This window comes from Solanum dulcamara, chromosome 1 (assembly GCF_947179165.1).
Source record: "Solanum dulcamara chromosome 1, daSolDulc1.2, whole genome shotgun sequence".
Lineage (NCBI taxonomy): Eukaryota > Viridiplantae > Streptophyta > Magnoliopsida > Solanales > Solanaceae > Solanum > Solanum dulcamara.
The window spans coordinates 15,168,151-15,240,239 of NC_077237.1; positions in this window are offsets into that span (position 1 = coordinate 15,168,151).

Sequence of the window (72,089 nt, forward strand, 5' to 3'; positions counted from 1 at the left end):
TTTGTTTGAAGTAGGTGCGATGGCCTTGTTGGGCCCCCATTCAGTACTTGATGATTTAGAGAAAGTGAAGATCATTAGAGAAAGGTTCAAAGACATCTCAAAGTCATCAAAAGTCCTATTCCTATACAAGAAGAAGGGATCCTGAGTTTAATATGGATGATTGGATGTATTTGAAAGTTTTACCCATAAAAGGTATGGTTCAGTTTGGTATGAAAGGGAAATTGAGACCTAGGTATGTAAGTCCTTATAGAATCTTAAAGTGGGTTAGCAAAATTGCTTATGAGTTGGAATTACCTTTAGAAATGGCCATGGATCATCCAATGTTCCATGTGTCTATGTTGAGGAAATATGTAGGAGATCCTAGTTCCATTGTTCCTTTGGAGATAGTGAATGTTGAAGAGAATTTGACCTATGAAGAGGTTTCGTTTAAATTTTAAACTGACAAGTCAAGATATTGAGAAACAAATAAGTTGCATCCATTAAAGTCCTTTAGAGGAATCAACAGTTGAAAATGCTACATGGGAAATGGAAGCGGCTATGATAAAACGTTATCCTCACCTTTTTCACTCTATTCAAGACTAAGGTATTGAGTCATCCTTGCTAAATTACTTGAAATCCTTGCATTTCAACTTTTATTTTCATATGCATGCATAGTTATGAAATGTGTTTTGAGTGATATTTTAAAATTGCACTATTGCTTTCATGATGGGCTATTACTTTACACTCTACTCTACTCAAGCAAAGTTTTGTCTCATTCAAGGATGAATGTTTCCAAAAGGGAGATATCGTATGGTCCCATTGGTTTTGAGGGTTGGAATGTCTAGTAATAAGGTAAAACAGAGGAAAAATGGCTTTGGATGTTTTTTTGGACTCGTATTTTGTGATATGAAATTTTTCAAGAATTGGCCAAAAGAGAAAACTCTACGATAAAGGTGCAAAGCAGAGTTGTTCCCTGATAGAGCAAATTTGTACGAGCTCAAGTTGAACTCAAATTTTGTAAAATTTGACATAGCACAAAAAATTACACTTAAAACGCATTTGATGCATGCATTTTATGTGTAAATTGTGTTATTGTGTGCCCCGAGCTCGATGAACATATTTCATAAGAAAATGAACTGAAAAGGAACATCTCTGCGTCGCGTACTTGTTCCCGAATAGTTCAAATTTTTGTGAAAATTTTCAGAATTAAGAGAGCGCAACTTGGATATTTTCCTGAACATGTATAGGCGGGTTTTTATGATTTATGGGGTTAGTTTCCACCCCCTCACTACCTAGAACCCTAGAATTCATTCCTCCTCATTTCCAAATAATTTCCTACAAGATTAACTCTCAAGCTAATAATTCAAGCTCCCCATTGAAGACCTAACATCAAGACTTGTTCAAGTCCATCAAGACTTCTCCGATTCTTCTTCAAGTTCCTCTGTAAGGTATGTGGGTTTCTTCAGCCATGGGTTCTTCCACCCACGGATCCCAAAACCCTTTCCAACTAATTCCTTTTGATTTAAGTATTAATTATTTATGGGTACTTCTAATTTCTTCTTACTAGTATGAAGCATTATTTAAATGGTGCTTATTGACTCAAATTGCATGAATGAATTTCTACCTATGAATGCCCTAATTTTCTATTTTGGGTTTATGAATTTTCAAATGGGTATTGTTCAATCCTTCTCAGATTGCTAGATTATTGTTCAAATTATTGATATTAGGTTCAAGTATGCTTATATTACTACTCAATTGCATTAATTGTTGAATTTCCAGTAATTTCGTATCTCAAGCTATTATGGATCTTTGAAATGAATAGTGGGTTATTTGAAGTATGTTTTGATTTGACTCAATTGATAATGTTTATGTATGTTCCTTTTGAAAAACATATTTGAAACATGAATTGAATATAACCCACCTAGTTTTTCTATGTTTTCTATGAAGTTTGACTTGAAAGCTTTTAACTCCAAATGAATGTTTATGAATGTAATGTCTATTATCAAAAGGGGAGGCTTATGAAATGAAAGAATGTTGAAATGATATGAATGAAGGATTGTTTATGTGATAAGGACAATTCTCACATATTTGAATCAATAAAGGTTTTAATGAGCTATTCTACCGAATGTTATGTTTTGAATTCTCAAGCTATATGCTATGACTATGTTGGCATATTAAACTATTCAGTGGGATTAATTTAGCACTGAATGCGGCATTGAGGTGGGATTTGGTAAGGAAATCATAGTATCAATCCATTGTCTCATTAATTGTGTTCTACCATAGGAGCCCTTGTAGGCATTTGTTTAGGCTAGTGGATCCATAATTAGTTCTTAAAGTTAAAGTTAAAGTTAAAGAAATGATTAAAGTTGATGGAGTCCTATCCGATAAGTAGTCTCCCCTTGCCAACGTAGGGAATTTTGTTGTATTTCATGTAATAGCTCGGATGGTCATAAATGCCAGTTAAGGTCACTTTCCCACAAAATGAATGTTTTAAGTTTTCAAATGATGATTTCTCATGTACGCATTCACTTATGCATATTTCTTATTAAATGTCTTAATGTTTTTCATTCTGTAGCATGCTCACATACTTAGTACATTCAAAGTACTAACCATACTTTTTCCTACATTATATCACCATGTAGGAATTGACGTCACTCTACACTTTCCTACTCGTAGCTAGATTGATCATTAAAGGCTACTACTAGTGGTGAGTTCCCATGATCTGGGAACGATACTCCTACCTTTATAGCTTATGTTGTGTTTAGACTCTTGAATTACTTTTGGTATCTTTTGACTTAAATCTTGAAGGTGAGCTAGGGGCATATCTTAACCCCCGCCAAATATTTAAGGTAGAAGGTATTATTGGACGTAGTGAATGATGTTATGTTGACTTTGTCTCTTATTAAATGTGAAATCCCTTAATCCCTATATCCTTTTATGTTTTCACTTGATTTTTTTTATCATTACCGATGAGATGCTCAATGAATGCTAAGAGGTTTGGGTGAGATACCTCTGAGTTCTTTATTCGCCGTGTTACATCTAGGCCCTAAGCTTGGGTCATGACTCTCACATACTTAGTACATTAAAATGTACCAATGCATATTTTTCCTATATTGTCTCATAATGTAGGGGCGGATGACATTCATTACTATCCTATTCATGGCTAGAGTTGCTGTAGATTTCAAAGGAGTTGGTGAGTCCTCATTCTATCGAGGACATAACTTTTATTCTTTTTATTTACTTGACTCTATTATATTTTGAGGGTGATCTACTAGGTTGTACTAAACCCTCATGAAAGACTAGAGTAGAGGCATCTTTAGAAGATGTTATGATGTAGTCCAATTGGACATCTATTGAGTTGTTAACCCTTAGTCTCATTCGATTGAGTTGATTACTTTCTCTTATTTCTTATATGTTTCTCTACCTTATGAATGTGATGTATGCTATGATGGCTTGGTTGGCATTCCTCGCATCATGATTACCGTGTCATGGCTTGGCCCTAGTTCAGGTCTTGATAAACTTGGTATCAAAGCACATCGTTTAGAAGAGTCCTAGGGAGTCTAACATGGCATGTTAAGTAGAGTATTATTCATTAATGTTAAGAATGTCACATACATGAATAGGAGGCTATAAAACATCTAAGGAAAAGTCTCACTTTTTTCAGGATCTACGTCGTGTGTTAGAGTAGTAAGTAAGTCTTTTCCTACAAGCTACGAATGAGCCTTTGAATGATCAAGTTTCCAATACCAAGTTCCAAGAGGCTTATCAAGAGCTTTCTTATGCCGTTGTGACACATGCCAATCATGAGGTGGTAGCTCCTATGAATCCAAATATGGGTACGACAGTAACAAGTGTTCGTGATTTATAAGGATAAATCCTATGGAGTTTTGGGGTTATAAACTTGACGAGGATCCACAAGAGTTTGTTGATAGCATCCATAAGATTATTTAGATCATGGGAATTAACCCAGTTGAGAGGTGGAGTTTGCCACATATCAATTGAAGGGTGTTTCTCAAATTTGGTTTGATCAATGGAAGAGTGATAGGACTAGAGAGGCGGATCCTATGAATTGGGATAAGTTCAAAATAGTATTTGTTGATCGTGACTACTCTGATCATGATTTAGACTACGATGAATACTACTATTAAAGCACAAATTGGAAAAAGAAAAAAGAGGAATATCAATTCCTCTCGACTGGTGAATGAAAGAAGGGCGTTCAAGCCTAACTCTAAGACCTTCAACCATGTACAATCGTGTTTTATCCTATTACATGTGCATTTACCACCTCACCACAAAATTACCATTTACCCACATCATCCGTCAAAAATTACCACTAAGTTTCCTAGTCAATCTTGCCATCAAACTTCCTAGCCAAGTTTATCATAAAACATTCTAGACAAGTTTATCTACAGGTACCTTATCCACCTACTTGAATGTTGCCTACAATTAGCTTATCCACCTGCTTAGGAGATGCCAACAAGCAGCTTACATACCTTCTTAGTTTTCTCTCTAGAAATTAGGATAAAATAGTAGTAACATCTAAGTCTTTCCAAGTGTTACAAATATACTACTCTCTTGTATATAAACTTTTGTCAAGAATAATATAATTATTGGCTAAACCTAGCTCTTGTTCTTCAGTCTTGGGGGGACGGAAAGTTTGGTCTGGTAGTAAGAGTAGTGAGGTAAAGAAAACACCTGGCAAACTTGCTTGTTGGAATTTCAATGACTTTCTAAGTTTATCAATTTTAGCTTGATGCAACTACAAGTTTGATTTTACCATCACACCGTCTATTGTAATTACATTACTCTTTGAAAGTATTAGTATGTAAACCGATAATGATAGAGTAGAACCGAGTGACCGACTCTTAAAGGGTGCATAGGAAAGGAGGTCGTAAAAGCCCATATTATGTCAAGAAAGGTTGTACCATCTATCATAAGATTTATAATTAGAGTAAGAGAGTCATTGTGGTTTGAATCTAGAAGAGTTGTTATGGCGCAGCCTATAAGGACGTGTTTATTGCCTATTGATTCGTAGTTGTAGTTGTATGTTTTCTGATTTTGTTGGCATATGGTTTCAAACTGCCTAGTCAAATAAGAAAGTTATTGGGGTCTCCAATCTCGCGTGGTTGTTTGGCCTTTCTTCTCGAACAGATGTCCACTCAAAATGCCAAACTTATTAAAGCAGTTGAACAAAGACCGCAAACCATACAGTTTGATGTATGTCCGCCTGGAATGTCACTTAGCCATTTCTTCGAACAATAACAAAGAGACATAGCCTCTATTAAAGAGTAAATCTACCTTGTCACGACCCAACCCCGCAGGCCATAATGGGTGCCCAAATTGGAACTCGTATATACCCCTACTAGCTATAAGCATACCTGTCTCCTATTTGAGTCATAGCATGCCAAAAGGCAAGACAATATATAAGCCGATGAGGCTATCATAACATATAGGCACAACTGTTCACACATACATATACAACCTATACACATGTATACACAACCCACGTACATGTCCACCGACCTCTAAGCGTAAGAACACTAACTAAGGCGGGACAGGTCCCTCGCCGTACCCGTAATCACATGAATATATATATATACATAGAAGGTTTAGTACCAAAACTCAGCTCCGATTCAATGGAGCTTCTTCCAAATTTACTGAGTGGAATCCTAAGTTGGTGAATCCCCAAAGCGCGCGCCTGTACCTACGGGCATGAAACGCATCCCCCTCAGAAAGAGGGGGTTAGTACGACATATGTACTGAGTATGTAAAGTATAAAACATCAAAAGGAGGGCACAACTAGCATAGGGATGCAAGGGCAAGTATAACATTCAACAAACCAATGTACCTGCATCTCATAAAATAAAGTTGTACATACTATCATCATATATGGTACCCGTACCGTTCAGGGACCCGGTGTAACAACCATATCACTCTGTTATCATAAGCATCTATCGATGTGCTATTAGTGCTATCTCATATAATAATGGTGAGGAATGTATGGCCTGATCTATTTATCATATAGTAATGTTGAGGAACGTTTGACCCAATCCATATGTCATATAATAATGCCGAAGAGCGTTCAGCCCGATCCATTTATCATATAGTAATGTCAAGGAACATTCGACCCAATCCATATGTCATATAATAATGCCGAAGAGTATTCGGCCTGATGTATTTATCATACAGTAATGCCGAGGAATGTTCGACCTGATCCATATCTCATATAATAGTGCCGAAGAGTGTTTGGCCTGATCCATTTATCATATAAGTATATTATAGCCGGCCCGGGACTCAGTGAAAGATGTATCAAAGTATGCACGAGTGGAGTAGTGAGTAACCATATGTAATTTAAACCATCATTGGAGACCTGTTGAAATAATCAAAATGAACTATCACTCAAAAATTAAGACAATAGCCATAAAAAGTACCTTTGGAGTGTCCTTATAGTTTGCATCAAGTAGCACTTTTGGAGTCATCTACTCGTATCAAGGCATAATAACATATCTTTTGGAAGTCAAGAAAATGGCCATGAGTTGTTTAATATTCTTAATATCTCATGAGTTGTTTTATTCATACATCATATCCGTCACCATTCTCTTTCCCTTGTACTCTTGTCTCAATCACACCATTACTCATTTAGCTATAACTCATTACAATTTCTCCCTGTTTATCAATTCAGTCGGTGCCTTCATATATTCGTCAATCAAGATATACTAGTCCTCTCTAAAGCATCTTTAGTATCATAAGTCTTTTCTAGGTCCATTTCTACCATACCAGCATTAATATCCCAGTTACTATTGCCATCTAGTCAGTAATTAACTCATTACTCAAGGTCAACCATACTTGTAGTTTAGTCAAATCTTATCATTATGGTGTACACGGCCTTTCAAGACACACTACAATCCCATATCTCATTCTCTTTTAATTTTTTTAGGAAACTTTTTGGCAGAGTTCCCTCTATATTTCTTACTATCTCAAAAACTTGTACACAAGAAATACCAACACTACCTCATAGGGCCGACATATATATATATGTACCATATCATATTACAGCCACACAGGGCTCCCAATATCAATGCATGTATATTCTGGAAGAAAATTGATAATATACCTGTAACCACATTTGGTGACTCCTCCTGATCCTGTCTTCTATCCAAGGCGTAGATGCGATTTAATGGACCGTTAGCACTGGAAGGTCCCCTACGGACTCTACTATGACCTACTAGTACCTGCATACCCCGCCCCATAAGGCGCATAGCTACAGAAGAAGAACCAGCCATCGACCCAGTAGGCTGAGCTGCACCACTCGGGTTACTCTTAAGTGGGAAATCTCTCATAAAATGGCCTTGACGACTGCAAGTGAAACAACTACCTTTATTTATCTGTGAGCCCGAGACCCTGGAGCTTTGTTCATCGCTCGTATACCCTATGCTATCAAGTCTCCTGCCTACAAACTATAGAGGTGCACTCTGGGCCGGCTGAAGAGGATATCTGCTATACTGTTGAGGTTGCCCACCTCGAAAATCACTATAATAACCAGCTAATTTAGTTTTCTTTCTCTAGTATCTATCATAATCTCGATCAGACTGATGCCCTCTGTGCTGATCCTCCACTCCTTATGTATATGCTTGGACCGAGCATTATCTATTCCCTACTGAGAAGTCATGGCCAAACAACTATCAATCAGGTGACGATCTAGCCTCATCATATAGAATTGCACCCTATCAGCCATATCGGCCACAATAGTGGGCGCATGTCTTGCCAATGACTTAAACTAAAGGCTATAGTCTCTAATGCTCCTACCATTCTGTTTCAACTATAACAATATATCAACTCTGGCTCATTTCATTTCTGGAGGCAAAAAATGGCCAACAAAGGCTTCTACGAACTCATCCTATTCGGCTGGAGGAGAACCCTTACCCCTCGATAATTCCCACGACTCATACCAGTTGGCAACTATGTCACGCAGCCGATATGAAGCCAATTCAACCGACTTAGTCTCTGAGGCCCTAATGATTCGCAGTGTGCACTGCATTTGCCGAGTGAACTCCTCTGGATCCTCTGTAGGTCTTGACCCATGAAATTCTGGGGGATTGCACCTAGGAAGTCATGGAACCTCAAGCTGCCTTGCCTGTTTGCATCATTTAGGCCATGACTTTGAGATTGTCCTACCATCAGTCTGGTCAATAACTGTATTTCATCTTTCATAGCTCTATCCCCTGCCCCTTGCTGTGGGGATGGAGGCTCTGATACTAGGGCTTTAGGACCTGCGGCTGCTGCCCCAAACTCCTATAGAGGTGGAGGCATCGTAGAACTCGCCAACTGAGGCACAATTCTCGGCATAGGCTGGAAATGAGCCCTAGTAACTCTCAGGGCTTGATTGGTTTCCCCCGCTGCCGACTTTTCTTTCTAGGCAGTTGTTGGTTTCCTCGGAGGCATTACTGCAAGCATAAGGGTAGATTAGTAAAAGGTCATCCTAAGAACACAAATCTATCGCACGATCTAACATAAGAAAGAAATATAAAATCCTAAATGTCCTGTAGCCTCCTACTTATAGATGTGGTGCACAACACACCAATAAACAAGAATCTACTAGACATGGTCTGTGGACATTCCTAGGAAGGACCACTCTGATACCACTTTTGTCATGACCCAACCTCGCAGGCCATTATGGCTGCCCAAACTGGACACTCGTATATACCCCTGCTAGCTATAAGAATACCTGTCTCCTATTAGAGTCATAGCATGCCAAAAGGCAAGACAATATATAAGACGATGAGGCTATCGTAACATATAGGCACAACTGTTGACACATACATATACAACCTATATACATGTATACACAACCCACGTACATGTCCACTGACCTCTAAGAGTAATAACAGTAACTAAAGCGGGACAGGGCCCTCACCGTACCCGTAATCACATAAATATATATATACATAGAAGGTTTAGTACCAAAACTCATCTCCGATTCAATGGAGCTTCTTCTAAATTTGCTGAGTGGAATCCTAAGTTGGTGAATCCCCAAAGTGCGCGTCTGTACCTACGGGCATGAAACGCATCCCCCTCAGAAAGAGGGGGTTAGTACGACATATGTACTGAGTATGTAAAGTATAAAACATCAAAAGGAGGGCACAACTAACATAGGGATGCAAGGGAAAGTATAACATTCAACAAACTACTATACCTGCATCTCATAAAATAAAGTTGTACATACTATAATCACATATGGTACCGGTCCCATTCAGGGACCTGGTGTAACAACCACATCACTCTATTATCATAAGCATCTATGTGCTATTAGTTGTATCTCATATAATAATGCTGAGGAACGTACGACCCGGTCTATTTATCATATAGTAATGTTGAGGAACGTTCGACCCAATCTATATATCATATAATAATGCCAAAGAGCATTCAGCCTGATCCATTTATCATATAGTAATGTCGAGGAACATTTGACCTGATCTATATGTCATATTATAATGCCGAGGAGCTTTTGTCCTAATCTATTTATCATATAGTAATGCCGAGGAATGTTCGACCTGATCAATATCTCATATAATAATGCCAAAGAGTGTTCGGCCTGATCCATTTATCATATAAGTATATTATAGCCGGCCCGGGACTCAGTGAAAGATGTATCAAAATATACACGAGTGGAGTAGTGAGTAACCATATCTAATTTAAACCATCATTGGAGACTTGTTGAAATAATCAAAATGAACTATCACTCAAAAATTAAGACAATAGCCATAACAAGTACCTTTGGAGTGTCCTTATGGTTTGTATCAAGTAGCACTTTTGGAGTCATCTACTCGTATCAAGGCATAATAACATATCTTTTGGAAGTGAGGAAAATGGCCATATTAGTGGCCTTGAGAATGGGGCTTCCTTGGGATCATCCATACTTTGTCTATTTGTTTTATAAAGTTCATACAAAAAAAAAGAAGATTAACTTTACCTACTTACTACTTACCAAGGTATAGAAAAACTTGAGAAGCCATAGTTCAATTATTAGAAGGGTTCTAGCTTAAAGGAGTGAATAAGAGCCATGCTTTATACCACAACCTAAATTATACCAACTTAGAATGGTTTGACACTTTCACATGAATCGAGGAAAAAGGAAATACGTTCTAGGGAATTAAAAACATTAGCCATCTTAGTTTACTTAAGAATAAGAGCTTTTTGTATACTTTGTGCATTCTCCGTCTGTGGATTTCTGTGGGCCATGCCAAAAGAAGAAAGAGAATAAGCTTTACATACCCTCTACTTTCCCTCATAGAGTTATTATATACATATGTGCCATGGAACGTATGGCCCGATCCTTAGATAGTAACATATATCATACTTGGCCCATCAAGAGACTCGGTACCATAAACATATCATCATAACATCATAACTTACGTCAAGGGAATATCAAGAGGGAAGAAGGATAGCTCTATTTACTCATTCCAAAGACATGCCAAGAGAAGAAAGGGCTTCACATACCTTTTTCGGGATTAATTGAAATCCGGCTTGCCTTTATACCTCCTTAACCTATTGACATGAAAGTAATACTAAGATTAATAGTCTTTCACTTTCAAATATGCCACTCTACAACCAAGTACTAATAGGATTCATTTCCTTATCCATTACTCCCGATTAGTTTGTTACTAGTTTCGATTCTACCGAAAATCGGGCAACATTTCCTCTATAAATTCAACATCTCCGAAATTTCAACTCGGCCACAATGTCAAAAACCATACAAAAAAAACATCAGCATATTTACAAGTAATTCACTTCAACTTTACACAATACAAGCTCCAAACTATGATACAAAAATAGAGTTTTAAATCTTTATTTTGGAAATTCTTTAACCATACCAACCAGAGGGTCGTATGGAAGCACAATAGAAGTCCACACAAAAGAATGTTGCTGACCCTGGTACCATGATGATCTCAAAATAGACGTGGATCTTAGCTTCTCAAATTTGAGCCCAATTGTTCCAATGGATGACTTGATTATTTTTGATCAAGATATGTCAGACAAGGAATGGGAAGCCTAGTTAAAAGAAGCCAATGATGAAGATAAAGACTGGATTCCCTAAACAAGATCCTAGCAAATGATAATTGCTTGGAAAATGATAACTGGCTCACCCAACTTCATGGTTACCTAAACAATGACATGATAGTCTCTAACCAAATTGATCCAAAGCTTTACTCAGATGATAACTTAATCATCCAAGACCAAGATGTACCACAACTCTACAACCTAGACCAAAAAGCCGATCTAGAACAAAATCCTCTCAATCCAAAAAATAATAATCCCATAGAGGATACTTCCTCAGGCAAAGATAAATTCTATGATGTTGTATCCCAACAGGTTGATACATTTGATAGTATCTCTAGAGATGACACAAATGCATTTAGCAATGAGAAAGGTAGCCCAAACCTATAATCTGATGAGCCTTGTAGGTTCTCTAAATTCCAAGAACGTAACAAAAGAAGAATAGCCATGTTTCGACAAGCTCGAAAAGCAAAACTGTTCAAACCATTGGTTAATGCATCTTTGCAAACTAACCAGCCCAAAAAGAAAAAATTCAAATATTGTATTTGTTGACATAGTACACACTTGGTGAAAGATTTTCCATACTCCAAAAAGCCAAAAAGTTCTCTCAGCGCCTAGTAGCCAGGGAAGCCATCCAGTTTCTAGACGATAAAATGGATCATAATATCATCTATCCACACAAAGATGATATAGAGAAAGGATGAAATGATAACTCAATCTTTCCTTTATTTGAGGACCATCATATGTGCAGCTCCCTTACTCTGATACTGATCAAAAACCCAAATATTTATTAGTCCAGACATCTCATGCAAAAGAAAAAGACATCAATGTGATTTTTATGGTTGAAACCCCACATATCCAGCTAGCCAACTACCTATCCAAATCAGAGAAGTAAATCAATGCTATCTTCGATGTTGAAACCCCACATATCTAGTTGTCTATCTACTTATCAACATTGGAAAAACCAATCCAAGTTATGATTTTCTCGGACATCGAAAAAATTGCATCAATGCTCAATCTAACACTTGATAGAGCATGCAATCAAAGTAATCTTGGTGCCCTTACTCAATCCGAGTGGTAAATCCGAGTGCCCTTACTCAATCCGTCGAACAAGTTAAAGAAATTAAAATAAGTATTGGATATTCAAGTTGACAAGGCCTCTGAATGATAGATTCATGCTAACTAGGCACACCAAGTACTCGTAGAGAAGAAGTACAGGAAATGTAGAAAAAATGGATGTTGCTTTATTTTCAACAAACGTGTACACTTTACAAAAAACTGGCCCCAATCTATCAAGTCCCTTTAGCTATTTGATTAGATAAAAGACCATACATGCATCTATATTGATAGAAATAATGATCTTTAATCAGTATTCTCTTTGGAGGATGAATAACGGGTGAAACTCTCTTTTTCTTAAATGTCTATGAAACCAAAAGCGAGGATAATGACACTAATGAAATATTTGGCCATATCTTATACCATATCTCTAAAGAGGAAAATGAAATTGTTAACCTTCCCCAAGAGGTTGACACTCATTATGTTCAGCTGGCCATCTATTCATCAAAGTGGGATAGACCGATATAGGTTATCACACTCATGGATACAAGAGTGGAATTATCCATCCTTAACCTAGTAGTTCTTCTCGATGATCAATAGATTTCTCACTTTCAAAGTTTTAGCACACCAATGAAAGCAATCTTGATGACCAAGCTAATCACAAAGCATCCAGTCGTAATTGAATTCTTCCAAGGCTTATAATTTAGAACCGAACTTCTTGGTTTGGCCATTCCAGGAAGAGATCTCATCAATGGATTTGACATCTACAAACAACTTAAAGGTAGACTTGAGATGAAAACTTCAGAACTAAAGGAATAGTCTTCAAAAATACAATTCTTGCCGTATCTAATGATCTCAAAGTTATTCCAAATCATCGGTGATGAAGAAGGCAAAGACAAACAATCCAAATCTATGTTGATGATTCACACACCAACAATTGTTCAAACTAACAAGGCAAAGTAATATCTGGGGCTGTTTACACAATATGAAGATCTGTTTGATCCAGCAATAATGATAGAATAGAGGATACCATTGTTCTCTCCTTTCAAATTAAAGGAATAACACTTCAAGGGAATGGACATTATCATGGAAGATTTCCTATCTCGACCAAAAACATTTACAAGAAAAGGCACAACAAGGTCAGATGGAAACAAGCTACAGCCTGCTATCACTCAGCTGCAACCTCCTACAAAGCATGACGTAGTTGATAGAAGAAGGATATTAAAGACTAACTCCAATATCTTCAACCAGTCATAACGCATGTTACCCAATGATATATGCATTTAACACCTTTATGAAGAAATTATGATTTACCCATATCATTCGTCAAAAATTACCATAAAGCTTCTTAGACAAGTTCACCATCAAACTTCCTAGCTAAGTTTATCACCAAACTTTTTAGACAAGTTTATCTATAGATAGCTTATCACCTACTTGAATGTTTTCTACAAATAGCTTATCCACCTTCTTGAAAGATGCAAACAAGTAGCTTATAAACCAGCTTCGAAGATGCCAAGAAGTAGCTTACACACTTGTTTGTAGTCGCCTACAAGTTGCTCACTCACCAGCTAGCACATGTTATCACAAGGCAACAACATGCTTTTGTTTTTATCTTTTGTTTTAGTAGGCTCCTTCACATGTTAGGTGGGGCCAAGTTTTAATAAATATGTACTTTTATTTATTATACCAGATAAACATAGTACATTTGGATAATGGTTTACTATTTTTAGATTGGATGGAGCTTATCCATCAGAATGGAGTGCCATGCAAGTTTGTTTTCAACTCTATTTGTTTGTATTACATTACATTCTCCTATAAAAGTAAGCCTAGGTATTAGGTAATGGATATATTGGATTTATCTTTGGTTGGAACCGAAATTCCACCTTAGACATTCTCTTAGTTTTCTCTGGAAAAATAGGATAGAATAGTTGTAACATCTAATTCTTTCCAAGTCTTAGAAACATACTACTCTCTTGTATATACACTTTTGTTATGAATAATATGATTGTTGGTTAAACCTATATCTTGTTCTTATATCTTAAGTGGATGGAAGGTTCGATCTGGTAGTAAGAGTAGTAGGGTAAAGGAAACATCTGACAAGCTTGCTTAATTAGATTTCAATGGCCTTCTAAGTTTACCAATTACAGCTTGATGTAACTATGAGTTTTATTTTACCATCACACCATCTGTTGTAAATACAATACTCTTTGAACATAATAAGTATGTAAAACCAATAATGATAGAATAGAACCGAGTAACTGACTCTTGAAGGTCGCATAGGCAAGGAGTCTACAAAAGCCCATGTTATATCAAGAAAGTTTGTACCATCTATCATACGGTTTAGTACTTAGAGTAAGAGAGTTATTGTGGTTAGAATCTAGCAAAGTTTTGATGGCACCGCCTATATGGAAGTGTTTATCGCCTACTAACTCATAGTTGTAGTTACATGTTTTGCTTATTTTGCATAACATATGGTTTCAAACTGCCTAGTCAAATAAGAAAGCTATTGGCGTCTCCAATCTTGCGTGGTTGTCTGTCTTGTATTCCTATGCCCCTACTATCTCCTTACCTTATTTGGTATTAAATCTAGATCGTCCTCTCCTTAAAAATGAGCGATGTTTCGCATACAGTCTATTGCTTGTGTTCTTACCACCAACTTTTATATTCAGTCTTTAATTTGAATTTGTCTTTTGTTATAATTCTGTTCATACATAGTTGTTGTGTCATTACTTAGAACTTAGTACAAATAGTCTTTCTTTTGTTGTGTCATTCCTTAGTTTTTTAGAACAAATATGTTTGACTCTTTATTGTCCAAAAATAACAAAAATATGTCCGTGTTAGAGTCTTTACCATCTTCTTCAACTTTGTGTAAATCTGTCTTTTCCATCTGTGTCTAGTCCATATAAATCTTTAGCAAAAGTAAACATGTCTCCTACTCTGAGCAAAACGTTGTCTTGCAAATATGACTACCTTCATAATTGCAAATCCGCTTCTTGATCCAACAAAAGCCCAAAAGAGATAAAGAATATATTGTTGCATCAAAACTAGACCAGCACCCTATTCTTTCAAATTAGGAGGAACAGTTCATCACCCTGCAGAAGACAGAAGACTTTCCACGCCAGTGGAAATGATTGGGTTTCACCCATATCTATTTTGGTTCTATTAGATTTGCGTTGACATATCATGATGGAAGAAGATACTTGTGGTGCATCTTTCCCTTATTGATACTAAATACAATGAGTACCAACATGCGAACTTCGGTACATATGAAATAACCTTTAACGCTAGGACTGTCTTTATTACATTATTCTCCACTTTAATATGTCCCTACAAGATATGTCTATCTGACAGAGGCGTTGAAGATACAGGTCATCCATGGTGCTCCATAAGCTAGAGATGTTATATAAGGAACTCTTCAGTATCAGCTAGCTTGACGAGTCTAGAGTCATGCCATGGACCTCTCTCTTCCATGTGGCCATGATTCTTTGTTCTTAAACATATATAACACCAACTATACCGCTCAATGCACCCAAATCTCAGGGTATGTATATATATAAGAACTTGTCAAAGTTCTTCCTGATTCATGGGTCAAAAACTATGAGAAGTTGAGACACCATCCTCAACCTCTCAAATTCACAAAGTGTATCTTTACCAAAAGGTTTGGTAACACAGTCGCTATAAGCTTTGACCACTCCCATCTCAAAAAGCTCCATAAAATAACCTTCTCTATCTATATGTACCAACCTTTTGATATGTTTGCAAAGGAGGACACTTTTGATCAAAAAGCTATATTTGAGTTTTCTAGGAATGATTGTGATTGGATAAAACAATTTGATCACGAAGGTCATAAAGTTCACTCATACAAATGTACTTTAATAGGGCATATCCCATGGGATATAGTCTGTAACTGTATGGAATATCAGGAAGATGAGGAGGACAGTGACTACTCCAATGATGATTTAGACTATGATGAATATTACAATCAAAGTGCCAACTGAAAAATAAAAGAAGAGGAATACCAATTCCTTATATCGTATAAACCCTAAGATTGGCCAACCTTACCTACCTCCTCATATAAAACCTCCTTAAATAAGCCTATCTATACTCAGATAGTCCATCAAAAGTATTAACCATTCATAAAGAAATTAATGGGCAAGGTAGATGCAATAGACAAAAGGATCAAACAGACATCCACTCAATATGCCAGACTTATTAAAGCACTTGAACATAGACTACAAACCATGCAATTTGATATATGTCTGCCAGGAATGTCACTTAGCCACTTCTTCGAAGCCAAAGTATGAGAGTTCATCAACCTTAAGCGAGGAGGTATGAATGTAAGAGAGTATTCCCTTAAGTTTTCTCAATTGTAAAATATGCAAGTTTGTGTCCAGTGTGTCGGATATGGTATCAAAAGAGTGCAATATAGCTATGTTGATTCGGTATATGGACATTTCTAGACTCATGAATTATGCGGAGCAAATAGAGGGTGAGAAGCTTAAAAAGAAGAATAGGAAGTCTAAAAGGCCAAGGACCGATGGTGGTGAGTTCTCTTATGGTAAGTCAAGAGTTGGTGGACATTCTCATTTTCGCCAAAATTACTCTTGGAAAGGGTCGTCTAATACCACTACGCAAAGGTTTGATAAGGATAAGATTCCTAACGCTAAAGCTCAAGTAGGTGCTCCTATTGTCCAAGTTACTCCTGCATGTAAGAACTGTGGTAAGAACCACAAGGGTAAATGTCTAGCCGACTTAAATATTTTCTACCAATATGGTAACCCGGGTCATCATGCTAAAGGGTGTAAGGTTAAAGATGCTATTCCTCAATGACAAGTTACTCAAAGTGCTCAAGGGAAATAAAAGGGTGGTCAATGCAATAATAGCTTTTATGCTCTCCATGATAGGTAAGAGGTGGAGGAGACTCCCGATGTTATTACCAGTATGTTACTAGTCTTTTACTATGATGTTTATGTCTTACTTGATTCGGGTGCAAATTTAATTTTTTCCCATTATGTAGCCATAAGATTTGATGTTAGCCCCAATATATTGTTAGAGCCTTTTTCCATTTATACTACTATAGGTAAGTTGGTTGTGTCTAGAAAAGTTTATAAAAGTTATCCGGTTATGGTCTTCCATAAAGTGACCCTATGTGATCTGGTTGAGCTTGAGATAATCGATTTTGATATTATTCTTGGTATGGATTGGGTATATGCATGGTATGCCTTTATTGATTTTAGAACCCGAGTGGTCAAGTTCCAATTCCCAATGAGCCAATCTTAGATTGGAAGGGTAGTAATTTTATATTCAAAGGTCAATTCATTTCGTGCCTTAAAGCTAGAAAAATGATTTCCAAGGGTTGTATCTATCATTTTGTGAGGGTCAGTGATGAGAACTTCGAATCTCCTAGTCTAGAGTCGGTCCCCATTGTTAATGAGTTTCCGAACATGTTTTCTAATGATCTACCTGGTGTGCCTTCCAAAAGGGAGATTGATTTTGTTATAGACATTCTTCTGAGTAGTCAACCTATTTCTATTCCTCCTTACCGAATGGCCCCAACAGAATAAAAAGAGTTTAAGGATCCATTGAAAGATTTGGTAGACAAGGGTTTCATTAGACAAAGTATATCCCCATGGCGTGGACTACCCACAATTGAACAAAGTAACCATCAAGAATAAATATCTAATTCTAAGGATAAATGATTTTTTTCACCAATTACAAGGGGCAAGTTATTTTCTAAGATTGATCTCCATTTCGGTTACCATCTACTAAGGGTGAGGGAGTGTGATATTCCCAAGATAGCATTTCAAACAAGGTATGGCCATTATGAGTTCTTAGTTATGTTGTTTGGTTTGCCTAATGCCCCCACAACTTTGATGGACTTAATGAATACGGTGTTCAGGCAATATTTGGACCTGTTTGTGAATGTAATCATTGATGATATTTTTTTTTACTGTTGGAATGAGGAAGAGTATGCTAATCATTTGAGTATTGTGTTGTAAACTCTAAGGGACAAGCAATTATTTACCAAGTTCAATAAGTGTGATTTTTGGTGAATGGAGGTGGCTTTTCTTGGTCACATTATGTTCGATGAAGGATTATGGTTGACCTTAAGAAAATTGAGGCGGTTAAGAATTGGCTTCGACCATTATCTACTTTGGATATTAAAAGTTTCTTGGGCCTAGCCAGATACTATTGGAGATTTGTGGAATGATTTTCATCAATCTCATCACCTTTGACCAAGTTGACTCAAAAGAAGGTAAAGTTTCAATTGCCAGAAACTTGTGAGAAGAGTTTCCAAGAGTTGAAAGATCATCTCACTAGCGCTCTTATTTTGACTCTATTGGAAGTGTCCGATGGTTTCATTTTGTATTGTCATTCTTCAAGAGTTGGTCTTGGTTGTATTTTGATGTACTATGGTAAGGTAATATCCTATGACTCTAGGAAACTTTAGGTGCATGAACGGAATTATCCAGACCATGATCTTGAACTATCGACAGTTTTGTTTGCTTTGAAGATTTGGAGACACTATCTTTATGGTGTCTATATGGATGTATTCACTGACTATAAGAGTTTACAATATGTGTTTAAGCAAAAATACTTAAACCTTCGACAAAGAAGATGGGTTGAATTGTTAAAAGGACTATGACATGAGTGTGTTGTATCATACGAGCAAAGCTAACTGGTTGATGATGCAATAAGTAGATTGTCCATGAGTAGTGTTGCATATGTTGAAGGGTATAGGAAGGAATTGATTAAATATGTCCAAAGATTGGCACGCTTGCCAGCTCATGATCTAAACGAGTCGCACATACACCCTAGTACATGTTCCTCGACGCTGAGGGCACCCCCGAAGAGCGGGGGATTTCGTGACATTTCTGATTCTAGTGATAGAGGTATTCTTGTGCATAATGGTTCAAAATCATCTCTTGTGGAGGATGTTAAGGACAAATAAGACAAAGATACAATATTAGTTAGTTGAAGAAGTCGGTTACCAAAAAATCCACCGAGGCTTTCTCCTAAGGGGGAGATGGTTTTCTACATTACCAAGGTCGCTTGTATGTACATTATTTTGATGGGTTAAGCAAGTTGATATAGAATAAGTATCATACTTCCAAATATTCTATTCATCTGGGTTCCACCAGGTTGCATTGTGATTTGATGGAAGTGTATTGGTGGAATAGCATGAAGAAGGACATAGCAGAATTTGTAGTTGAGTTCCCACATTGCAAACAAGTTAAAGTTGAGCATCAAAGACTGGGAGTTTTAGCCCAAAATATTGAAATTCCTACTTGGAAGTAGAAAGATGTGAATATGAACTTTGTTATGAGTTTGCCTCGTACTAAGAAGCAACATGATTATGTTTGGGTTGTGGTAGATCAGATGACTAAGTCGGCCCATTTTCTACCAGTTAAGACTTCCTATGCTATCGAAGACTATGCTGAGTTGTATATTCGTGAGTTGGTAAGACATCATGGTGTTCCCTTGTCCATTATATCGGATTGAGGTTCTTAATTCACTTTACACTTTTAGAAGTCATTTCAAAATGGTCTTGGTACAATGGTTAAGTTAAGTATTGCTTTCCATCCTTAAACTGATGGTCAAGACAAAAGGACAATCCAAACCTTAGAGTCTATGTTAAGGGTATGTGTTATTGACTTTAAAGGAGGTTGGGATGAACATTTTACATTAATCGAATTTGCCTACGATAATAGTTATCACTCTAGCATCCAAATGACTCTTTTCGAAGCATTGTTTGGGACAAAATGTAGGTCACCGATGTAATGGTTTGAAGTAGGTAAGATGGAATTTATTGGTCCATATTTGGTAATATATGATATGGAGAATTTAAGACTCATAAGGGAGAGATTGAATATGTCTCAAAGTCGTCAAAAGTCCTATTCGGATGTTAGGAGAAGAGAGATTGAATTTAAAGTGGACGATTGGGTCTATTTGAAGGTTTCACCCATGAAGGGTAAAATGCATTTTGGTAAGAAATGGAAACTAAGTCCTAGATGTTTTGGACCTTATGAGATATTGAGGCATGTTAGAAAGGTGGCTTATGAGTTAGATTTTCCACTTGAGTTAGCTATAGTTCATCCGGTGTTCCATGTATCTATGTTGAGAAAGTTCGTGCATGATCCAATCTCTATTATTCCATTAAAAGATATATGTGTTGACAAAATATTGACTTATGAAGAAGTTCAGGTGGAAATCTTAGACCGACAAGTTAAGAAATGAAAAAGATAAGTTGTGTCCGTCAAAGTGTTATGGAGGAATCAATAAGTAGAAAGTGCTACTTGAGAGGTGGATGTGGATATGATGAAATGATACTCGGAGACCATTAGAATTAGAGGTTTTGGGACCTACAGGACGAGTCCAAATGATGACTCATAGATAAGTTGACAGATCATAGAAATGACCCATTTGCACACTTTAGAGAACTGATTTTTAGGACTTTTCCAAAGCATGCAGGAAAAGACTCATCATTTCTTCTACACCCATAAAAAAGGTCTCATAGGGTCATGTTTTAGATTTAATGAGGGGTTATTTCATCATTTCTCAAGTTCAGTTCAATAAACCTAGACACAATTAGTGCCAAGTTCACCCCTATAAATATCCAATTCTTTGTAATTCCATCATTATAAAATCACTCTCCCAAAATTCTCTAAAGAAAGGAACTTAATTCTCTCAAGGATTATCTTCAAAGCTCAAGCTAGGATTTTGAGATTTTTTTACAAGGTTTCTTCTTAATTCTAAGTGATTTTGATCAAGGTATGTGCAGATTGATTTTTTGGTTCCTTTCACCCTTGAAGTCCCAAAAGTTTCTCAACGTTTCATTGAATTTCAATTGATTATGAACCCTAGTTTTGATGAATTGCGTTGGGATGATTAAATTCGATTTTTAGATGTTATCAATGATCATTATAAGCTTGTTTTCACATGAATTGCATGATTTTAAGTTAAATTATGAATGCCCATGAATAAATTTATTTTCAAGTTATGATTATAAAGTTAAAGATGATGTTTATGAATAAATTATGAGTTCAATGGTTTTCAAGTAAAGTTTTCATGATTTAAAGTTGCGATTACGATTTTATAATGAAAATTATGATGGTGATCAAAGTTAAGATCAAAGAAGTTATTATGGTGTGATAAATATAATTCTCATACAATCATGTTAAAGATGGTGATAGGTAGAAATCTCACCAAAGTTATGAATTATTATGAATCAATAAGTTAATGAGGTATTCTTATGTTATTTTATAAATATGGATTGATAGGCAGTCCTTATCTTTACCTATTATGTTTTGATCATATTTTATGAGTTTTCGTTGGGATGTTGACTAAGCATCGAGAGGGCTTCTAGGTGCAGTTCGGTCCGATAACACAGTTAGTTACCCTAGGGAATCCTAGTAGCAAACTAAAGTCCCAAACTACGTTGATCGTATAGGATAAACTTCATTGCCTAGTTAGTGGATCCACATATAACATAGTTGAGTTGTTTACTTTACATTCTTCTATTGTTAGGGTTATCTACGAGCTTGTCCTGAGCTCCCATCAAAGACTAGACTAGAGGCATATTTAGACAATAATATGATGTAGTTCGGTTGTACATTTATTGAGTTGCTAACCCTTAGTCCTATTTCTTTGAGTTGAATACTTCCTCTTATTTAGTATATGTTTATTTACCTTATGAATGTGATGTATGCTAAGATGGCTTGGTTGGGGTCCCTCGCATCTTGATCGTTGTGTCGCAACTTTGCCCTAGTTTGGGTCAGGACAACTGAGCGAATAACTGACGGTCCTTGAGAATTTACAAGACAATCCTCAAATGATCGACATTCTCTTCCTCACTCTAAGAGTAGATCAAAATATCATCAATGAATACAATTAAGAACATATCCAAATATTTCTTGAACACCATGTTCATCAAATCCATAAATGCCGCAGAAGCATTCATTAGTCCAAAATAGATAACAAAGAATTAAAAGTGATCATACCGAGTTCTAAAAGCCTTCTTCAGAATGTACATTTCCTAACTCGAAGTTGATGATAACCCAATTGAAGATTAATCTTTAAAATGTACCTTGCTTCTTCAATTTGATCTAACAAGTCATCAATCCCTGGAATAAGATACTCTTTTTTAATTGTGACTTTGTTCGCCTCTCGGTAATCAATACACATGAGGAGAGAACTATTCTTTTTCCTAACAAAGGGAACTAGATCACCCCATAGAGAGATACTCAATTTAATAAAACCCTTATCCAATAAGTCTTTCAACTGATCCTTTACTCCTTCATCTCTGTCGGGGCCATTCGATAAAGAGGAATTGAGATAGGCTGTAACAATCCTCAAAATGCACACAAGTGCCTTCAAATGACTTGAAAATAGGCTGGTTGCATGACACATTATCCTTATGTTTTTTTAGAAAATCCGAGTCTGGAATATTGATTAGGGGGCCAAAGTTGTGGAGAAATAGTCTCGGTGAATTTTTAGAACCAGTATATCAAATGATAGATTTTTTAAGAAATTGCACAAAATAGTAAAGTGGGCAGCAGGTCTGCGTCGCCCACTTGCTCCCATTTAGTATAAAATTTCTTTGAGTTAAAATCTAGCTGAATCTCATCCGCTCAAAATTAGCCTATCTGGTAATAGGTCTGCATTGCAGACTTTGGTGTGGCTTTTTATACGAATTCAATTTTTAAGTGAGGACAGTTTGGACATGTCCCTAATTAGTGGTTAATGAATCTGGACATTTTAGGGCCTAATTGATCACTATAAACTAACCTATACCTCTAATTTCATTCATTCTTCTATAATTTACCTATTCAAATATTTCTCTCTTAAAAAAGCTCTCAAGGACTTCATTAAAGACCTCCATGAAATTCATTAAAGCTCTTAAATTCTTCCAAATTCTTTTGTCTTCTCATATAACGTATGTAGGTAATTGATCCTAGGGTACTTTCACCGAAGGAGCCCAAAAAAGTACCTATTTTTTCAATCGATTAAAGTATATATAGTATGGGTTTTATAATCTTCATTCCAATTGCATGAATTATGATTCCAATTATGATTACGATCTTTTTTAATATAAATTGATGGTTGTTGCATTGAATTGAATAGTTTTTCCATGATTTTTTCTATAATAATCTTTATGGTTCATGATATAAAATATGAGTATTTTAAATTATACTTCTAAATAATATTATCTTGATGAATTACGTATGGACTGATAGAAAGTATATGCCCATGCATGTTTTCAATCCAATTTCATAATTTTCAAGTCAATTGATCATGTATTGTTGTTTTACCCTAATTTCAACCATATGCTATAGTTATGAATTTCAAGTATGTAAGTAAGCTTTATGAATCAGGGTGACTTCAGACCCTAATGATGTTTTATGAAAAGGATTCATAATAATGGAAGGCCTACACCTACGTTACATGAATTACATGATAATGAGCTATTCTTATGAACATGTTTATAAAGTATGATTATGAAAGCATTATGATTTTTGACAAATATTATTTATGATTTATGTTATGATATATATTTCGTGGGATGTTGACTTAGCACCAAGAGGACTTTGAGGTGGGATCTCAACCTAAGCCTTAGTAGCAACCTCTAGTCCCTTAAACGATGTTGCCACCATAGGATTACCAATATGGACTAGCTACTGGATCCACATATAGAACATGATTATGATAATGTTGGATGGAATCTACCTTGGCAAGTAGCCTCTCCCCTTCTTGATGTGGGGATCATCGGAATTCATTTAATATTTCGCATGGTCTTAATGTCGGTTACGATTATCTCCCATATATGTATGGTTCTTAGGATGCTTTACAAAATTACTCATATCCTTTACTTTTTTATGATACTTTTATAATTTAAGTGCTTTACCTTTCACATGTTTACTTATGATTTTACTAACCCTTTCATCATGTTATATAAAATGGTCATTGTACAACAAGGTTTTAATTATGCAGTGCATCACCTACATACTTAGTATATTCAAATGTAATAACACATACTTTATTGCCTACATCATATCATAATGTAGGGACGGATGCTCCACCTATTCTTGTGGCTAGTCGGTGACCCACTATGAACATTATGTGGTTAGTCCTCATGTTTCGAGGGCAAGCCGAGTCATTCTCTCTTTTATTGTCATTCCTAGACTTTTATCATGTGTAAATACGATTGCATTTGATTTCATTAATTACTTGAGGGTGATCTAGGATCATATCATAGTCCCCGCTTATGTAGTCATGTAGAGGCATTTTGGATATATTGTGTAAGAAGTATTTGTTAACATGATTATCTTAAGATATGCTATATTCTTAGAGTTTTATGAGTTTTTGCTTATTGTTTACCTTTTGTATTCTTATGATATGCTAAGAGGCTTGGTTGGAGTATCTTTAGGAATCTTAATCGTCGTGTCACATCTAGGTCTTAATTTGGGTTTTGACAAACTTGGTATCAAAGCACAAGGTTTTGAAGTTTCCTAGGGTGTACAACATGCCGCATAAAGAGGATTCTATTCATGGGTGTGAAGCTTTCCACATTTATAAGTAGGAGGCTATGATTAGACTTTAGAAATCCTCTCTTCTTTCTTGATCTATGTCGTGCGATAGAGTGTACTCTAATTCTTTTCCCTTTAATGAATGTTCTTTGCAATTTTTAGAAAATGCCTCTAATAAGAGCTCTACTTCCAAGAAAGGTTGATGCTAACGAGGGACAAGCCCCTCAAGTTCCTAATGATCCTCTAGCCGATCAAGTTACCCATGCTAATTTCTAGACAGCTATTTCTATACTAGCCCAATCCAGAACTACACAAGTGATCCAAGGATTAGTGGCTACTCCCAATGCATCTACACTAGTTTCACAGGTTAGGAATTTCACAAGGATGAACCCTCCAGAGTTTTCTAGGTCTAAGATTGATGAGGATACCCAAGACTTTATTAATAGGCAATATAAAATTTATCGGCTCATGACATATGCCAAATAAATTAAAGGAGAAAAGCTCAAGCAGAAGAAGGTGAGAGAGTTCAAGAGAGCTCAATTTGAAGTTGGGTTTTCTCAATCCAAGCCCGGTGGTGGTAATGGTATTTTCTAATAAGGCCAAATGTCTCAAGGCTAAGGTTCTTCACAAGCTTTGGGCCAAATATTTTATAAAGACAAGGAGCCCAATCCTATGTACTAAGGTGGTGGTGTTAGTGGTTTACTTTTCCCTAGTGTCCCAAGTGTGGGAGAAACCATAGGCATAATTGTTTATTTTGTACGGATGCTTAGTTTGGATGTGGTAAGATGGGGAACAAGGTATCCAAATGCCCTAATAATAGGAGAGAATGGCATCCTCAAGAGCAAGCTACTCAATGAGGACAAGGTCAATAGATTGGTGACCAACGCCAAAATAGATTCTATGCACTTCCAAGCTAGGCAAGATATTGAGGAATCTCCTGACGTGGTTATGAATATGTTGCGGGGTCTTTGGCTTTGATGTTTCTACTTTACTTGATCTGGGTGCCATATTATCTTTTGTTACTCCTTACCTTGCCATAAGATTTGATATATGTCCTGAAATCTTGCTAAAACCTTTTTCGGTTTATAATCGCGTTGGTGATTCGATTCCAGCTAAGAAAGTCTATAAAGATTGCCCCGTGTCGATCTTGCATAGTATAATCCCTTATGTTTTCGTTGAACTTGACATGATTAATTTTGATGTTATTCTTGGTATAGATTGGCTACATGCATCTTATGCATCAATTGATTGTAGAACCCGTATGGTCAAATTCCAATTTCCTCATAAGCCTGTTCTTGAGTTGAAGGGTAATGGTTCAGTATTTAGGGGTCAATTCATATCATGTCTAAAATCTCGGAAAATGATTTCTAAAGGATGTATGTATGATCTAGTGTGGGTTAGAAATACAAATTTCAAAGGTCATTCTATTGAGTTAGTTCCTATTATGAATGAATTCCCCAATGTGTTTCTGAATGACTTTTCCAGTATTCCTCCTAAAAGGGAAATAATTTTGACATAGATTTCCTTCCCAACACTCAACCTATCTCTATTCCTCTTTATTGTATGGCCCGACAGAACTTAAGGAGTTGAAGGAACAATTGAAGGATATATTAGATAAGGGTTTCATTAGGCCAAGTAATTCACTATGGTGTGCTCCTGTGTTGTTTGTTAGAAAGAAGCATGGGTCACTTCACATGTGTATATACTACCATAAAATGAATAAGGTCACCATAAAAAACAAGTATCCCATTCTAAGAATAAATGATTTATTTGATCAACTTCAAAGTGCAAGCCACTTATCCAAAATTGATCTTCATTCTGGTTATCACCAATTTAGGGTAATTGAGTGTGACATTCCTAAGATAGCATTTTAAACCATATATGGCAATTTTAAATTTTGGGTTATATCATTTGGGTTGACTAATGCTCCTGCTATTTTCATGGACTTTATGAATTGGATTTTCAAACCGTACCTAGATATGTTTGTTGTGGTTTTATTGATGATATATTGATTTATTTCTGAAATGAAGAAGAGAATATGGGTCACTTGAGAATTGTGTTACAAACCTTAAGGGACAAGTAATTTTTCGCCAAGTTTAGTAAATGTGAATTTTAGTTGAAATCTGTGGCATTTCTTAGTCACATTATTTACGGTAATGGTATCATGGTTGATCCAAAGAAGATGGAGGCAGTAAAGAATCGCCTAGACCACTGTCTCCTTCGAATATTCATAGATTTTTGGGTTTGGCTGAATATTATTTAATATTTGTATAAGGGTTTTTATCTACTTCATCGCCTTTAACTAGGTTGACCCAAAAGAAGGTGAAGCTTAAATGGTCGGATGAGTGTGATAGAAGTTTCCAAACATTAAAGGATCATCTTACGTCGGCTCTTATTTTGACATTGCCGAAAGGTCTGGATGGGTTTGTTGTATATTGTGATGCTTCACAGGTAGGATTGGGTTGTGTTTTGATGTAACATAAAAATGTTATATCATATGCCTCTAGAAAATTAAAGGTGCATTAACGAAACTATCCAACTCATAATCTTGAATTGGTTGTGGTTGTCTTTGCCTTGAAAATGTGGCATCACTACCTTTATGGGATACATGTTGATATATTTTCTAACCACAAAAGCCTACAATATGTGTTTATCCAAAGGGATTTGAACCTTAGACAACGAAGGTGGCTTGAACTCTTAAAGGACTAGGATATAAGTCTGTTCTACCATCCAGGTAAAACAAATATTGTTGCCGATGCTCTTGGACAGTTATCCATGAATATTGTTGCTCATGTGGAAGATTAAAAGAAGAAGTTAGTTAACTATGTGCACTTATTGTCTCATTTGGGGGTAAGAGTGAGTGACTCTAATAAGGGTAGTATTCTTGTGCAAAATAGTTCAGAATCATCATTGGTAGTGGATGTAAAGGCAACACAATATATGTATACAACTTTAGTTGAATTTCACGAAATTGGTGCTTGATAAGAACATAGATGTTTTCTCACAAGGGGGAGATGGATTACTTCGTTATCAAGGTCATTTATGTGTTCCAAATGTTTATGGCCTAAGAGAACGATATTTAATGAAGTCCATAACTCTAGTTATTTGATAAATCCGGGGTCCACAAAAATGTATAGAGAATTGAGGGAAGTTTATTGGTGGGATGGTATGAAATGGGACATAGAAAATTTTGTGTCTGAATGTCCAAAGTTTCAATAAGTGAAGGTTGAACATAAAAGACCGGGTGGTCCAGCCCAAGATATTGTAATTCCTACTTGGATCTGGGAAGATGTGAACATAGACTTCACAATGGGGTTGCCTCACTCGAAAGCTACACGATTCTATTTTGGTAGTAGTTGATATAATGAAAAATCATCACATTTCCTACCCATTAAGACATCCTATAGTGCCAAAGATTATGCCAAAATATACATTCGATAATTGGTAACGTATCATGGTGTTCCTTTGTCTATCATGTTAGATCATGGTACTCGATTTACTTTCCACTTTTGGAAGTCCTTTCAAAGGGGTGTTGGTACCCAAGTTAAGTTAAGCACTGCATTTTACCCTTAAACCAATGGTCAAGACAAAAGGCAATCCAAACTCTAGAAGATATGTTAAGGGCATGTGTGCTTGATTTCAAATAAAAAAGGGATGATCACCTACCATTAGTCGAGTTTTCATACAATAATATTTACCACTCTAGTATCAAAATGGCACCATTTGAAGCCTTGTGTGGAAGAAGATGTCGATCACCCATTGAATGGTTTGAAGTGGGAGAGGTGCCTTGTTAGAACCCAAGTTAGTTTTTGAGGCCTTGGAAAAGGTCAAGATTATTCGAGAAAGGATAAGGGCAGCCCATACTCATCAAAATTCTTATTTGGATGTTAGAAAAAGAGATCTTGAATTTGATGTGGAAGATTGGGTTTACTTGAAGATTTCTCCTATGAAAGGAGTAATGCATTTTGGAAAGAAGAGAAATATTAGTCCCCGATAAGTAGGCCTATATAGGATCTTAAAACGTATTGGAAAGGTGGCTTATGAACTTGATTTTCCAATAAAAATAGCCTCGGTTCATATGGTATTCCATGTATCAATGTTAAGGAAATGTGTTGGTGATCCCAATGCCATTATACCTTTTGGTAATGTGACTGTTGAATACAATTTGACTTATGAGGAGGTTTTGGTTGAGATTTTAGACCGCCAAGTGAAAAGTTGAGGAATAAGGAAGTTGTATCCGTTAAGGTTTTATGGAGGAATCAAGAAGCTAAGAACACTACATGGGAAGCAAAAGCGGAGATAAGGAAACCGTATCCATATCTCTTTCCTTCCGATCCATCTTAAGATGCAAAGACATCTATACTCAAATCCTCTAAAATCTTATGTTTTGACTTCTCCATGTCATGACATATGCATGCATACCATAAAATGATTTTAAAATAATGTCGATGTTTAAAAATTGCATTATTGTATTCTTAATGGGGTTAGTGGAAATACTTTCTCTACTCAAGCTAGTATTTCCATATTTGAGGATAAATATTTCCAGTGGGAGATATTGTAACATTCCTCAAAATGATTACAAGTACCTTAAAATATCTTTAAAATAGGCCACTTGCGTAATGCATTATCCTTATTTTTTGGCAAATCCGAGCCTACAAATCGTTCAGGGGATCAAAACCTGTGGAAAAATAGTCTCGGTGGATTTTTAGGACCCGTATATCAAAAGATAATTTTTTCATGAAATTGCACAAAATAGTGAAGTGCGAGGTAGGTCCGCATCGCCAACTTGTTCCCACTTAGTGTAATTTTTTCTCGAATTAAAATCTAGCCAAAATCTCATCCGCTCAAAATTTTCCTATTTGAGAATAGGTCTGCATCGCTGACTTTGGTGTGGCTTTTTGTCTTATTTCAGTTTTTAAGTGAGGAAGCTTTAGACATTTCCCTAATTAGTGGTAAATGAATCTAGATGTTTTTACGGTCTAATTCAGCTCTATAAACTAACGTACACCTCTAATCCCATTCATTTTTCTACAATTCACCTATTCAAATATTTCTCTCTCTACAAAAGCTCTCGAGAACTCTATTGAAGACCTCCAAGAAATTCACTCAAGGTCTACATTAAAACTTTCAAATTCTTTTGTCTTTTCATATAAGGTATATGGGTAATTTATCCTAGGGTACTTTTACCCAAGGAGCCCAACAAATTCCCTTCTTTTTATATATCAATTAAACTATATATATTATGGGTTTTATAGTCTTCATTTTAATTTCATGAAATATGATTCCAATTATGATTTCGATCTATTTTAATATAAATTAATGGTTATTGCATTGAATTGAATAGTTTTTTCATGAATTTTCCTATATTGATCTTTATGGTTAATGATATGAATTATGGGTATTTTCAGTTATACTTCCAAGACATTATCTTAATGAATTATGTATGGGATGATAGAAAGTATATGATTATGCATGTTTTCAATCTAATTTCATGATTTTCAAGTCAATTGATCATGTATTCATGTTTTACCCCAATTACAAGCATATGCTAAGATTATGAATTTCAAGTATGTAAGCAAGTTTTATGATTGAGGGTGACTTAAGACCCTAATGATGTTTTATGAAAAGGATTCATAATGATGGAAGGCCTACACCTACGTTACATGTATCACATGAGAATGATTTATTCCTATGAACATGTTTATCAAGTATGATTAGGAAAGGCTTATGATTTATCACAAATATGATTTATGATTTATGTTATGATATGTATTCCATGGGATGTTGACTTAGCACCGAGAAGACTTTGAGCTGGAGGCTCAACCTAAGCCTTAGTAGAAACCTCTAGTCTCTTAAAATATGTTGCCACCATAAGATTGCAAATATGGCCTAGCTAGTGGATCCACATATAGCACATGATTATGATAATATTGGATGGAGTCTATCAAGGCGAGTAGCCTCCTCTTTCTTGATGTGGGAATCATTGGATTCCATGTAATAGCTCACATTGTCTTAATATCGGTTACGCTTATCTCCCACATTTGTATGGTTCTTATGATGTTTTACAAGATTACTCGTATCATTTACTTTTATATGATAGTCTTATAATTTATGTTCTTTACCTTTCATATGTTTACTTATGATTTTACTACCCCTTTCATCATGTTATGTAAATGGTCATTGTACAATATGGCTTAGTTATGCATTGCATAACCCACATGCATAGAACATTCAAACGTATTAACGCATACTTTATTTCCTACATTATATCACAATGTAGGAACAGACACTCTATCTTATTCTTATGGCTAGTCGATGATCCATTGTGAAGATTGTGTGGTGAGTCCTCATGCTTCGAGGGCAAATCGAGTCATTCTCTCCTTTATTGTCATTCCTAGACTCTTATCATGTGTAAAGACTATTCTACTTTATGTCATTACTTTCTTGAGGTGAGTTATGAACATATCATAGTCCCCGACTATGTATTCATGTAGATGCATGTTTGACATATCATGTAAGAAGCCTATATTGTCATGATTCTTTCTAGATATGCTATATTTTTGGACTTTTCTGATCATTTCTGCTTATTGTTTCTCTTATATATGCTTATGATATGCTAACAGGCTTGGTTGGGGTTCCTTCGGGATTCCTAATCAACATGTCATGGCTAGGACCTAGTTCGTGTCTTTAAATAGGCTGAGAATCATGGAGAACATCGATACTAAAGTCTCTTTCCCTTTCGATATGAATACCTGGGATATTATTAAGGAAAGTTTCTTAAAACTCATTGACAACCAAAACTTAATCAAGAGTAGGATGTTCAATATTTGTATCCCTTACCCAAACTAAATGATAAATGCAGCCCTTAGAAATCATTTTCTGAGCTTTAAAACATGAAATGAATTGACCCTTAAACACGGAATTACTACCTTTTTATTCTAGGACTGGCTCATTTGGAGATTAAAACTTAACCATACTATTTCTACAACATATAGATGAAAACCATGATGTAGCTAATCCATACTGAGAATAAACTCAAAATCACTCATCTCAAACTCTACAAGATCAACTAAGGTGAATTTATTGAAAACTAATACTGGACAATTTTGATAGACCCTTTTAGCCTCAACATAATCACCAATGGGAGTATAGAATGAAAAAGACTCTAGAAAGATCTCGGGACTAACAATGTATTTCATAGAAAGGTAAGAAGTAACAAACGATATAGTAGCACCCGAATCTAAAAATGCGTAAATATTAAAGTCAAAGAATTTCAACATACCAATCATAACATCAGGGGAGTCCTCTAACTCCAGACGATTCTTAAGAGTATAGAATTTGTTTTGGCACTGACTTCCACCCAAATTAGTAGCACGCTGATCCGGATGGCTAGTATCCTGAGCCTAATTCTGCATCGAGCACCACTTCTACATTCCTTTGCACAATGACCCAACTTTCCACACTTATAGAATAAAGTCGATCCTGCTAAGTACTCACCCTTGTGATACCTTCCACACTTCTTGCATGGAGGGATGACTTGATCACTCAGATTTCCTCCTTGTGCTTTGGTATTAGGAACCTTATCTTTCCCAAATTTTAGATCCGGAGTATTAGATGAAGGTTGTCCAAAATACTTTTAATGAAACTAATGATGACCACCATTTCTGGACTTACCATGAGAGAAACTTCCATCATCGGTTCGAGACCTCTTGGACTCCCTCTTAGACACCTCCTTTAGCTTTTCCTACTCGATTTTCTTTGCATGTGTCATAAGTATTGAAATATACATATCCTTAATAAGCATGGTGACTCTACATTCCTTAACCACCAAATCAGATACACCTGAAAAAAATTTACTCATACGGGACCTTGGATATGCAATCATCAAAGGAGCATATTTTGATAAATTTGTGAATTTGACGCGTACTCCCTCACACTCATGTTACCATGGCACAAATTTATGAAATATTTCACCTTAGCCTCCCTAAACTCCAAAGACAAATTTATGAAATATTTCACCTTTGTAAAAATGAAGAATTAAATTAGATTTTCTCTCAAGCCTCCCTCAACTCCAAAGGAAAGAATCTATCAAGAAAAGCACCTTTGAATTCTTTCCAACAAACAGGACCATCATCTCTACCTCTTTTCTCTTTCCATTAGTCATACCAAATTTGAGTAACCCCTTTGAGTTGATATACCTCTAAGTATTCCTTTTCCACCGATCTAACACCCATGATGTCAACAATCTTACTAATACCCTCCATGAACTCTTATGGATACTCATATACCTTATAAACATGAAACTTGAAAGGGTTTTGACAGATTAAATAAAGAACTCGGCTAGATATTGTACCCATATTTGGGTTCATGGGAGATAACACTATAAGTTAACTTGATTGTCCATCGCTTGAGCAAGAACTTGAAAAGCAGCTCAGAACTCTACGTGAGACACTTGTTCATTTAATCGGTTATTTGGAGCTTGTTGCTCCTTCTCAATATTCCTTCAGACAAGGTTCTTTCTTGGAGGGATATTTTTGAAAATAGCAAAGAGAAAGCGTTAAATGAATAAGTCTTAGAGTTCAACTCTATCTCACAATGAGATTATAAATGAAATGATGTTTTTCCTAAATGTCTCATAGCCTCCTATTCATAGATGTGGTTCACTTCATACTGATGAACAAGACTCTACTCGGCGTGGCATGTTAGACTCCCTAGGACACTTTAAACATTGTGTTGTGATATTAAGTTTGTCATGATCGAAGCTAGACCCTAGATGCGATATGTCAATTAGAATCTCAAGGGATCCCAACCTAGTGTAACATACCTCAAAAATACTCACAAATACCTTAAGAATGTCTTGGAAATAGGTCGCTCATGTAATGCATTATCCTTAATATTTTTTAGAAAATCCGAGTTCGGAATTTCGATCAGGTTATCAAAAACTGCGAGAAAATAGTCTCGGTGGATTTTAAAGGACCCGTATATCAAAAGATAGGTTTTCGAAGAATTGACAAAATAGTAGGGTCCGTGACAGGTCTACATCTTGGACCTGGGAAGGTCTTCTGACTGAGTTGAGATTTTTAAGGGAGTTTTAAGCTTTTATCAAATTATTAGTTAATGAATCTAGACATTTTTAGTACTTAATTCAACTCTATAAATTAACATAAACCTCTAATTCTATTTATTCTTCTACAATTCATCTATCAAATATTCCTCTCTCTACAAAAAGGCTCTCAAGGGTTTCCATTGAAAACTTCAAGCAAATTCACTCAAGCTCTCCATCAAAACTCTCGAGTTCTTCAAAATTAATTGGTGTTCTCACTCAAGGTATGTGGGTATTGATTTATGGATCCTTTCATCCATGAAGCCAAAATCAATTTCTCAAGGTTTTCTATCAAATTAAAGTATGGTATTTTATGAGTTTTGTTATCTCTATTCCAATTGCATGAATCTTGATTTAAAGTATGATCATGAGTCTATTTTAATATAAATTGATGGTTATGGAATTAAATTGAAGAGTTTTTTCATGAATTCTCCTATTTTAATTTTCTAGGGTTTATCATGTAAATTATAAGTATTTTCAATTAAACTTCCTAATGATACTATCTATTTGGATTATGTATGGGCTGATATAAATTTTATGATCATGCATGTTTTCAAATTGGTTTCATGAGTTTCAAGTTAATTGATCATGCATTCATGTCATACCCTAATTTCAAGTACAAGCTATGGTCATGAATTTTCTAAGTATTAATTATGACTATGTATTTTCATTATGATCATGAATTATAAGTATGTTTCAAATTATGTTTTTTCATACAAGTTATGAAGTAAGGCAATCTAAGGCCTAACGATGTGAATTATGCAAATATGATTGTAACGATGAAAGGACAATTCTCACATTACAGGCATGTTATAAAAATGAGCTACTCTATGATTTCAAGCCTATGATCATGACTATGATATTTGAAATTATGTTTTAATGTTATGTATGTATTCCATGGGATTTAACTTAGCACCGAATATGGACTGGAGGTGGGGGCTCGAAATAATAGGTCCTTATATTAAGTCTCTTGTCTCATAACTATGTGCCACCATAGGATTGCCTTTTGGCCTAGCTAGTGGATCCACAAATAGTACATGTTCATGATTAGGAGTCTACCTTGGCAAAGTATTCCCCTCCTTCTCGATATGAGGATCATCAGATTCCATGTTATAGCTCGCATGGTCTTATTTTCGATTATAGTTGCTATCCCACTTATGTAGGATCTCTTAAGTGTGTTATGATTTTGAATTTATGCTTCTAAATTCTTTGGTCAATATGATTTTCTCATAACTTTACGTATTCCATCTTATCATGTGATTTACTTGATCTTTGTATTCCATAATTTACGTTTCATGTCACGCTCTCATACTAAGTTCATTCCAACATACTAATGCATACTTTTGCCTATATTGCCTCATAATGTAGGGGTTGAGGTTAAAGATCCTAATCGTCCACGTAACTAGTAGGCATTCCCTATCTGATGGTGTTGTGGTGAGTCTTCATTGACCGGGGACTAGTTTCAAGTTGGTTACTGTTTTCTTTTCAAAAGACTTTTGTTTACGTTGTATATTGAGCGTGAGCTAGGGACATATCTTAGCCCCCGCCCATACTCATGTTTATAGGCATCTAGTTGGACATATGTTTGAGTCTATGTTGTCATAAGACATTTTTAGATTTCTATTCAAGATTTAGACTCTCTTATGATGTTTCCTCTTTTATATTTTACCTTATATATGCTTATGATATATACAAGAAGCTTGGTTGGATCCCTTCGGGGTTTCAATCGTCGTGTTATGACTAGGCCTTAGGTCGGCTTGTGACACCTAGCCTCTTAGCATATCATTCATGAGCATATAAAAGGTAAGTAAGAAAATAAGCTAAAGTATAGACATGGAATCATAGTCTCAATAAAGAGCACAAGTCTTAAAATTTAGCAATAAAAGACAAAAAAAACTCTAAATATCTAACATGCCTCTACTAACTAGACGGAGGCTTAGGACAATATCCTAGCTCATCTACTATGAAAGATAAAAGTTTGTAAGACATAAAGAAAATAAAATGTCTTGTCCTCGAACCATGAGGAATCACCAAGAGTAAGAACCGTAATAAGCTCTAGCCACAAATAGGAGGACGAGTGTGATCGTCGAACCCTACATTAATATGCAATGTAGGCAAAAATTATGTGTTAGTACATTGAATGCACTAAGTATGTCAGAAGTACACATGAACAATAAACATAGGACATAATCAGTATGAATAATGAGATGCAAGACCAATATCTTAAAACCATTGTTAAACAATAAAGACCTTGAAAATATCATAATTGTTAGTCAATGCATCAAAACATCATCATGAGAACTTTATGCCTTCTATTGGTCAATGCATCAAAGAATCATAATGAAAACTTTATACCTTTTATTTTACCTTGATATGGGATAGGATCTTTAATGGACATATAAGACCATACAAACTAATACATGGAATCCGATAATCCCTACATTGAGAAGAGAAAGGCTACCTTGCCAAGGTAGACTTCTTGATGGTACTCTCCTTAACTCTATTGTGTGTGGATCCACTAGCTTCTCCATATTGGCATCATAAATCTACGTGGAAAATGTAGTTAGCGACTAAAGGTTTCTACTAGGATTCCCTTGGGAAGTACAATGGGTACTCGATCAAACCCCACTTTAAAGTCTTCTCGTTGCCTGCTCATTACCCCTACAAAAATTATGAAAACATAGTCATCAACATCATTAGCAAATGTTGTAATAGGTACCAATCCATCTTTATAAAATAGCATAAGAATAGCCAATTAACTTGATTGATTCAAAAGAATCTATGAATTGGCAAGAATTGTCCTTATCACCTCTTTTAATATGATTGTGCAAGAATTGTGTTAATTTCACCATAACTTTTGCTTAAAGAATCTTTGAAATATCATTCAAAATCTTTCATAAGTCATCTATATACTTTGGAAATAATTCATAAAGCCTTCATTGAATTAACTTGAAACTCATGATCATAATTCATTAAAATATACTTGAAAATAGCATATAACATGGGTCATTGAAATTTATCTTGATATCATGCAACATGATGTGAATTATGCATAAAATGAGAAATAATCTAGAATATATCATAACTAAAAAGACCCAATGCCAAATCATGAAATTAGGACTTTTAGAAGAAGAATTCATAAGAGATTTAGAGAGAAAATATGGGATTCCATGGGTGAAAAGGGCCCATTAATGAATTCCTACATACCTTTGATTTTAGGAGCTCTAAATTGCAAAAAATTGAAGCTTTGATCCTAAATAAATCCTTTGGACTGCTTCAGCAAGAGGAAGATTGTTAAGAGAACACTTTTAGAGAGACGATTTTAATTTAAAGTGTTTCAGTAATAATGAGAGGGTTAGGATATCTTTGGGTAGTTAATAGGTTAAAATAGACTCCTAAAACCGTGCTTATTCATTAATAAAATCATAGAAAAAGTCTAAAACACCCCTAACTTAAAACTAAAATTTCATGGATAGAGGACCCACTCGGTCCATAAAACTCACCAAGGCCCATGGTGGTGGCATGGGAAAGGACCCAAATCTTGGTTGTGAAGGAGTGACATCGACGGTGGCCACTGCAATTTGTGGTGCTCACCACGACCCGTGGTGCCTCACGTGGTGCTCATCTTAGCTCCTAAGTCTTAGGAGTCGAGTTCACCAGAAGCTTCACAGTCCGTGAAATTCTTTACGAGCCATAGAGGCCTCCATAAGCCTCTCCCCATAAGTTTACTGGGCTCTAGAACCTATACAAACGCTGACCACGTTCCATGGTCCCCAAGATGGCCCATAGTATGGCGCATGTTCAGCATCTGGTGCAAATATTTCTCACTTTATTATTTTTGGGGTCTTATAACTATAGACTTTTGTGAGTGGGTTACCCTTGAATTTGGGTAAGCATGATTCAACTTAGGTTATAATGGACCGGTTGACCAAATCAACTTATTTCATTTCTGTGAAAACTAACTATAATGCAGAGAAGTATGCTAGGATCTACATATATAAGATTTTTTGATTGCATAGAGTGCCCATTTCTATTGTGTCTGATAGAGGTACGTAGTTGAACTCTTAACTCTGAAGTTCTATACAGTAGTAGACGAGTGTCAAGACTGAGTTGAGCACAAATTTCCATCCTTAGACTAATGGTCCGTCAAAGCGGAGTATTCATGTCATGACCAAAGCTAGGCCATATGTGTGACACAACAATTGCAATCCTGAACGACTCAAACATAGCCTCTTAATATATCATTCATGAACATACATAGAGTAATAAAGCAATAAAGTTTAAACATAGAAGTGAAAATAAAGTCTCAACAAGAATAGTCTCAATAATAGAGAACAACACCAAGGAAGCAACAACATAGACTCCATGAACATCAAACATTCCTCTACTAATCTAGATGGAGGCATAAGATAAGTTCCTAGCTCACAAATTACAACATAAAAAAGTCATAAGAATGATGAAAATATAAAATTCTTGTCCACGAAGAATGAGGACTCACCAACTATAAGAAAGTAAAGGTCAATTCTAGCCATAAGCAAGAGCTGCACGATGATCGTCGGTCCCTAGATTATGATTCAATGTAGGAAAAAGTATGCATTAGTACATGGAATGCACTAAGTATGTGAGAAATATGCATGAATAATGAAAATAGTACATAATCAATATAAACATGAGATGCATGATCAATATCTTAAAACACGAGTAAAACTTTGAAAACATTTAAACATCATAATCATATAGTCAATGCATCGAAACATCATCATGAAAACATATATATTTTGCATGGGATAGGACCTTAACTGACAATTAAGACCATGCGGGCTATATTATGGAATCCGATATACTTTCACACAGCGAAGGGGGAGGTTACTTGCCAAGGTTAACACTGTGATGAGACCTTTCTTTAACATTGTGCTATTTTGTGGATTCACTAGTTAGGTCATATTGACACATTAAACCTATGTGCCCAAAGTGAGACTTAAGGTTTCTACTAGAATTTTCTTGGGTAGTTACATACCTAACCCAACCTTAAAGTCCTCTCGGTGCTTAGTCATTATCCCAGTAGAATTCATGAAAACATAGTCATCAACATCATTCGAAAAGACAATAACAGATATCAATCCTCATTTTGAAAAAATCATAAGAGTATTTCATAAACATGATTGATTCATAAGAATCCATGAGTTGATGAGAATGTCCTTTCACCCCATTTCACATAGGTGGGTTAGAATTTCCTTTCACACTATATATACTTGCTTGAAAGATCATTCATAACTTTGCAAGAGTCATTCATAAGTCTTGATAATCATTCACAAAACATTCATTGAAATCCTTTGTAATTCATATGATCATAATTCATTGAAAACATACTCAAAAGTATCAAATAGCATGGGTCATTGAAATTCAACTTGAAATCCTGCAATGTGACTTGAATTATGCATACGTTGATTAATAATAATAGAATAATCCATAAATAAGAAGATCTAATGCAATTCTACCAAAAGTTATGGCTTAGTAGAGGACTTCGTAAAAATAATTTAGAGGAAATTTTGTGACTCCATAGATGAAAGGATCCATGGATAATTTCTCACATACGTTCGATTTTTGATACCGTAAATTGCAATGGATAGGAGACTTAACCTTTATTTTTATTGAAATTTTCTTGAGGAAGAAGATGAACCTTGACAGAAAGCTTTAGAGAGAAAATTTTGGGATTTGGGTAAGAATTAGAGAGTTAGAAAGGTTAGGATTTCGTTATAGGCTAGGAATTAATACCTAAAAAGTCAAAATATACTAATGTAATAATAGTAAAAAGACCAAAATACACCTTGAACTTAACTTAATCGGGCACCTTCACGGAAGGCAACCATAACCCGTGAAGCTCACCATGGGTTGTAGTCTGGAATATAAGCTTTATTTTGATGAGGAACCCACCATGGAGGGAACCAAAGTCTATACATGCTCATATTCATGGGTCTCGGGAGTTAACTCCACAAAAGAGACTATGGTTCATGGTTCTCACCACGAACCGTGGTCCCTATTATGAACATCTCCCCAAATTTCCTAAGATCCACCACGATGCCCTTCACGGCCCATGGTGAGGTTCATGCCTACTAACATGGTCCTTGAGGGGCATCTATTGTAGCTTTTTTGAGATTTTCACTTTAAACTCGATTTTTCGACTTTCTAACTTCTGGGTCTTTCAATATCCCCCCTTGAAAGCATTCATCCTTGAATGGGACTGAAACTATGATAAAAGAATTTGGAAAGAGACATAGTAGCCCAAAATGAATTCAAAACACATAGAAGATGCCTAAATATATGGAATACTCAATTCCAAGCTAAAAATGACTTGAAAACTCATTTTATTAACATGAATGCATATACAAATATGAGAATGACTAAAAAACACAAATTTAATTTAGTGGATCATGAAGGAAATCAATACCTCAACTCGAAATGGAATAAAAAAGATAAGGACATCATGACATCATATTAGCTTGAGCTTCCTATGTAGCACCTTCAACTTCTTGGTTCCTCTATAACACCTTAACTAGAGCTATTTCATTGTTCCTTAACAATCTAACTTACCGGCCTAGAATCTCATATAGAACATCATCATATGATAGACTCTGTTTCATATCAATGATGTCCAAAGGTACTATGGAGGAAGGATCACCAACAAACTTTCTTAAGAAAGACATACAGAACACCGAATGCACTGATGCCTACTTAGTAGGCAAATCCAACTCATATGCCAACTTTTCAATCTGCCTGAAAATCTGATGTGGGCCTACATATCGAGGACTAAGTCAACCTTTATTGAAAAAGTGAATCATGCCCTTCATGGGTGAAATTTCATGTAAACCCAATCATTTACCTCAAATTCAACTTCCCTTTTCGTCATATTTGAATAGGACTTTTATCTACTCTAGGCAATCTTCAATCTTTCTCAAATAAATCTAACCTTCTCCATAGCCTCATGCACAAACTTGAGTCCTATCAAGGAAATTTCACCAACTTCAAACCACCCTATAGGATATCTATACCTCCTACCATATAAGGCCTCATAAGGAGTCATCTGAATGTTGGAATGGTAACTATTATTGTAATTAAACTCTATCAATGGCAAGTTATCATCCCTATTACATTTGAAATAAATCAAAGATGATAAACAAGTCTTCTAATTCAGAATAGTACACTCTGCTTGAACATTCGTCTGATGGTGAAAAGTTACTAGTTTCACCTGAGTATCAAGACCTTTTTAGAAAGACCTCAAAATCTGAGATATAAACTGAGTACCTCAATCTGAAATAATAGATAATGGAACACCATGAAGTTTAACCAACTCTTGGATATACAATCTGGCATAGTACTTAGCTAAACAAGAAGTTTTAATATGAAGCAAATATGCCAACTTAGCCATTTGGTCAACAACAACCCAAATCTAATCATGTTTCCTGCTGGTATGAGTCAAACCTGTAATGAAATCCGTATTTATGGCTTTCTATTTCCAAGTAGTAATCTCAATATATTGAGCTACACCTCCTAATTTTTTATACTGAACATTCACTTGTTAATAATTAGGGAATTTGGTCACAAATTCCGTAATATTCTTTTACATGCCATTTCACTAATATACTTCCCTCAAATACCAGTACATTTTTGTGGAATCGGATGAATAGAGTACCGCAAACTATGAGCTTCAGAAAGTATCATTTCTCTTAAGCTATCAACATCAAAAATACACAAATAGACTAGATACCAAAGCACACCATCTCTCCCTTGGGAGAAAGACTCAAAGAATTTTTTGGTAACTATTTTCTTCAATTCAACAAAACTAGGATAATATCTTCTTGGCCTTAACATCCGCGATAAAAGACGATTCAGAATCATTTTGGAAAATAACACCACAATCCTCGAAATCAACCAAGTGAACACCCATATGGGCTAATCTATGAACATCACAAATCTCCTTCTTTGCATCCTCAACATAGGTAACACTATGCATGAACAATTTACTAAGAGCTTCAACAACCACATTCACTTTACCTAGATGCTATAACACACTCATATCATAATCTTTCAACAACTCAATCCATCTACTTTGACAAAGATTCATGTTGTTTTGGTTGAAAACATATTGCAAACTCTTATGATCGGTGACCACATCAACATGAACACCATATAGTCCAAGAAAACCAACTTACCTCAACCAAAACTCACACTTATTAAACTTCGCAAATAATTGATAGTCCTTGAGGACTTGCAACACAATCTTCAAATAATCGGCTTTCTCCTCCTCACTTCAAGAGTAAACCAAAATATTATCAATGAATACAATAATGAACATATCAATATTGCTTGAATACCTTGTTCATCAAATTTGTAAAAGCTATAAGAGCATTCGTCCATCCAAAACACCTAACTACAAATTCAAAGTCACCATACCTAGTTCTGAAAGCTTTCTTCAGAATTTCACATTTCATTACTCAAAGTTGGTGATAACCCGATCAAATATCAATCTTGCAAAAGTAGCATGTTCCTTGAAATTTATCGAACAACTCATCAATCTTTGGGATGGGAGACGTATTCTTAATTGTGACTTTGTTCAACTGCTCATAGTCACTATATAATTGAACAGAACCATCCTTCTCTTGAACGAAGAGAACTGGAGCACCCCATGAAGAGATACTCGGTCTAATAAAACCCTTATCTAACAAATCTTTCAACTAATCATTTAACTCTTTCAATTTTGTCAGAGATATTCAATAAGGAGGAATAGAGATAGGCAGTATTAGGGAGAAGATCGATACCAAAATCTATATCTTTTTCGGTAAGGATACTTGGGAGATCAATGAGCAAAACTTCTAGAAATTCATTAACAACAAAAGCTGACTCAAGAGTAAGAGATTAAAATTTTGTATCTTTAACCCAAACTAGATGATATATACAACCTTTTGAAATGATTTTTTGAGCTTTAATGCATAAGATGAATTGACATTTAAATATGAAGTTACTGCCTTTCCATTCTAGGATTGACTCATTAGGAAACTAAAACTTCACCACACATTTTCTACAACAAACAGAAGCATAACATGTATGAAGCCAATCCATAATGAGAATGACATCAAAATCAGTCATATCAAGCTTTACAAGACCAACTTAGTTAATTTTATGAAAAATGGAAACTAGGAAATTCAAATAGACTCTCTTAACCACAACTGAATCACAAACAAGGGTATAGATCAAAAAGTCTCTAACAAATTCTCGGGACTAATGATGAATTTCATAGAAAGATAATGAGTAAGAAATGATAGAGTAGCACCTGGATCTAACAATTCATAAATATCAAATAAAATATATTCAACATACCAGTCACAACATTAGGAAAATCCTCTAAATCCTGATGAGTTTGAAGGGAATCAAATCTATTTTGGCAATGATTGCCACCTAAAATAGTACCACATTGATCCTGATTACTTGTAGCTTGAGTCTGAGCATGGGGTATAGAACCACTCCTACCATACATCACTTGGTGACCTAACTTTCCACACCTATAGAATGCATCTTATCTTGCTAAGCATTCTCCATTGTGGTTCCTCCCACATATCTTGTAAGGAGGGATCACTTGACCACTTGGTCTCCTCGTTCAACCTTAGGATTTGACACCCTATATTTATCAAACTTTGGAGCTGGAGTATTTGAAGAATTTTGTCCAGAATACTTTTGACAAAACTATGGACGGCCACCATAACTGAACATACCATATGAGAACAACCATCGGTCCGAGCCCTCTTGGACTTCTTTCTAGACCTTTTCTTTAACTACTCTTCCTCTATTTGTTAGGCATGTGTTATTAGCCTCGAAATTTCCATTTTATTGATAAGCATGGCAGTTCTATATTCATTGACCACTAAATCAAACACACCCCAAACAAACTTACTCATGCGAGCCCTTGGATTGGTGACTATAAAAGGAGCATATTTTAACAACCTAGTAAACTTGAGGGCATACTCCCTCACACCCATATTACCTTGAAGAAAATTGATAAGCTCTTGTACCTTGTTTTCCCTCAACTCCAAAATAAAGAATTGGTCAAGGAAAGCATTCTAGAATCCTTTCCAATCAACAGGACCATCATCTCTTCCTTTTTTATCCTTCTATTGGTCATACCAAACATGCATATCTTCCTTAATTTTATAAGCTTCTAATTCTTTCTTCTCCATCATACTAATACCCATGATCCTAATAATCTAAACAATGTCTTCAATGAATTCTTGTGGATCCTCGTCCATCTTAAAGACATGAAATTTTGGAGGGTTCATTCAAGTAAAGTCATGAACTCAGCTAGCCATTGTACCCTTATTTGGATTGACGTAAGCTACCACTTGTTTATTAGCTTGAGCAGCTAAGGCTTGAGTAAGAACTTGAAATGCGGTCCAAAACTCCACATGAGAGACTTGCTCATTTAAAGGGTCATTTGGAGCTTGTTACTCCTTCTCAACATTCCTTTGGACAGGGATTCTTTATGGAAGAATATTTCTTTAATCGCAAAGAAAAAATGTTAGAGGAAGAAACCTTAGAGTTCAACTCTATCGCACAATAAGATCATAAAAAGTGATGTTTTTCCTAAGATGCCTCATAGCCTACTATTCATAGATGTGGAACACTTAACACCAGTTAATAAGGCTCTACTTTACATGGCATGTTAAACTCCCTAGGAAACTATAAGCCTTATCATTTGATACCAAGTTTGTCAGGACCTAAGCTAGGACCTAGGTGTGACACTATGATCAGAATCCTAAAGGGCTCTAACCATGCCTCTTAGAATATCTTTCATGATCATACATAGGGTAAATAAAGCAATAAAGTTTAAACATAAAAGCAGAAATAAGTCTCAACAAGAATAGTCTCGCTAATTGAGAACAACACCAAGGAAGCGACAACATCAACTCCATGAATATCAAAAATGCCTCTGCTAATCTAGATAAACACATAAGACAATCTTCTAGGTCACCCATGAAAACATATAAAAGTCATAAGAATGATGAAAAGATAAAAGTATTATCCTCTAATCATGAGGGTTCACCAACTATACAAAAGTAAAGCTCAACTCTAGGAACGAGTGAGAGGTATACACTGATCATTGGTCCCTATATGATGATATAATGTAGGAAAAAGTATGTGTTAGTACATATAATGGACCAAGTATATGACAAATATGAACGAACAATGAAAATAGGACATAATCAATTTAAACATGGGATGCATGACCAATATCTTAAAATATGAGTAAAACCTTGAAAACATTTAAACATTATAATCACGTGGTCAATGCATCAACATATTATCATGAGAACATAAATCTTTTATGTGGGATAGTACCTTAACCGACACTTAATACCATACAAGCTATAACAAAAAAATAAGATGTACTCCCACACCAAAAAGGGAGAGGCTACTTGCCGAAGTAGACTTGGTAATGAAATATTTCTTTGACATTGAGCTATTTTTTCTGATCCATTAGCTGGACCATATCCGGATATTAAATTTATGTTTGTAGGATTAGAAAAGACAATAATAGATATCAATTCTCATTATTAAAAAATCATAAGAGTATTTCATAAACATGATTGATTTATAATAATCCATGAGTTGGTGAGAATTTCCTTTCACCCTTTTTTACATAGGTGTGTGAGAATTACCTTTCACACTATAGATACTTTCTTGAAAGATCACTGAAACATCATTCATAATTTTGCATGAGTCATTCATAAGTCTTGATAATCATTCACAAAACATTCATTGAAATCCTTTGTAATTCATATGATCATAATTCATTGAAAACATGCTCGAGGATATCAATAAGCATGGGTCATTGAAATTCAACTTGAAATCATGTAATATGACTTGAATTATGCATAAGTAGATTAATGATAATAAAATAATCCATAGATGAGAAGGCACAATGCAATTCCATAAAGAGAATTTAGAGAAAACCTTGGGACTCCATGGATGGAAGGATCAATGGATAAATTCATACATACCATTGATTTTAGACACCCTAATTTGCAATGAATTGGAGACTTAACCTTGATTTCTTTTGGAATTTGCTTGAGGAAAAAGATGAACCTTAAGGGAAACCTTTAGAGAGAAGATTTTAGGATTTGGGTATTAGGGTGGCAATTAGAATGTTAGGAATTAGTTATAAGCTACGAACTAATCCCTAAAAGTTTCCAAATACACTAGTAAAATAATAGGGAAAAGATGTCAATACCCTTTGAACTTAATTGAATCAGGAACCTTCACAAAAGGAAACCATAATCGATGAAGCTCACTAGGGGTTGTGGTTTTGAAGAGGGTTCCATCACAGAGGGAACCACAGTCCGTACTAGGCTCCACGAATTGTGGACCCTTTTGTTGTCCTTACTATAATCCATAGTGCTCACTATGAGCCGTGGTATCTCTTGTGAACTTCTCCCCCTTCTTCCTAAAGTTCCTAGGCTCCACTATGGTGCCCTTAACGGCTTGTGGTGAGGTTCACGCCTCATGAACATGGACTGTGGATGGAATCTGGTGCAGTTTTTTTAAGATTTCCACTTTAAACTCTATTTTTTGACTTTCCAACTTCTGGGTTCTTACAATTCAGGTACTTGAGTACATGTTCAGAGATTATATCATGGACTCATTTGTATCATTTCATTCCTCATGTGTAATTTACATTACAACAGTTATTATTCCAGCATTAAGATGACACTATCTGAGTCCTTTTATGGGAGGAGATATAGATCTCCTATGGCATAGTTTGTTTCTTTTAGGGGATGACCTTAGGGTACCGATTTGCTGATAGATGATATGGATAGGGAGAAGTTGATTCAGCAATGCCTTGTAACTGCCTAGAGTAGACATAAGATCTATGCAGATAAGCATGATTATAATATGTCTTTTTGCAACTGGTGAGCGAGTGTTGCTCAAAGTATAACCCACTAAAGGTATGATGAGGTTTGGCAAGAAAGAAAAGCTTAGTCCAAAGTTTATTTTCCCTTTTGAGGTTTTAGAAAAGTACGAAAAGGTGGCTTACAAAGTGGCCTTGCCTCCAAACCTTTCGGCTAGTATCCTGTTTTTCATGTTTTGATGCTTAAGCAGTACTGACATAACAATTATCATCTGATTCAGTGGGTATCGTTTGCCTTTGTAACATGATTTGTCATTAGAGTAGGAGTCTGTTGCTATCTTGGATAGACAGAGTAGACAATTGAGATCAAAGTATATTGATTTAGTGAAGGTGAAGTTAAGGCACAAGGGTGGTGGAGTCCGACATGCTTCATAGATACCCTTATCCTTTTTCCCCTATAGATACTTTACTTTTTATCTGAGGACGAACTTGTGTTTTAGTGGTGGACAGTGTAATGTGTTAATCTTGAGAAATTATTTTCTATGTGAAATGACCAATTTTCCCTTGACCTTAGATTTTTATGCTTTGTTTGTGTTATGAGGATGGTTGATGTGGTTTTCGATGCGATCGGGTGAGATTTTAGTTATTTTGTTACTTTAAGTGGAGTTTTATTGAGATAATTGACTTTGGTCAGCATTCAAAGATTTGAGCATGAAATTATAATTTTTTCACTTCCATTGCATCCAGAATGTCGAGTTTGGTCTAGTGGAGTGTTGAGTCTGAGCCCTGGGACCTTAGAATGTATTTGGGGAATTTAGGCTAAAAGTTGAGTTTTAGGCCTAAAAGGGTCTTGAGGGTAATTTCATCATAATGACCTTTTTTCGTAAATTTCGTGATTCCATTGAGTCTGAAATGTTGATTTTAGTAGGGTAGCATATCCATTTTATTTTTATCGGACAGTAAATGATTTCTGAGAGTCCAATCAGAGGTATTTTTGGAGTTGGTTTTGCTGTTGTGATCTAGTTTTTGGTGCAGGTCACTTTACTCTTCATAATCGCAATGAACACCATGCGGTCGTGATAGGTCCCTCTTTCTGTGCTTCACCATCATAAAACTTTTGGTCACACAATCACGAAGGATCCCTCATATGTTATTCACGTTTGTGAAGGTCTTTTCGCGATCATGGTATGTATCTATCATGTGTTGTACTATCGCAAGAGTTAGTCCCCTGCAATCGTGATGCAAAAATCATGTCTGAATATTTTCAACTTTGGGAACTCTTATCATTTTTTATATTTCATCATTTTTAATTAATTCTAGCTTAGGAGTGGCGATTCAAGTAGTGAGTTCTTGAAGATTTTTTTTGGGTAAGTTCCCTTATCATACCTGAATCATTATCTATCAATTTCATCTTCCAAAACATTTCAAAATATAGATTTCAATATGGGTTTTGGGTTCTCCCAAGTTTTAAAATGAAGTTTTCTTTGATTTCAAACCCGATTCTTGCTCAATATTAATGGGTTTTTTAATCACTTTCTTCTTGATATGTAGAATATGGATTTCAAATAAAAATTTCAGTTTAACTCTTTCCATTCTTGATAGGTGGGGAACGTTTCAGATAAAATTCTAGTTTAACTCAATTTTAATGGGTTTGGACAATTTTGACTATGGTCCTAAAACCTTGTAATAAGGATATCATTAGAATACTTTTGATCAACTCTTTCCATTCTTTATAGTTAAGGATCATTTCAGAGTTGGTAATTGAGAGTAGTGCTCTGATTTGAGTGTTTGAGTGAAGTTTTGACCTTCTAGATAGGTTTGGCTATACTTATTTGAGACTTGGATAAGGTAATTGAACATCCTTATGTTATTGACTTTGGGATGGGGTTGTAATAAATGTTGGGACTGTCATTTATATTTTGTTGCCTTTCTAGGGGCTTGATTATACTATGATACCTATGTGGGGGCTTATTTGTGCGGTTTATCCCATGTGGGGCCCTTATTTGCTATCCTATTTTCTTTAAGAGCATGTGTTTCATGATTTTCCTATGAGAGAATCTTGTAATTCTATTTGACTTATAATGCGCGTGTGAGGGGTTAAGTTGGGTTTTTTTGGAAACACTTGAGAAATGAAACATTTTCACAAAGGGAGAACTCTTATTTCATTGTATTTCCTTCCTATTACTACGTATTTGAGGATGTATATCATGTTTAGGTTGAGTTCGAGAACTTTGAACCTTATTCTACGTGTTGAGTTTAATATTGTCTCCATGCTATATGTGTTGTCATACATTCATCCTCATTCATAATATCTTTTATATTAGGGAAGTTGAAAAATATGGAAATTCTTTTTGAAAAAGAAAATGTGACACCTTTTATTTCCTTGACCACGAGTTAGGTGGAAAGTTGATGAGATAGTGAGATTATGATCTGGTATATGGATTGCGAATCCCCTATGAGTCCTTGTTTTGAAGCCTTAACTCAATGGGTTTATACGAAAAATTGTGTGACAACATTGATTACACCATACCACCACATCATTGCATCATATCATTGCATTGAATTGCATTTCTCCTTGAATTATTTGACTTGTCTGATCTTATATGATATTCAATTATCCCTATATGATTACTTTACTAGCGCCTTTCTATATAAACTGGCAGTATCAATGCCGAAGTGAGAATTTTTTGTTTGCACATGGAAGCGTTCCTTAGTTTATTTTAATAGTTTGATTAATTCCTTATACTCAGTCGATCAAACCTACTAAGTACATATGGATTGTACTCACACTTACTTTTGTACCCTTCTGATGCAATTTCTAGTCAGGGTATTTTAGGCAGTAGCTGATTTTCCTCTAGCGGATAATATCATATCGGATTACTTTTGAAATCTTGTATTCCATATAGCCATTAGTCCCCTTCTCTACTTTTAGTCGGTATTATTGTTCAGAGACTTGTTATGTATATCAAATTCGACATTTGTACTAGATGTTCTTTATATTGATGACACCAGGTTTTGGGATATTTTTTCACTATACTTCTTTTAATTTCTTTTGTGGCCTTACTTTTCCTTTGGAAGTGTAATAGTTCTCAAAATGCTCATAACTGCCTTAAGAATACCTTGGTAATAGGTTGCACATGTGACGTATTATTCTTATTCTTTTTGAAAAATCTGAGACTGGAATATCGATCAGGAGGTCAAAACCTGCAGAAAAATAGTCTCGGTGAATTTTTAGGACTCGTGTATCAAAATATGAGTTTTGTTAAAAATTGCACAAAACAGTAAGGTACGCAGTAGCTCTGCATCACCCATTTGTTCCCGTTCAGTGTAATTTTTCCTTGATTCAAAGTCTTTCCAAAATCTCATTCACTAAAAATTGGCCTATCCGGGAAAAGCTCAACGTCGCAGACCTAAAATAAGTTTTTCGTTCGAATTCAGTTTTTAAGTAAGGGCGACTTTTTCCTAGTTGTTAGTTAATGAACCTAGACATTTTTAGGACCTAATTCTACACCATAAACTACCCTAAACCCTTAATTTCATTCATTCTTCTACAATTCACCTACTCAAATATTTCTCGCTCTACAAGAGGCTCTCAAGGACTCCATTGAAGACTTCCAAGAAATTCACTCAAGCTCTCCATCAAAACTCTAAAATTCTTCAAAATTCTTTTGCCTTCTCACTCAAGGTATGTGAGGATTGATTCATGTTTTCTTTTCACCAATGAAGTCCCAAAGGTTTCTCAAGTTTTCATCCAATTTAGAGTAAATTATGAACCCTAGTTTGGATGAATTACATTGGGCTGGTTTGATTTCTTTTTTAAATGTTATCAATGTTCTTTGTATGCATGTTCTCATGTTAATTGAATGATTTCAAGTTGATTTATAGATGTCCATGCATAAAGCTATATTTTCAAGATATGATTATGAATTTAAGATGAGTTTATGAGTTGATCATGAGTTAAATAATTTTCAATGAAGGTTTTATATGAGTTAAAGTTGAGATTTATGATTCTAAAGATAAAGTTATGATCATTATCAAAGTTACGATCAAAAGATATTTAAAGATGGTGATAAGGACATTCTCACCAAAGTAATAGATTCTTATGAATTACTAAATAGATAAGCTATTCCTATTATGTTTTAAAGATGGATTGATAGGTAGTTACTATCTTTCCCTACTATGTTATGATCATGATTATGAGTTTCCATTGGGATATTGACTAAGCATCGAGAGGACTTCTAGGTAGCAACCTAATGTCCTAAACTATGTTGCCCACGTTGTTTGCCTTCATGGCCTAGCTAGTGGATCCATATATATCATAATTTATTTAAGTTGAGTTACTTTTGGAGTATACCTTGGCATGGTAGCCTCCCCTTTTTTGATGTAGGAGTCATCGGCATGTCTCGATATAGGAGTCATAACATTTTACGTAATTTCTTATATGTCTTAGATTTTGATTAAAGGTCCTATCCTACACAAGTTTAAGTTAAATACATGAGATGTCAAGTAATGAGTTGGACGTTTATTAAGTTGATCTCCTTTAGTCCCATTCCCTTGTGATGATTACTTCCGCTTATCTTAAGCATGTTCTTTACCTTATATATATGATGCATGCTAAGATGGCTTATGGTTGGGGTCCCTTGCATCCTGATCGTCGTACTTGGTATCAGAGCATAAAGTTTAGACGAGTCCTAGGGAGTGTAATATGCGGCGTTAAGTAAAGTCTTATTCATTTATGTGAAGAGCGCCACATCTCTGAATAGGAGGCTGCGAAATGTCTTAGGAAAAAATGTCTTACTTCTTTAATGATATATATAGTGCGGTAGAATGGTTAAGTCTTTTCCCTCTAATGCTTGTTCTTTACAATTTTCAAAATATGCCTCTACGAAGATACCCCATTATAAGGAATGCAACAAGCTCTAAAGGACACTATTAATGATCAAGTTTCCAATGCTGAGTTTCGAGCATCCTTTCAAGTGCTTGCTGAAGCCGTTACTTCTTAAGTAAATCGTAAGGTGGTTGCTCTCGTGAATCTGAATGCTTATGCAGTAAGAAAAAGAGTTCAAGATTTCATGAGGATGAATCCTCTGGAGTTTTGGGATCTTATAGTTGATGAGGATCCCTAAGAGTTTGTCGATAGCATTCATAAGATTGTTGAGATCATGGAAATTAGCCTGGATGAAAGGGCAGTGTTGGTTACATACTAATTAAAGGGTGTTTCTCAAATTTGATTTGATCAATGAAAAAGTGACAGGCCTGGAGAAGGAAAGCTTGTTACTCGGGATGAGTTCAAAGGGGTGTTTCTTGATCGCTTCTTCCCATTAGAGTTGGTAGAGGCCAAAGTTCAAGAGTTTATCAACCTTAAGACACGTGGTATGAGTGTGAGGGAGTATGCCCTCAAGTTTTCTCAATTGTCAAAATATGCTCCATTCATGTTTGCTGACTCAAAAGATCATATGAGAAAGTTCGTATTGGGTATGTCAGACATGGTTGCAATGGAATGCAAAATGGCGATGTTCATTCGAGAGAAGGATATATCTATACTCATGACCTATGCGGAATAAGTAGAAAGTGAGAAGTTAAAGGTGAAGAATATGAAGTCTAAGAGGCCAAGGACCAGTGATAGTGAATTCTCTTATGCTAAGTCTGTAAATGGTGGACGTCCTCGTATTTGCCAAGAGCACTCCAGCGAAGGGTGTTCTAATGTTAATACTCCAAGGTTTGAAAAAGATAGGATGCCTAACCCTAAACCTGAAGGAGGTACTCATTTAGGCCAAGTTACTCCCGCATGCAATAAGTCTGATAGGAACCACAAGGGTGAATGTCTAGTCGGATCTTTCACTATGATGTTTATGCTTTTCTTGATCATGGTGAAAATTTATCTTTTGTTTCCCCTTACGTGGTATTAGTCCCGAGATATTTCTAGAACCTTCGTTTGTTTAAACTTTCGTTGGTGAGTCGATTGTGGCTAAAAGAGTCTATAGAAGTTGTTTGGTTATGGTTTTCCATAAAGTTACCCTATGTAACCTAGTTGAGGTTGAGATGACTGATTTTGATGTTATCCTTGGAATTGATGGGCTATATGCATGTTATGCTTCTATTAATTGGTAGGAGTCAGGTCTGCGTACACTCTACCCTCCCAGACCCCACGATGTGGGATTTCACTAGGTTGTTGTTGTTGTATGCTTCTATTAATTGTATAAACCGAGTGGTTAAGTTTAAATTCCAAAATGACCTGGTCCTAGAATGAAAGGCTAGTAACTCCGTATTTAAAGGTCAATTCATTTCGTGCCTCAAAGCTAGAAATATGATTTCCAAGGGTTGTATTTATCATCTTGTGAGGGTTCCAAAGCCCCAATCCTAGAGTCGGTCCGCATTGTAAATGCGATTTCAAATGTGTTTGCTAATGATTTAGCCGGTGTTCTTCCTGAAAGGAAGATTGATTTTGGTATAGACCTTCTTCTAGATACTCAATCTATTTTTATCCTTCCTTACCGGATGGGTCTGGTGTAGATAAAGGAGTTGAAGGATCAATTGAAGGACTTCTTATACAAGGGGTTCATTAGGCCAAGTATTTCTCTATAGGGTGCTTCCATATTATTTGTTAGAAAGAAGGATGGTTCACTACGCATGTACATTGATTATCGGCAATTGAATAAGGTAACCATCATCAATATCCAATTTTGAGAATAAATGACTTGTTTGATCAATTGCAAGGGGAAAGTTACTTGTCTAAGATAGACCGGAACTTATTTCATCAATTCCAAGGGGAAAGTTGCTTCTCCAAGATACACCTTCATTCCAGTTAGCACCAATTAAGGGTGAGGAAGTGTCACATTCCCAAAATGGCATTTTAAACAGGGTATGGCCATTATGAGTTTCTAGTCATGTCAATTGGTTTGACCAATGATCCTCCGGCTTTCATTGACTTAATGAATAAAGTGTCCAACCAGTACCTAGATAAGTTTGTGATTTTATTCATCGATCATATTTTGTTTACTCTCGGAATAAGGAGGAGAATGCAAGTCACTTGTGGATTGTATTGCAAACTCTAATAGACAAACAACTATTTGCAAAGTTCAATAAATGTGAGTTTTGGTTAAGGGAGGTGGCCTTCATTAGAAATATTGTGTTCGGTGAAAAGATTAGTATTGATTCTAAAAAACCAAAGAGGTTAAGAATTGTCCTAGGCCATTATCTCCTTCGGATAGGAATTTCTTAGGCCTAGCTGGATACTATAGGAGATTTGTGGAAGGTTTTTCATCGATCTCATCACCCTTGACCAAGTTTACTCAAAAGAAGGTGAAGGTTTAATAGTCGGAAGCATGTGAAAAGAGTTTCCAAGAATTGGAGGATCAACTCACTACCGTTTCTACCTTGATCTTGCCGGAAGGGTCCGATGGTTTTGTGGTATATTAAATGCCTCAAGGGTTGGTCTTAGTTGTGCATTTATGCAACATGGTAAGGTAATAGCCTATGCTTCTAGGAAACTTATGGTGCATGAACAAAATTATCACACCCATAATCTTGAACTAGCAGCGGTTGTGTTTGCCTTGAAGATTTGGTGACGCTATCTTTATGGTGTCCATATGGATGTGTTCACCGAGCATAAGAGTTTTTAATATGTGTTTAAGAAAAAAGATTTGAACCTTCGGCAAAGAATACTACTTGAATTATAGAAGGATAATAATATGAATTTGTTATATCATCTAGAAAAAGCTAATGTGGTTTCCGATGCACTAAGTAGATTCTCCATGAGTACTGTGGCACATACTGAAAAACATAAGAGAGAATTGATTAAAGATGTTCATATATTGGCATGTTTAGGTGTGCGTTTGGTTGATTCAAATGATGGAGGTAATCTTGTTCATAATGGTTCAGAATCACCTTGTGTATTAGATCTCAAGGCTAGAAGGACCAAGATCCAATATTGGTTGAGTTAAAAAAGTTGATTGCCAAAAACGCCATTATGGCTTTATCTCAAGGGGGAGATGGTGTGCTGCGTTACTAAGGCAATTTGTGTGAACCTAACATTAATGGGTTGAGAGAGTTGATACTAAATAAGGCCCATAGTTCCTAATACTCGATTTATCTAGGTTCCCCCAAGATGTATCGTGATTTGAGAGAAGTGTATTGGTGGAATGGCATGAAGAAGGACATAGCGGAGTTTGTAGCTACATGTCCAAATTGCCAACAATTTAAAGTTGAGCATCAAAGACTGGGTGTTCTAGCCTAAGATATTGAAATTTCTACTCGAAATGGAAAGATGTAAACATGGATTTTATAACTAGTTTGCCTCGTACTAAGAGGAAAAATGATTTTATTTGGGTTATTGTAGATTGGATGACCAAGTCGGCTTATTTTCTACCAGTTAAGATTTTCTATTGTGCCAAAGATTATGCTAAGTTGTATGCATGTGAGTTGGTAAGACTTCATGGTGTTCCCTTTTCCATAATATCGGATCGAGGTACACATTTTATTTCACACTTTTAGAGGCCATTTCAAAAGGGTATCAGTACAAAGGTTAAGTGAAGTACGACTTTTCACCCTCAAACCGACGGTGATGCCAAAAGAACGATCCAAACTTTAGAGGATATGCTAAAGGTGTGTGTTATTGGTTTTAAAGGAAGTTGGGATAAATATTTCCATTGATTTAGTTAGACTATAATAATAGTTATCACTCTAGCATCCAAATGGTTCATTTCGAAGCATTATATGGGAGGAGATGTAGGTCTCCAGTGGGGTGGTTTGAAGTTTGTGAGATAGACTTGATAGGTCCAGATTTGGTTATCAATGTTATGGAGAGGTTAAGACATATAAGGGAGAGGTTGAAGACGGTTCAAAGTCGTCAAAAGTCCTATTCCAATGTTAGGAAAAGAGACCTTGAATTTTAAGTGGATGATTGGGTCTGTTTAAAGGTTTCACCTACGAAGGGTGTAATGCATTTTGGAAAGAAATGGAAATTGAGTCCTAGATACGTTGGACCTTAAAAGGTATTGAGATGTGTTAGCAAAGTGACTTATGAGTTAGATTTTTCATTTGAGTCAGCTATAGTTCATTCTGTGTTTCATGTGTCTATGTTGAGGAAGTTTGTGGGTGATCCAAACTACATTGTGCCATTGAAAGATGTAAGTGTCTAGGAAAATTTGACTTGTGAAGAAGTTTCGGTGTAAATTTTAAACTGTCAAGTTAAGAAGTTAAGAAACAAAGAAGTTGTGTCCGTCAAAGTCTTATGGAGGAATCAATAAGTAGAAAGTGCTACTTGGGAGGCGGAGGTGGATATCATGAAATGATACTCGCACCTCTTCCCCTCTGCTCAAGCCTAAAGTAGTAAGTTGTTCTTATTCAAGCTAGTTGAACTCTCACATATTCAGTTCGTCTAATTTCATTCATATGGATGCATGTTCATGAAAAAATTGATTCCAAAGTTATAATTTTATGTTAAGTTAAATATTTCATTTTTCATGCATTTTAAGATGTCATCATAATCATGATGGGTCACTAGTCCTCTTTCTGTGTCCATCTTATGATAAGTTAAATCTCATTCGAGGATGAATGTTCCCAAGGGGGAGATATTGTAACATTCCTCTAAATGTTCATAAATGCCTTAAGAATGCCTTGGGCATAGGCTACTCGCCTAACATATTATTCTTATTCTTTATGGCAAATCTGAGTCTGGAATGTCGATCAGGGGGTTAAAACCTACGGAAAAATAGTGTCGTTGAATATTTAGGACTCGTGTATCGAAATATAAATTTTATCAAAAATTGCACAAAATAGTGAGGTGCGCGGCAGCTCTGCATCGCCCACTTGTTTTTGTTTAGCGTAATTTTCCCTGAGTCAAAATCTAGCAAAATTCTCACTCGCAAAAAATTGGCCTAATTGACAGCAGCTCTGCTCGTGGACCTGAGAGAAGTTTTTCATTCAAATTCAGTTTTTAAGTAAGGACACTTTACACTTTTTCCTAGTTGTTAGTTAATGAGCCTGGACATTTTTAGGGCCTAATTATACTCTATAAACTACCCTAAAACCTTAATTGCATTCATTCCTCTATAATTCACCTACTCAAATATTTCTCTCTCTATAAGAGGCTCTCAAGGACTCCATTGAAGACTTTCAAGAAATTCACTCAATCTCTCCATCAAAACTCTCAAATTCTTCCAAATTCTTTCGTCTTCTTACTCAAGCTATGTGGTGATTGATTCATGTTCTCTTTTCACGCATATAGTCCAATTTTTTTTAAGTTTTCATTCAATTTACAATGGATTTTGAACCCTAGTTTTGATGAATTGCATTGGGATGGTTTGATTTCATTTTTAAATATTATCAATGATGTTTATATGCATGTTCTCATATGAATTGCATGATTTTAATTTGGTTTATAGATTCCCATGCATAAAGTTATATTTTCAAGCTAAGATTATGAATTTAAGATGAGTTTATGAGTTAAGTATGAGTTAAATGATTTTCAATGAAAGTTTGATATGAGTTAAAGTTAAGATTTATGATTCTAAAGTTAAATTTATGTTAAATTTAAGATTTATGATTTTAAAGTTAAATTTATGATGATGATCAGAGTTAAGATCAAAAGATGTTTAAAGATGGTGATAATCACAATTCTCACTGAAGTAATAGATATTTATGAATGACCAAATAGATGAACTATTTCTATTATGTTTTAAAGATAGATTGATAGGTAGTTACTATCTTTCTGTACTATGGTATGATCATGTTTATGAGATTTCGTTGGGATATTGACTAAGAACAGAGAGGACTTCTAGGTGGGGTTCTGTCCGATAATGCAGTTAGTTGCCCAAGGGAATCCTAGTAGAAACCTAAAGTCCCAAACTACGTTGCCCACATAGTTTTCCTTCATGTCCTATCTAGTGGATACACATATAGCATAGTTGAGTTGAGTTGAGTTACTTTTGGAATATGCCTTGGAGTTATGACTTGGAAGTTGAAATTCTTATAATATGCATTGAACATGAGTTCCATATGTTTTAAGTTGCTTTTAAACTATACTCATGTTCATTATGATTAGTCATGCATCCGATGGCATATTGATTACGTTCTTTAGTTTTTCATGCATACCTCACATATTTAGTACATTCAAATGAACTACAACTTATTTTGCCTACATTGTCTTATAATGTAGGAAAGGATGATACTCACGATCACCCCACTCGTGGCTAGAGATAGTTTTTAGATTTCAAAGAAGTTGGTGAGTCCTCATTCTTCCGAGGATAAGACTTTTATTCATGTTACTACTATTTCCACTTTGTTTTATTATTAGGGTGAGCTAGGAGCTTGTCCTAAGGCCTGTCAAAGACTAGACTAGAGGTATGTTTAGACTATATTATGGTGTAGTCCGTTGGACGTTTACAGAGTTGATATCCTTTAGTCCCATTCTCATGTGATGATTATTTCCACTTATATTTAGCATGTTAGTTACCTTATGTATGCAATGTATGCTAAGATGGCTTATGGTTAGGGTCCCTCTCATCCCAATCGCTGTGATACCACTAGATCCTAGGTCATGTCATGACAGGAAGTTGCATATGTGATTTATTCTTTAACTTACACATTAGGTTTGTATTTAGGATATGTGCCATTATGACCTTGATTTTTGGGTGGTGATAGAACCTTTAGTAGTAATCCCTAAGTTTCATAACATGTGCCACCATAGGTTCATATATCCCTAGATGGTACATTAGATTAGTGGATCAACATAATTAGCAGGTCCCTTACCATGGCATGTATTTTACACCCTCATTTTGGCTTAGGGGTAATACACTTAATTCCATGTAGTAGCTAACACAATTATGTTGGTTTACGTATCTCCTATAATTCAGTATCATATATTGCATAACCTTATATTTAGTTATTTCAATTTCAGTACTTAACAATCGCATGTTTTACTAATTGGTCATTGCATTAGTTCAAGTATTTTAGTTTCATATTTAGTTTAGTATCTCATATTCGTCATTATGCCCAACTTTACATACTATCATGAATATATCACATGCTCTATACATTCAAATTATTGATTGTATACTTCTTTTGCCTATTTTTTCCATGTGATGTAGATTAAGTTTCTAACTATTAGGATCCTAGTTAATCATATCACAGCTTCCAGCCAGTAGGTGATGAGTTCTCTAATTTTGAGGACTCAAGTCATTTTGTAGTTTGAGTATGCTATTTTTATTCTCATGTATTGATTAAGAAGGTGTTAGCCTCAAAACCCTTTGGTACTTCGGTAGACAAGTAGACATTAAACCAAAAAAATGATTATTTGATACCCTTCACCTATATTTTATGCATTTCATTCTCTATTTGGCCCACTTCAAAAAAAATTAGAAAAGAGAGGCAAGGGTCATATCCTGGCTACCTATAATTAGTATTTGTAGAGGCTTCGTAGACTATCAATTAGAGTTGTTGTATTCAGGTTATTCTATTCCAGATTATGGTTGTTGTGGTACTTTATTTAGATATATACGTTGAACTAATAGTCCATAATTATGCTTTTTCTCAGTTATTTTAGTTCTTATACATGTTTGTATTTAGTTGCTCATGACTAATGCCAGTATCAAGAGTTAGCTTGGGCTGAATTGTGACTCTAAGCAACGTGTTATGACTAGGGGCTAGTATCGGGTCATGAAAGAACAACACTATCCCTCTCCATGAATGTGGAACCTGGTTCCTGAATGCGAGGGTAAACCTTGAACAGCCTCCGAGAACGCGGGACAAGATCTATAGATGCGAAGAGAAAATGACTATTCAGCAATAAGGGTTGCATCAGCTGAACTTTTGGAGTTGAAAATACTTCAACGGGGTGGTCCAGATATGTTTGAAACTCCATACATTCAAAAGAATTATGCTACCCACCAAATTCAATATTTTGAATGTAATGGAGATGTAGAAACTTTAAATGGAGGTCGTCTCAACAAAAAATGGGTCCCATATCTAGGGTTCCATTTTAACTTTAAGACATAAGGTTGATAGAAATGAGTCTGGAAGCCTCAATAACAAACCAAAAGTCCTTCTAGAAAAAGATCAAAGTTTTGGAGCTAACGAAATAATCAAAATTGCATTATGAGGTTGTTTACATTAAGTTTTGATTAAAGTCAACTATTCGGACTTCAGAAGCTCCAAAATAGGAAAACTTACATAAAAATCAAACGAATGACCAAATGAACCTTCTCTACAAATACAATAACCTGGTACATGAACACGGAGGTCAACATGACCCTTTTTCATGAACGCTGGAATGTGGTCTGCGAATACGAAGAGAAATATGCTCTTTCTCCCCAAATGTGGGACTTGTTCCATGAATGTAGGGGAAAATCCTTGACCATCCCATGCGGATGCAGGACCTGGTCTACAAATACAGATGTACCAACAAGGTCAACTCAAGCTTATCTTTTGGAGTTGAAAATACTCCGACAAGGTGCTCAAAATTCGTTTGGAACCCCGTGCATGTAAACCAACTATACTACTCTACCAAATTCAATATTTTAGCTTCAATAGAGATATTAAAAATTTTAATAGAGGTCATTTCGACAAAAAAGTGGGCAATGCACCCAAGGTTGTATTTTATTCATAAGCCACAAGATTGCTCAAAATTAGTCTGGAAGCCTCAAGACCTAAACTAAAGGTCTTTCTAGATCAAACTTGCGGTTCTTGAGCTAACAAACAATCATAATTGCATTTTGAGGTCGTCTACCTATGTTTTGATCAAAGTCAATTGTATAAACTTTAGAAGCTCCATAATAGGAAAACTTGTATAAAAGAGAAACGAATGAGTTGGATACCAAACTATCAAACCCCAGCAAATCATAAATAACTTGGGGTTGCTATTGGAAATGTCACAACCCAACTTAACCCATGTTGAGAAGCTAATGATGCAATCATATGAGTAAAATGATTTTTATTAATTAAAATTTGAGTTCCCATCAACTAAAATAGTTATAAAAAATTAATGTGGAAATAAATCCCTAGAACTTGAAGGTCATTGTATCAAAATTCCAACAAAAGTATATAGTATAGGGATGCAATACTAAACAATAAACATTATCTAAAGAGTCTAAAATTGTCTAAGTTTGAAAAAGAAAGGACTATGAACAAAGAGAGATCCATGGTAGCCTAAAATAATTGGCTCACACTTGAATTTGAATGATCAGGTATCTCTCAACTGAGGTCTCTCAATAGCCCCTTGAATATGCCCTATACTCAACAAAAAAAGGAAAATGTAGTATTAGTACACAATGACAGTATACTAGTAGGATAACACAGCGAGTCCAAGGAATGAATGTAAACAAGAAACTACAACATAGTAAAATAGGCCAACACATATACACCTTCATACAACTTAACCAAAATTTCCAATCACGATATCCTGAATAACCAATGAATGAAACATATACCATATGAAAATACAAAACACACATACCAGGTCTTCTCATGGAACCCCAACATAAACTGTTAGTTTACCAATGCAGTACCCGAGCCAACTATTTATGAATCATACCTAGTTTGGTACCCTAGTCAACCATATAGATATCTTGTACTGGCATGGCATTCGATCCAACCATTTAGATATTTGTATCATGTGTGGTGCTTGAGCCAACCATTAGTCACAAATATCTTGCATAATTATAATCACAATGAACAACACACTTGAAACTCCAAGTAAATAAAATAGGTTCATGGCATGAGATTAGCAACATGAAGTTATTTCACATTAACTTTTTAGTTTCCCTCTCATGCATTGCACAAGTAATACTACAAAGAAGTAGACATGCATACATATGTGATTTGAAAACTCACAAACCATCACCTATCTTTAATCGAGCATTGAAAACATTATGGAACCTGATATTTACCCTTGAAATGTAATTTACCTTTATCAATAAACTTGATGAAAAACTATTGAAAATGATCTAAGTAAGACTTGTAGTTCCCTAAAACAAGATGGACATATAATGAATAATTTTTGGAGTTTTTTTGCAAATCAAAACCCGACTTCTCTACTATAGCGATCCAAACTGCTATAGCAACCTTATCCCGCTATAGAGCAAAAAATCCCTCTTTTGCACCTGATTTGCCCAGTATAGTGCTTGCCTGAATACATCCCACCATATCAGATTGCATGGTAGTGCATCTCAAATATTCCCCTAAATTTCCCTATTTTACAACACACTTATAATTTTTAATGTTCCAAACCATCCTTTTCACACCAAGTTAATTTTCGAGAATTCTACTCACCCGAATTAAATTTCATAATGACCTATATACTTATTATGTCTTAGATATTAGAAAAACCAACTCATACCTTGAAATCATCCCCAACCCATTCCCCGATTATCCAAGACTTCACATGACAAAAATTTCATCCATTTTGGCCTAGACTCAAATTCTTAAGTCACTAGTCAAAAGTTTTTTGGCACAATATGTTAACCCATGGCCTACCCATAACAATCGAAATGGGTCATTATAATAGATACTAATTTACCCATCACTCCTCCCCAAGTGATCAAATAAGAAAAATTGGGCAAGTTATAAAAACAAGAGTACCATAATCCTCCAACAAGTGGGGGTACTTATCTTAGGTGTCCCTCTCAGTCTCGCAAGTAGCCTCCTAAACTAGATCTTGCTTTCGCTAAAACTATACCAATTTGATCTCTTTTGTCCTTAACTTTAGGATATCCTGATCAAGAATAGAAATCATTTCCTCCTAATATAGAAGATCTTTATCTAGCACCACTGAGTTCCCCTTGATGATATAATCTTCATCCCCATGGTACTTCTTAAGCATAGACACATGAAATATTTGGTGGACACCATACAAATTGGATGGGATTTCTAATTTGTACCTCACAATCGCGATACTATCAAGAATCTCAAATGGACCAATATAGAATGGTCTAAGCTTACCCTTTTTATGCAACCTTACGACTTTCTTCATAGGTGACACCTTCAACAACACTTAATGACCAACCTAAAAATTCATATCCCTTACCTTACAATCTATATACTCTAAGTTGCCAATAACTTGGTCTGAATGTTCCTTACATTCTCTAATTTTCCCACTAGATTAACACCCAAAGATTCCATTTCCCAGCCTCAAACCACCTTATAGGAGATCTAGATCTCCTCCATAAAGTGCTTCTAATAGTGTTATACCAATGTTGGAGTTGTAACTATTATTATAAGAGAACTCACATAAGGGTATGAACTTATTCCAATGGCACCCAAATTGAATCACACATGCTCTCAACATGTCTTACAATACCTAAATAGTCTACTATGACTAACCATCATTCTGTAGATAAAAATATGTACTGAAAGTAAGTTGAATCCCAAATGCCTCATACAACTTACCCCTATACTTAGAAATAAACAGAGTGCCATCGTTTGAAATGATAGAAAGGGCACCCTATACAACCTTACTATCTCCTTACATAAATCTTAGCCAACTATTGAGAGTAGTAATCCATTCTAACTAGAATAAGGTGGGTTGATTTAATTAATCATTCTACAATGGACCAAATAGAGTCATACATCCCAATATCTTAGGAAGACCCACCATAAAATTCATGACTATCATTTCCCATATCCACTCTGGAATAAGCATCCTTTGGAGTAAACTTGTAGTTTTTTTATGCTCATACTTTACCTGCTGATAGTTCTGCCATTTGGATACATACTCAGCAATGTCTTTTTTCATTCAAGGACACCAAAAAAGTTGCCTCAAATATCAGTTCATCTTAGTCACACCTGAATGAATCAAATATTGTGAACAATGTGACTCTACCAACACATTTTTGATCAAATTATCAACCCAAGGAACAAAAATTCTTCCTCTAAAACTAAGTACACCTCTTACATCGAGAGTGGAATCTTAGGTCTCCCCAAGCACCATTTTTTTGGAGATTATTCAAGTTATCAACCTTTAATTGTTTTGGCTTGATTTCCTTAATAAATGTGGATTTGTCCTCAATACCGGCAATACCCCACCCTTTCTAAAATTCCCAACTACATAAACTTAGAATCCAAGGATTGAATCTCTCTGTCTAAGGGTCTCTTGGACACCCCAAGTAAGCTAAGTTGTCTACGATAACTGTCTTCCATCTCAATGCATTTGTCATCACATTAGTCTTACTAAGATGATATCGAATGGCCACATCATAGGCCTTGAGCAACTCCATTCATTTCCTCTATCTCAAATTCAGGTCATTTTAAATGAATATATATTGTAGACTGTGATGATCAATGAACATCTCACACTTGACACCATAGAGATATTGCCACCAGATCTTGAGAGTAAATATTAACTCTACAAACTCTAAATCATGGGCTAGGTATTTCCTCTCATGTATTTTTAACTGCCTTGAAGCATAGTGTTTGACCTTCCTTTCTTACATAAACACATCACCCGAGCTTGAATGCAAAGCAACAATAATAACAACAACAACAACAACCCAATGAAATCCCACAACTGGGATCTGAGGAGGGTAAATTATACGCAGACCTTACTCCTATTAAGGTATGATGGCTATTTTCGGGAGACATTTGGCTCAATAAAACATAAAAATATTACATAAGGCTAAGAAGTGTAGAGTTCAATAAGTTCAAAGCGATATGATAAGATAAATAATAAGCTTAAATGCAAAGCATCACAATAAATGATAAAATCCTTACCTTCCACAAATAATGTTAAGATATGTATATACTCAAAAAGGTCTTGAGCTTTTTAATGCTCTCTGTACACTTGTTGGACCACTCAAATTGTACCTCATTTTGAGTCAACATTGTTAGTATGTAGTGATAGAAGCAAAATTCTTGAAAAACTAGTGGTAGTAGCTAGCAGGCCTACAAAACTCCTAACCTCAATGACAAAGCTAGAACAGAACTAATTCTTGACTTCCTCAATATTTTGAGGATCGACCATAACTCCTTCTATTAAAACCATATTCCCTACGAAGACAACCAAAAATAACACAATTCACACCTAGAAAATTTAGCGTACAACTTTTGTTTGTCCAAGATACGTAGAACAATGTGAAGGTGATATAGATGCTCCTCTTTACTCTTAGAATAGATCAGGATATCCTTAACAAGAACAATCACAAAAGAATTTAAAAACTTCTCAAATATACAATTCAGCATGATCATAAATGTTGTCGACACTTTGTCAACCCAAACGACATTACATGGAATCATAGTGCCTATACCGAGTCATATAGTCCTTATTATGTATGTTCTCAAGACTAATCTTTAGCTAATAGTACCCTGAACTTAGGTCAATCATAGAGAAAATTGAAGCACCCTATAACTAAGCACCTTGAAACTGGTTAAACAGATCATTTATACGGCTAAAGGCAATTTATTTTTGATAGTGACTATACACTGTCTATAATCAATGCACATTCTCATGCTACCATTCTTTTTCTTTACAAGCAACACAGGAGCACCCAAAAGAGAAGCACTAGGATGGTTAATCCCTTATTAAGAAGTTCATGATGATGAGACTTGAGTTCTCTTAACTCCACTGAAGCTTTGCGATAGGGAGGAATAGAAATTGGGTGAGCTCTTCGCTTTAAGTTAACGCATAAGTATATATCCCAATCCAGAGGCATACTAGACATATCCATAGGAAAAACCTCCTTAAACTCATAAACTACCAGAATAGACTCTACGGAAGGAGAATCTATGTTAATATCATAAAGATGTGAAAAATATGCCAAACAACCCTTCCCCAACTACTTTCTATCCCAAAAAAAGAATATGATCTTAACGAGCTTTGGCATGTACACCCTTTCCCACTCTAATCATTCCCTACTTGGGATTTCTAGAGTTACAATCTTAGAATTAGAATTCAGCACAATAGAGTAAGGGGAAAGCTAAGTCCTACCCAAAATTATATCAAAATCAGCCATATCCAAATTGACTAAGTATACCCAATGCTGAAATATCATAAACAAAATAGAGCAAGCACGATAGACATTGGTAACAACTGCAAAGTCTTCAACTAGGGTAGACACATGGAGTGGGGCATCAAAAATATCACATATCAAGTCAAGATTCAAAGCAAACATAGTAGATATCTAGGGATATGTAGAACTAGAATCAAATAAAAATGTAGTCATCCGGTGACAAAAGAGAATAACACCTATTATCACAACATCTAAACCCTCAGCCTTTTGTCTCCTCGAAAAAAGCATAGCACTGAGCTCTATAATTAGGAGGGGAAGCCCCTCTATCGTTCCACTCTACTTATCTGCTAGCATTACCATTTACTCTGCCTCCACGGCCTCCCTAATTACTTCATTGCCGACCTTGTAGATGTCCTTTACCATTATTTCCTCCACCTGTTATACCACTACTCTAGTATGTTGTTGAACCTGCCCAACTAGCTATTTCTAAGAGCATTCCCTCTGATGTGTCCTTGCTACCTATAACTAAAAAAATATGTTCTAATAAGGTCCTACCTACCAATGTATAAGAAGCCCGTTGACAACCTTAAGTCAACGACTACTGAGGAACTCCCCGAATAATTACCCATAGAAGTGGGCGTAGCTGACTAAATTGGATGGGTCGAATATACTTGTTGGCCAGAGCCTTTGGAGTAGTAACCACTATAATAACATGTGTTCTTTCACATCTTATCCAACTGCCTCAATCCTCTTAACTTGATATAAGAACTCACAGATTCTTTTACCTGGAGAGGTCAAGTGTACAGATAAAACCTCCAATTCAAAACACCAATCTTTGATAAATAAGTGAATCCTCTAATCCTCAGTATTCACTAGCTACGTAGTATAATAGAAAAGGCCATGGATATTATCCTCATAAGTAGCTATTTTGATGTTTCCCTGCTTAATAGTCATACACTCATCCTTCTTCTAGTCTCTCAAAGTACAAGGCACATAATTTTCCAAGAACAAAGCATGGAACTAAGTCCAAGTCAGTACAGGTGGAAATCATGGACGACACTCTACAAAAAGTCTCCACCAATACTTTTCTTCTCCCTAAAGATGAAAGGTAACAAACTCAACCATATGTTGTTGCACAATGCCCAACTTGTGCAGTCTCTCATAACAATCAAAGATGAACTCAAAGGCATCTGTACTCTCTAGACTGTAAAATACTAGAAACTTCAACTTGAGGAACGAATTCAATATTTATGCTCAATGTCAGACATCATAGGGCCCATCAATATGTGAAAGAACATATTTGTATCGAACACTTTGTCCGCCTTGGGAAATGTAGTCGCAATTGGATGAGTAATTAGAGCCTGAGCAGCCTGCACCAATAGAGTGGCTCAAGATTTACCAGACTGAATTAGTATATAAAGGGGGAAAACTTGAACCCCTAACCTATGTTTCTACATCCAGCTCAGTATTCTCTTTGACCTCAACATCAATTTCTACCTCCATGTTTTCTTAGATTGGGGGAGGGGTTGTTTTCCTCGGAGAATTCTCAGCCTGAGCTTAATCCTTGGTAGGTGTTTCCTTTCTTTTTCCCCTTCTCCTACTATTTATCATCCTCTACCTCACCCTTTGCCTTCGTAGTGCGGTATTGGCTCTATTGTTGCCTCTATCGTAGGAGCCACTTCTTTTGCACTTCTTCTTATAACAACCATCTATAAACTGAAGAGTGAAAGAGACTAGAAACCAATTTAGATCACTAGATATTAATTGAAATCAAGTTATAAAATGAAGTAAGGAAGAAGTGAGTTTTTTCTTACCCCATTATAGGGCCCAACTACAGCGCCCAACAATAGCGCCTAATGCCCCCCGCTATAGCGCCTGCTCGAGTGTATCTTGATATAGAGCCACCTACCCACTATAGCTAATTGCATGGTATTGCAACTCAGAAATTTCCTAAAAAAGGTTCTATTTGACACCACATTTCCAATTCGTGACATTCCAAACCATCCATTTCATGCCAAGGTAATTTTCAGGAGTTTTACTCACACAAATTCAATTTCGTGAAGCCCTATGGACATCTTAATGTTTGGCTATTAGAAAAACCAATCCATTCATTGAAATCATCTCCAACACATTCTCGTATTGTTCAAGACCTCACCTAACTCAGATTTTATCCAAGACTGCCCTAGCATCAAATTTTCAAGTCACCATCCAACAATGTTTTTTACCCTAATTCGTTCACCCTTCACCTACCCATAATGATCGGAATGGCTCATTATCAAAAAGTCTGAACGCAAAATTTTTAGAGAAATAGAAAAAATGACCTGGAGGGTCATTACATCTACAAACTCTAAGTTTCATCAAAAGTTTAGAAGCCACTTTAAAATTAAGAGCAAACTACAGAGTCTAGTACAATAAGTTTGATCAAGGATTTATCAATGAATACATATTTAAAGTGCAAACAAAATAACAATTGTCAGTACATCATTAGAAGTTTTGGATGTCTCCTTATGATCCAACCCATAGAGTCAATCTTGAACTTCATTCCCAACATTAGCAGTAACATTATCACAAGCTTTTCAGATAGTATTATTATAACTAGAAGGATCCTCGATAGTAATAGTAGGAGATGAGGCATTGTTACACTAGCTGAAAGAGTTCTCTAACTCCTTCTAGAACCTCTTGCAATTATGCTTAATATCCTCTCTAATACCATAATGATAGGATTATGAGGCCTCGGATTAGCATTTTGTTAAATTCTAGTTTCATTGTCACAATTCTTCCATTGTCTGCTAGACATTAGAGTATGTAAGTATAGAAGATACTTTTTGTTTCCCTTCATTATATGTACCATTATAATTGCTTGGGGACCAAGCCTTCATATTTTTATCCCTATATAATATGTTTTTATTTTTCCAATATTCTTTATCCTTAGCATAACTTACCAAGAACACAAACATGCATATGGAAGACATAGCATCATAATAGTAAATTTAATATGTTGCTTCAAAACATGAACAAACATATTCAACTTATGCCTACATATAAAATATCTATCCAAATGGATAAACTCTTGGTCCTATTCACAAACACTCATTAAGGCTTGATATTACTACTAAAACCTCTTAACCAATGTTAATTGTGCTTCCTTAGAAAGAAATTATCCCATGAATGTTCTTCAATTTAAGCCCAAGTGGGAGGAGGAGGACTAGTGGAATGCTCATTGTCTTACCCCTCAAACCAAACAAGAGTTGCACCCTTAACTGCCACTTCCTGTGGTATTCTTATAACACCTTAAACTTCTATCTAAGACTTAAATCGTTCTATGAATACATTTAGACTGAAGTTGATTAAACTTTTGTTGTTCATAAGAGTAAAATCCAATGCCTATGTGTTGGAAGAGTATTAGATGTGAGTTAATTTCATAAGGAACCTTTATCATAAAATCAAGTTGAGATCTTTCTTGAAGATTAAGTTTTCATATAAGTTCATTCAAGGGCAAGTTCAAGTAACCATATGTGTCCCATTACCTATAAAATTAAAGTAATTTGATTCTTGTTTTGAAACCTCTTGTCAATCCATCTTTCAAATAAAATTTTGTGCATATTTTACTGAAGGACTAACAGAATGGTCGTGCATGATGTGGGGCTCATAGCGTGGCATGCCGAGCTAGGATATTTTTCCAGCGTCCATAATGTTAAGCTACTATATTTATTAATTTAAGTTGGGGGGTCACTTTGACACTCATCTTCGACAACTTAGGTGTAAGACTCCAGAAGTTAGAAAGTCAAAAAATAGAGTTCAAATTTGAAACCACAGATTTTGGCACCAAATGGTCCTTCATGGAACCCACCATGGGTAGTTGAGGGCACCACAAGATCTGGAGTGGCCTCACAGTTAGGAAAAGGATCAGGGGAAGTAATCTTGAAGGGACCACGGAAGAGTTCACAACCTGTGAACATCACCATAGACTGTGGAAAGGCTCATGGAAATTGAAACCTCCAAAGATTTTTCAAGTTAATCCCCATAGAGATCTCCACCACTAGTGGAGCTGTTTACAGGATGTGATGAGGCTCATGGAGGCTGAACACCATCAGGTCCTTTTTTCCCTTCGGTTAATGATACCTTCAAACTCCATAAAGAGCTACATGGTCTGTGAAGACCCTTCCGTGTAGGAGCCCGAATTCAGATTAAGTTAGGGGGTATTGGTATTTTTCCTATTATCTAATTAATAAATGTGGATGGTTTTGAGAACTTATTCAATCCTATTAACTACCTTAAACCCTCCTAATCTTCTCATTCTCTCCCTAACTCTCAAAACCCAAAATCCTTTTCCTAAAAGTGTTCTCTCAAGAGTCTTCTTCTTCCTCATGCAATTCAAAGGAAAATTCAAGCCAAGTCTCCAATCAAGAGCAAAATTAGTTCTTTCTAGATAAAATATATGTGAAAATTCATCCATGGGCCTTTTCACCCATCAATTCCATAGTCTTCTCTCAAAAATTTCTTATCAATTCTTCTTCTAAAATCCTTAATTTCATGAATTTGCATTAAATATTCTCACTTATGATATATGTTATGATTATTAATTAAATTATGCATAAATTACATCATATTTTATGATTTCAAGATGAATTTTAATGACCCATGCTATATTCTAGTTTCTATTATGTTTTTAATGAATAATGATCATGAATCTCAAAGGATTTCAATAAATTTTTTATGTATTCTTAGCAAATCCTGTGAATAACTTACAAATGATAAAAATTATAAATGATGTTTCAAAGATGTTTAAAGCAAGAATTTATGGTGTGATAAGGTAGTTCTCACATAATCATGTTAAAGAGATGATAAAGTAGTTTTCACGGGCTCATAGATTTTTTTAAAACAATCATGTTAATGAGCTATTCCTATGATTTCATTGTGATGAGGATTTATATATATTATTGTATTTCCTAATAATGTTAATTATTATATTTTCATGAAGTTCCATTGGAATAATGACTAAGCACCGAGAGGACTTTAAGGTATGGTTCTGTCTGGTAGCCTTTATGGTTACTCAAGAGAATCCTTGTAGCAACTATTAGACCCTAACTACATCACCTGCGTAGGTTTATGTTGCCAATATGGCATAGATAATGGATCCATATATAGCATAAAGTTATAGAAAGTACCATCACAGAGTATACCTTGGAAAAATAGCTTCTCTATTCTTGATGTGGGGCACATCGAATTCCATATTATAGCTTGCATGATCTTATATGTCAATTAAAGGTCCTATCCCATATTAAGTTATATGAAAAGGTATGAATTTATCATGATGATGTTTTGATGCATTGACCACATAATGTTATGTTTAAAGGTTTTCATGGTTTTACTCATGTTTTAAGATAATGGTCATGCATCCCATGATTCATATTGATTATGACCTATATTCATTTTTCATACTTACTTCTCATAAAATTAGTGCATTCCATGTACTAACACATACTTTTTGCCTACATTGTATAATAATGTAGGGTCCAACGATTATCACCCACCTCCCACTCAAGGCTAGAGTTGAGCTTCACTTTTCTATAATTGGTGATTCCTCATTCTTTGAGGACAAGACTTTTATTTTCTGATCATGCTTATGACGTTCTTATGTTTTTATGGGTGAGCTAGGAGCTTTTCTTACACCCCTCTACTAGTTAGTAGAGATAAGTTAGATGATTCTATGTTTTCCTTCATTTGAGTTTTGAGACTTATTATCCTTTATTCAGACTTTCATGTTGAGAGTTTATTTTCTCTTCTATAACTTGATTTATTGCTATACTAACCTTATATATACTCATGGATAACATGTTAAGAGGCTTGTTTGGGTTTCCTCGAGATTCTAATCGTCATATCACACCTAGGGTCTAGCTTGGTTCATGACAAAGTTGATATATAAGCACAAGGTTCAACTGTTATAGGGAATCTATCAAGCCTCTTCAAGTAGAGTCTTGTTAACTGGTGTGAAGTATGCCACATCTATAAATAGGAGGCGATGAGGTGTCTTAGAAAAAAACCTCAATACTTTTATGATTTCATCATGCGATAGAGTTGAACTCTAAGTCTTCCTCCTCTAATGATTTCTCTTTGTGATTTTATAAATATGCCTCAAAGAAGGAACTCCATCCAAAGGAACGTTGAGGATCAGAAACAAGCTCTAAATGACCCATTGAATAAACAAGTGTCTCATGCAGAGTTTCTGGTCATTTTGCATGTTCCTGCTCAAGCTATGGCGATTCAAGTTAACCTAGAGGTGGTATCTCTCATGAACCTAAATATGGGTACGGCGGCTAGCCAAGTTCATGATTTCACCCATATAAACCCTCTTGAGTTTCATGGTTCTAAAGTGGATGAGGATCCATAAGAGTTCATGGTGGGTGTTGGAAAGAGTGTTGACCTCATATGTATTAGCCCGGTAGAAAAAGAGTACTTGAATGAGTATCAACTCAAAGGGTTTGCTCAAGTTTGGTATGACCAATGAAAGGATGAAAGAGGTAAGTATATTG